The 70,266-nt window shown below is 33.7% G+C and overlaps 10 protein-coding genes and 1 pseudogene across 18 annotated transcripts in view; 6 read left to right on the top strand and 5 right to left on the bottom strand.

Annotated features, from left to right (window-relative positions):
* LOC149498800 (endochitinase PR4-like) overlaps positions 1–1,991 on the top strand; it is a 3,832-nt gene extending 1,841 nt beyond the window's left edge. Inside the window, exons 1-2 of one of the 2 annotated variants that reach the window (XM_089726533.1) lie at positions 136–482; positions 1,414–1,991. In XM_089726533.1, the coding sequence (XP_089582659.1) occupies positions 191–482; positions 1,414–1,820 (699 nt within the window). In that variant the 5' untranslated portion in view covers positions 136–190 and the 3' untranslated portion in view covers positions 1,821–1,991. Of the gene's footprint in view, positions 1–135; positions 483–1,413 lie in introns of those variants that run through there. The other variant, XM_089726521.1, reaches the window with a different exon arrangement.
* A 2,629-nt stretch (positions 1,992–4,620) lies between these two features.
* On the top strand, positions 4,621–5,879 carry LOC105628361 (endochitinase EP3). Its single transcript, XM_089725036.1, is given in 2 exon segments — positions 4,621–5,095; positions 5,418–5,879. Coding segments are annotated over 2 exon segments (891 nt in total). The 3' UTR covers positions 5,834–5,879.
* Positions 5,880–8,516: 2,637 nt separating this feature from the next.
* On the top strand, positions 8,517–10,230 carry LOC105628293 (endochitinase EP3). The gene is made up of 2 exons (XM_012209691.3): positions 8,517–8,979; positions 9,679–10,230. Exons 1-2 carry the CDS (start codon positions 8,577–8,579, stop codon positions 10,083–10,085), a joined length of 810 nt encoding a protein of 269 aa, XP_012065081.1. The 5' UTR covers positions 8,517–8,576; the 3' UTR covers positions 10,086–10,230.
* A 7,444-nt stretch (positions 10,231–17,674) lies between these two features.
* Positions 17,675–24,728, bottom strand: PTAC4 (plastid transcriptionally active 4). Its single transcript, XM_012209692.4, has 11 exons — positions 24,485–24,728; positions 23,687–23,808; positions 23,442–23,552; positions 23,081–23,145; positions 22,782–22,863; positions 22,057–22,131; positions 21,343–21,413; positions 21,163–21,245; positions 19,341–19,405; positions 18,518–18,592; positions 17,675–18,010 (listed from the first exon to the last, which is right to left on the bottom strand). The coding sequence occupies exons 1-11, from the start codon at positions 24,630–24,632 to the stop codon at positions 17,903–17,905; spliced, it is 1,005 nt and encodes a 334-aa protein (XP_012065082.1). The 5' UTR covers positions 24,633–24,728; the 3' UTR covers positions 17,675–17,902.
* Positions 24,729–26,856: 2,128 nt separating this feature from the next.
* LOC105628296 (uncharacterized) lies at positions 26,857–28,714 on the top strand. The gene is made up of 2 exons (XM_012209693.4): positions 26,857–27,755; positions 28,457–28,714. The coding sequence occupies exons 1-2, from the start codon at positions 27,097–27,099 to the stop codon at positions 28,659–28,661; spliced, it is 864 nt and encodes a 287-aa protein (XP_012065083.1). The 5' UTR covers positions 26,857–27,096; the 3' UTR covers positions 28,662–28,714.
* Positions 28,715–32,501: 3,787 nt separating this feature from the next.
* On the top strand, positions 32,502–38,100 carry LOC119369982 (E3 ubiquitin-protein ligase RSL1). Of its 7 annotated transcripts, none has more exons than XM_089720526.1 (4): positions 32,556–32,709; positions 33,903–34,073; positions 34,754–35,486; positions 36,379–36,843. In XM_089720526.1, the coding sequence occupies exons 3-4, from the start codon at positions 34,873–34,875 to the stop codon at positions 36,539–36,541; spliced, it is 777 nt and encodes a 258-aa protein (XP_089576652.1). In that variant the 5' UTR covers positions 32,556–32,709; positions 33,903–34,073; positions 34,754–34,872; the 3' UTR covers positions 36,542–36,843. The 7 variants fall into 7 exon arrangements, with proteins under 7 accessions (XP_089576656.1, XP_089576652.1, XP_089576648.1 ...); XM_089720522.1 differs by having other exon boundaries at positions 32,567–32,709; positions 33,900–34,073; XM_089720516.1 differs by lacking the exon at positions 32,556–32,709 and adding an exon at positions 37,813–38,100 and having other exon boundaries at positions 32,719–34,073; positions 36,379–36,575.
* On the bottom strand, positions 37,585–40,454 carry LOC105628362 (DNA-directed RNA polymerases II and V subunit 8A). Its single transcript, XM_089720533.1, has 4 exons — positions 40,347–40,454; positions 40,118–40,275; positions 39,653–39,747; positions 37,585–39,562 (listed from the first exon to the last, which is right to left on the bottom strand). Exons 1-4 carry the CDS (start codon positions 40,393–40,395, stop codon positions 39,448–39,450), a joined length of 417 nt encoding a protein of 138 aa, XP_089576659.1. The 5' UTR covers positions 40,396–40,454; the 3' UTR covers positions 37,585–39,447.
* A 1,464-nt stretch (positions 40,455–41,918) lies between these two features.
* On the top strand, positions 41,919–43,687 carry LOC149498799 (E3 ubiquitin-protein ligase RSL1-like; annotated as a pseudogene). Its single transcript, XR_016319658.1, has 3 exons — positions 41,919–41,925; positions 42,445–42,884; positions 43,525–43,687. The product of XR_016319658.1 is annotated as an E3 ubiquitin-protein ligase RSL1-like (transcript).
* LOC149498798 (uncharacterized) lies at positions 43,369–45,888 on the bottom strand. The gene is made up of 2 exons (XM_089720512.1): positions 44,478–45,888; positions 43,369–44,050 (listed from the first exon to the last, which is right to left on the bottom strand). The coding sequence occupies exons 1-2, from the start codon at positions 45,842–45,844 to the stop codon at positions 43,939–43,941; spliced, it is 1,479 nt and encodes a 492-aa protein (XP_089576638.1). The 5' UTR covers positions 45,845–45,888; the 3' UTR covers positions 43,369–43,938.
* Positions 45,889–46,056: 168 nt separating this feature from the next.
* Positions 46,057–63,876, bottom strand: LOC149498797 (DNA-directed RNA polymerases II and V subunit 8A-like). The gene is made up of 4 exons (XM_089726689.1): positions 63,828–63,876; positions 63,599–63,756; positions 46,350–46,444; positions 46,057–46,262 (listed from the first exon to the last, which is right to left on the bottom strand). Exons 1-4 carry the CDS (start codon positions 63,874–63,876, stop codon positions 46,148–46,150), a joined length of 417 nt encoding a protein of 138 aa, XP_089582815.1. The 3' UTR covers positions 46,057–46,147.
* Positions 63,877–68,406: 4,530 nt separating this feature from the next.
* LOC119369984 (uncharacterized) overlaps positions 68,407–70,266 on the bottom strand; it is a 2,317-nt gene continuing 457 nt past the window's right edge. Inside the window, exons 1-2 of the mRNA XM_089718832.1 lie at positions 69,336–70,266; positions 68,407–68,926 (exon numbers count right to left, since the gene is read on the bottom strand). The exon at positions 69,336–70,266 is cut by the window's right edge and continues 457 nt beyond it. Of these exons, the coding sequence (XP_089574958.1) occupies positions 68,899–68,926; positions 69,336–70,266 (959 nt within the window). The 3' untranslated portion in view covers positions 68,407–68,898. The remainder of the gene's footprint in view (positions 68,927–69,335) is intronic.

The following is a 70,266-nucleotide window of genomic DNA, read 5'->3' as shown; positions in this document are numbered from 1 at the left end:
CCAATAATAATATAATAATAAAATTATAAATTATACCTTTCATTTTCTGATTTTAATACTACCACTTAAAAGTCACCATAAATACCTAACTTTATCACTATAAATACCTCACTCTACCTCCACCTTCTATAACAACAACCACAAGAACAATAGACTTGACTCCCTTAATTTGTTACTCTTCAATCCAAAAATGGCTGTACTTGGAAAAACTGTGCTTGCCATCAGTCTATCCATTGTTATAATTGCAACAATGGAAAAAAACGTTTCAGTGTTTGCTCAAAATGTGGGAGATATTGTTACTGCTGATTTCTTTAATGCGATAATCAATCAAGCTGGAGCTGATTGTCCTGGCAAGAATTTCTATACTAGAGATGCATTTCTTAATGCTCTCAATTCATTTCCTGACTTTGGTAAGCTTGGAGGTGATGATTCCAAGCGTGAGATTGCTGCTTTTTTTGCTCATGTTACTCATGAGACTGGACGTAAGATCTCTTTCTTTCTTATTTTTATTTCTGTATTTAGATTTTCCTAGAAATATAGAATTCTATGCCAACCAAATACTAGAATCTTACTTTTTTAAATCATTTCTCCGTACGGAGACTTCATACCTTGAAAGAATGTGAGTGCCTCTTTTCCTGAATCTCAGGTGGGAAATTGATCTCGCATTTAGTCAGCAATTGTCTAAATTTGAAAAGTTAATGAACTTCACTTTATCCTGTCCATTAAAAGTGTGCTATATATTTATTAAATTTGATTATTATTTTAAAATTAATAAATAGTATACTCAAATAGAAATATCGAATATTACCTTTTTAAATCATGTCTTGTGTTGGAGCCCCCGATCTCGATGGTATGTGAGTGCTCCTTCTCCTCAGTTCCACATGAGAAATTAACCTCCCATTTAGTCAATAATTGATTAAGTGTAAAGATATGTAAAACCACCAATCGAAACGAAAGAAACGAAAATCAAACTTACCCATTTCATTTTGGTTTGATTCAGTCAACTGTTCAAAAAAAGATTTGATTTATCAGTCAGTCGATTTGAATAGAATTTGTTGTTTGGTTTGAGGCAATTTCATAGAAATTCATCGGTTGAGTTTAAAACCAAACCAATATGGCAAAAATCGACCAAAATCGATTGAGTTAGTTCTGTCAAATATTAATTTCAGTTCGATCTGTCATTAAAGAACTTCAGTTTGCATTTTTTTTATCTTAGTTCGATTCAGTTCAAATCGAACTGACCATTTGTTCACCTTTCCTAGGTGTGGAAGTTTAATGAAGTTCTCTTTATCCTTGTCTACCAAAAGTATGCTGCATATTTGTATCCAATTTGATTATTATTTTAAAATTAAAAACAATATATTCTAATTGATCGTGGATTAAACAGAACATTTTGGATGATAAATTTTTCAGATTTCTGCTACATAGAAAAGGTAAACGGTGCTTCCCAAAACTACTGCGACGAATCATACACACAATATCCATGTGCCCCAGGAAAGAAATATTTCAGCCGCGGACCGATTCAACTAACCTGGAACTACAACTATGGTGGAGCTGGTCAAAGCCTTAACATTGACTTGTTAAACTCTCCTGAAACTGTTGCAAATGATGCTGTTGTGTCGTTTGAGACAGCTCTCTGGTTTTGGATGACCAATGTACGCCCTGTCGTAACGCAAGGTTTCGGAGCCACCATTAGAGCCATGAATGGTGCAATTGAATGTAATAGTGGAAATCCTCAAGTAGTTCAGGCTCGGATTGGCTATTACACTGATTATTGCAACAAGATTGGAGTTGCACCTGGGGATAATCTGAGTTGCTAATTAAAATTTAGTTCTTGTTTAATTTAATAAATAGGGTTGCTAAATAAGTAATGTACTCCTGTAATTCATTATCTATCCTTGTTTGAGTTGCAGAAATAATTAGAAGCTAGTTCATCCTTGGAGATTATGTAAACTAGCTTCAATGAAATAAAATAATCTTTATCGTTATAACTAGTTTATTTTTTACATTTTGAAGACCTAATGAAACGGAATAACATTAATGATAACTTTTGTACTAAAGATGACTCAACTCGAGACTTTTCACTTCTCATATCTATTACAAGACGCAGGAAGACCAATCAAATAACAACTATAATTGACAATAATATTTCACGTTGGGTCTGTTCGACAAAATTAGCTGTTTTGATAGCTTTTCATAAACATTAAAAACTAAACGTTACATTAGTTAGCTTTTTATAAAACGTTACCTTAACATTTAAAAGTTAGTTTAAATGCTATGTTAATATTTAATATCAGCTTTTTAAATAGCTTTTAGTGTTTTGACCGGTCAAAACACTAAAGGCTATTAAAAAGCTAACCATGTTGAGATAATTTAGAGCTTCCATTAGCTTTTTCTCATTGCACAAAACATCAATTTGGATTATATTGACAAGCATGTGGGAAGTTTTTTTTTTTTTTTTTTTTTTATAAAAAAAAATTGCAAAATCAGAAAATCTAACGAAGAAAAGACCTTGGAATGTTGTGAGGTTTCTTATTCTTGAAATGTATAGGAAAAGGATCAAACAAGAATTAGTTTACCTTGACGATGTTCAATTGCCGTGGGGAAAAAAAAAAAGACAGAGAAAAAAAGAAAAATCTTTGCAATGGGTAATTTGCTAGACTTTTCCAATCTATCCGTAAAAACCAAACTTGTCTTTTTTCTTGGTTGACACGTGACATTACATATTTAATTTGACTTATTGTTATATCTTTAGAACATAAATTAAAAAAAAAAAAAAAAGATAGGATCACTTTTTATCAGAATGGTATTATCATATTTTATATATTAAGTATATGAAATTTATTATTAATTTAGAGTATATATATGTATCATCTAACCTAATAATAAGTAGTAATAATTTTTGAATACGTAAATAGATTTACTGATTAATGACAATTAATAGATCTTACGATTGAATTCTCTCAACTATAAGAGTTTTCTAATTTGACATTAAGAAAGAGTCACCGTTCTTATGTAGTTTATAGTACTATTTTGGTCTATTAAATCTCTCGATGAATAATGAAATATAGTTTGTTTAATAACAGCTATAATAGTATGATGGATTAATTTTTGCACATTATAATTAGTTATTTTAATTTATTAAATGTATGTAAATTGAATTAAATAATACATTTCATCCACACTGGAAAAAAAATATATATATTTCCATTTTACTTAGGCTACAAGATTCATATTTTAAATTTCTAGGCATGAAAATTTTAGTAATTGATTGAACTTTAGTGTAACTCATGAGCAAATAATATTATTCATGACAATTATATATATATATATATATATATTCTTATCTTTTGATATTTAATGATTTAGACATTAGACTTTGTAACTCTTTAATGATGACTTGCTTACGTTTGGACACATCAATCAAACCAAACTTTAACGGTCCCCAAAGACTATAAATTTTAAAATTTAATTTTTTAAGATCAAAAAATTGAAAATAACGATTTAAATTTATTATCAGATTGTATATATATTTATTATTAGATTATGTTTTGGTATATAATTATTTATTTTAAATTGATTCATAAAACTTAATTATTTATATATCACTTAATAAAAATCAGTCAAAAATTTTATTTGAATTTTTATTATCTTTGAAAATGGACCTTAATAATTGCTTAGACATGAAAGGTTTCTGAGTCCACACTTTTAAAATTTTTTTTAAAAAAAATCTTATTTTTTTATTGATTTAATTAATAAAACCACACGTATACCAGACGTAGGCAATGAACTTTTAAAAGCAATTAATCACTGAATTATTATAAATTAATCATTTAGTAATACCGTTAGTTTGTGCTTATAGGTGTTGACGTGGCATGAAACACGATGAAATATTACATAATTTTATACATTTTTTGCATTTTTTTTTAAAAAAATGGAAAATCAGACAATATAATGAGCATTCGTTAAAAGAATTTGGAATGTTGTGAGGTTTCCCCTTCTTAAAATATATAGGAAAAGCGAGAAAATAATTTAGCGACTGAATTAATAAAAAAGAATATAATAATTTTTAAAAAAGCGAGAAAATTAATTATATTATATATGATTGACAAGTGCATGATAATTTTAAATTTAATTGATAAAGCTTATTTATATAGCATCTAATAAAATCTCAATCAAAATAAAATTTACTGAAAATAATAAGTAAAAAATTTTACTTGAAATTTTTACCATCTTGAAATTAGTTTCTTAATTATTTGAAATTCGAGGCAATGATACAATCTTAAAATTTATGATAAATTTCAGTGATTAGGAGAGGAATTGAAATTATTATAACCTAAAAATATACAGAATTATAGAATGCATGAGTATTACGAGTGGTAAGATATAATTGAATTATGGATAATTAAGCTAAAACTTTGAAAATAAATTTTAACGAGGAATTGAATTAAACAATTTTATGATATAAAAATTTCAACTTCTATACTAATATTTAAAAATATAATAACTCCTAAATTTTCAATTACCAAATAACATGAGTACGCAACCACTGGTCTATGCTCATGGGTAGTCTTTCAACTTTCGTAACACTATAAAATAACCACTGCATATCTTATTGGAATGCATCTGTCACTCAATTTTCTCTTAGTCTCTAAACTAATCTCTCTCAAAATGTTACTCCACCAAAATATGAGAAACCCATTGTTCATGACCATCACCTTCACAATAATTCTTGGAATAGCCCTACTGCCCAGAAACGCATTAGGTCAAAATTGGGGGTGTAAACCAGATGAATGTTGTAGCGAATTTGGGTATTGTGGGAAGGATAAAGAGTACTGTGGCCCTGGATGCCAATCGGGCCCGTGTTCCCCAACCCCTAGCAGTGGTGTTTCTGTGCCTGATATTGTCACTCAAGATTTCTTTAATGCTATAATTAATCAAGCTCCTGCAGATTGTCCTGGCAAGAACTTCTATTCAAGAAATGCATTTCTTGAAGCTCTTACATCATATTCTAATTTTGGACAAGTTGGTTCTAGTGATGATTCTAAACGTGAGATTGCAGCTTTTTTCGCGCATGCCACCCATGAGACTGGATGTAAGTTTCTTCATTTTTCTATTTCTGCTTTGAATTTTGCCTACGATGCATGGAAACTCCTAGGCATGAGCGTCTCCGTGTTTCGGAAACGTTTCTCCGCATCAGTTTTCGTGTATAAAATACCGTTTTTTCATGTAAAATTGTATTATAAACGTGGTTTCCCCATATCGTTCCTCGTTACCCGTTTCCTCTTTTCTGTTTCGGTGCAACGTAGAATTCTGCATATGCAGATATTTCAAACAAATCAAATGTAATGGTAATAGTTCAGTGTATATATGAAATTGCCTAAAAAGGGTTTTGCTTTTGACTTTCTTTTTTTCAGATTTTTGCAATACAGAAGAGCAAAATGTTCCTGCTGATAAGAACTAATGTGACACTTCCCCACAATACAGAGACTATCCATGTGCTCCAGGCAAGAGATACTTCGGGCGAGGTCCTCTGCAACTAACATGGAACTACAATTATGGACCTGCTGGCAATAAAAACAACTTTGATGGGTTAAAATCACCTGAAATTGTGGCCAGAGATCCTATTATTGCATTTAAAACTGCCTTCTGGTATTGGATGACCAGTGTCAGGCCTGTTGTGACTCAAGGATTTGGAGCTACAATTAAAGCCATTATTGGTGATGTTGAATGTGGTGGAAAAGAAGCTGCCAAAGTTCGAGCTAGAATTGATTTGTACACCAAATATTGTAGCCAAATTGGTGCTTCTCCTGGAGGTAATCTCGAATGCTAATTCGATTTCCAGAGATATTTCCCTTGTGAAATTAAATAATTGATGTACCCTCTAATGTAGAGAGGTGAAAATAGTTGAGTGAGATTAGATTCTCCCCTTTTAAAAATAAATAAACTTTCATATTTATGATTTTCTTTTGTGTGGTATTCTTTTTAATGGGATTGTGGAGAGCGAAAGAGAGAGAGAGAGACAGAGAGAGATGAATCATACAAATCATTTGATTAATGACTTAATGTTATATATACAGACAAGGATAAAAATATCAAAGACGAGAAAATTGAGATATGCAAAAAAAAGTGTCTCGGTGAAAAAAAATGACCGTTATTGTTTTCAATTTTTATAAAAAGGCGGCGGTAATTTTTAAATTCGAGTTTTATTTTACCTGAATCTTAATAATTTAATTACTATTATTAAAAGAGATTAATGTCTAACATTTAATGTTGAGATGGATAGTTCAGTACTATTCTCCCTTACGTGAGGTTGAGTGTTCTATTATTATAAATGAAGTAAATACTCGCTGAAAATATTCTACTCTTTATTAGGCCAATCTGACATATGTATAAGCTAATCCTAAGTTTGTGACTTGGGATAGTAAAAAAAAAAAAGGAAAAAAAAGAAACACAGATCGCAACTCATGTATTGATCAATAGAAAAAACTTGCATAGACTGGGTTGATCATCCTATTCATAGACAAAAATGAAACTAAGAATTCTTTAAAACATGTTCCATTTTTTTAAAGCGTATGATAAAAAATACATCCGTTTCAATAAAAATTTTTAATTTTATTGGTTTAGTATATAAGTGAGGACATGGACGCGATCAACGGTGAACTAAAAATTGCAAAGTAACATGGGCCATTGGTATCCACAGTACTGCAGTCATACCATGGGTTTCCCAATACTGGACATAGTTTTTTTTGTTCGAAACTATACTTGGCCTAGTTTCTAATTTTAATATGAATCGGTCTATTTAATATGGATTGATTGTTGTTGGACATATTAATATGAATTAGTCAATTTAATTATTAAACTACATACAATGGGACCAGATTGATTATATTATGATTATTTATTAATGATGTTTTGTGACTATATTAGCATATATTGATAATGTTATGCTGAAATGTATTTAAATTATTATAGATAAAATATTATTTCAATCCAGTTAACCTAAAATAAAAAATAAAAAAAGTGATTTATATAAAAAAATGAGAATTTAATTACTATTTTAATAATGAGTCTCTCTCTTTTTTTTTTTTTCCAAATCAACGGCATAGTAAAAAGATAATTTTTTTTTCTTGATTGGCATTATTTTTTTTTCTTTTTTAATCCTAAATTTTAATTTTTATTAATAAATGAGGAAAAACTTAATAAAATGATCAAGGGAAATCATCAAACAGGTGAAGTCCTACAAGGCAATATATGAAGCAGAGGGTGAAATAGACTATAAATCTTAAATAGGTAATTTTACCATTATTCTTCAAAAGAAATTACTAGAGTTCTAATAATGGCTACTTAAACAGGTAACTACAAATATAGAGTCCATGAAATGGGACATAAGCCTTACGTATAGGACTATAATATAAATTATAATAATTTCCACGAATGAAAAAATAAAAAATCAACACAAGGAAATAAAATATAAGATAATAGAAAATAAAAATGAGGTGGATGGGAAAATCTTAATTACACACATTATATTATCATACCAAAAGAATTTTAAATTTTAATTTCTAAAAAATTTTCTCTTTTTATTGTTTTTCTCCTTTTAATGGTCAGAGATGTTCTCCATTCAACAAAAGATTATTTTTCAGTGGTTTATTCCATGAATAGATTTATAAATTGAGTCTAAATAAGTCGATTTCAAAAAATTGACGGTGACAAAAATTTACTATTATTTTTAATTTGAAAAATGCTTGTGGTTTCATAATTTTAGAGATAATTTTAAGAAGTAAAGACATAATTAAATATTGAATATTTTTAAGTTGGTATTATAAAAAACTCTTGTAATAGGTTAAAAGAAAAGAACACATGCAAAACATTGAAAAAAAAAATTTAAATGAATCATAAATTATTTTTGAGTTGGGAATATTATATAGAGTGATGATCTTAATTCATTCCAACATAATTTATTACTAGTTCTAAATGTTGTTATAGTTTAATTATTAAAACAAAATAATTAAAGAATTATCCAAAATTATTATTTAACCTAATAAATGTCTTAACATAGTTTGATCTCTTCCAAAGTGTACATTTTTGTAAGACTAGGACAAAGTCATATAATTTGACTTAACAAAACCTGCAGGTTTAATGCTTGTCCATATCATCTTTCCGGCGCTTATAATTAATGGATTCCACCAAGAGCAACTAACATTTAAACCTTTTGCTTTTCATCGATGCCCAAAATACAAGATCCATGCATCAATATGTGTATATAATGACATTTGCTAAATAGCATTATGGAGACACACACACACACTATTGACCAATGAAGTAAGACTTTTCAAAGGTATGACTAAAAGGGTATACCAGAACAAGTCAAAGTCAAACCACCACCAATATCCAAAGCAAAACAAAACAAAAAGTCAGACCACAGTAATACACAGTACATACACGCTTTCTACGTAGATAGCCGCATGTCGGAACTGAATTTTTCACACTCTATAAATGCAAAGCTTCACCTTTCGTTTATTCACAATCCATAAACACTTTCCTCTCTTTCTTTCTCTCTTTAACCCTAAAACATGGCATCCTCTACCAGAAACAATCTTACAATAATTCTTTTAGCCGGAATTCTCGCCGGAGTTGCAGTGGCTCAAAACTGCGGCTGCCCTTCTGATCAGTGTTGTAGCCGATGGGGTTTTTGTGGGACAACTGAAGAATATTGTGGGACTGGTTGCCAAGAAGGCCCTTGTTTTTCTCCTCCTCCTACAAATGATGTTGCAGTGCCCGAAATTGTAACGCCTGAATTTTTCAATGGAATAATTGATCAAGCTGAAGATAGTTGTGTTGGGAAAAGATTTTATTCACGAGAGGTTTTTCTTGAGGCTTTGGATTCGTATCCTCGGTTTGGTAGAGTTGGTTCTGCTGAGGATTCTAGGCGTGAGATTGCAGCTTTCTTTGCCCATGTTACACATGAGACTGGACGTAAGTTTTTCCTCTCTATCAGTTCAACATGTATATAATAATATTAGACGAAAGCAGCGAATTTTACTTGCAAGTCACGAATTTAAAAGCTAGAAACTATTTCAACGGGATTTTACCTAATTATTATTATTTTTTTCCGGGCATAAAAACACTGCTTACATTAAATATACATGAAAGGGGATCTCGTAGTTCTTGCATGTGAATATACTTTATTAGGTGATCCATTTTATTTCTTAACGCGGCCGAGCCTAACCTATGCGCAAGAGATAGTTATTTATACATTGATAAGGTATGTATGAATTCTCGAGAAAAGAGGAGCAGATTGAGTAAATAGAAAGTTGAATCTATATTAATTAGATCTCACCTAAATCGTTCCATCTATTCTCCCGAGGAGAAATTTGGTTTCACATCCTGCTTTGAACAGAAGAAGTATGTTATGCTAATGTATCTCTTAGGGTCAGTGATTTAGTCCCATCTATTCTCCTGAAGAGAAGTTTGATTTCAAATCCTGCTTTGATCAGGAAAAAGTATATTATGCTAATGTGCCTCTCAGGGTCAAACACTAATGACCACATTGAACTATGCATGTGGCTGAGAAACCTTACAAGCCACGTACAAAGACACAATTATATATATATATATAAATATTGGGACATTACTTTTTTTATATTACTAAAATGTTTTTCTTGCATGTTGCAGACTTTTGCCACATAGAAGAGATAAATGGTGCAACAAGGGACTACTGTGACGAAGACAACACACAGTATCCATGCAATCCTGAAAAAGGTTACTATGGCCGCGGACCCATTCAACTATCTTGGAACTTCAACTATGGACCGGCCGGAGAAAGCATCGGGTTCGACGGATTAAACTCACCTGAAACCGTGGCCAACGATCCAGTTATTTCATTTAAAACAGCACTTTGGTATTGGATGAACAATGTCCAACCTGTGATAGGACAAGGTTTTGGAGCTACTATTCGAGCCATTAATGGTGCTCTTGAATGTGATGGTGGAAACTCTGCTACTGTTCAAGCTCGGGTTGGGTATTATACTGATTATTGTGACCAACTTGGTGTTGCTCCTGGAGATAATTTGACCTGTTAGGACATAAAATATAGCACAGACATACATATATATTCTGCTTTTTTCTTTTTCCTATTTGGATTTTCTTTTAAATTTTTGTACTTTCTAATAAGAATAAAAGTTTATGTAATCAGCACAAAAAAAAAATTTTTCCTTTTTTGTCAAATTTGAAAGCCAAAACAAATGTAGTAGTAATTATAGTAATTTTTTAATCTTAATTTAGATATATTTTCAACCATTTGATCTGAGTTTTTTTGCTGGGCTGTGCTGCGATGAATATTGTTGCCCTATTCTTCTACAGAAAGAAGAATTCGAGAGTTTAAGTTGCAAATTTCATTTCATTTTCAATTTGCCTCAATGAAGAAGAGGAGGTGATTCTGCCAAAAGCGGTTCAAGTGGTTCCTAAACTGTTTCTTGCATCTTGTAAATGAAAAAGAAAAATATAAAATAAATTTTCTTATATTTTTAGAAAAAATATACTAAAAAAGAAAAGAAATTGTTAAAACTTAGGTTAAGTTGAACATAATTGAATTACAAGTTTTATCCTAATTTGGCAAAAAACTTAATATTGATCATTCTCTAAAAATCAAAAGGTTAAATTTAGCCTTTGTCCAAAAGAAAATAAGAAGAGGAACACATCTACCATGAATAGCCAATATTTGAATTGAAGGTTCTGAAATTTAGGGTATTAAAAAGTAAATTTGGGTTTTAGTTGGCCTCAAGGCTGGGCCGTTGAGGGGCCAGGCCCGGAGCTCCCCCCATAAACTTTATTTATTTTATCTTTATTTACTTGGTGGATATATATATATATATATATATATGGGAGGCTTAATGAACTTGAATAACTTTGTGAGCTACACAGTAGGGTTGACCATCCCCTTTGAATGATATTCACCAAATTAATAATAATTTTTATGGTAGAGAAAACTCGAACTCGAGATCTCTCACTCTCTACATCTTTTGGTGGATTTTTTTTTTATTTTGCCTTCCTTGGTGGGACATGAATACATTCCTATAATTTGCTTTCGTTCTTTTAATAAGTTTTTATGTTTACAATTTATATTTTTATCGTTAAATGCCTAGTACAAAGATAAAAATACCCTCTTATATATCAAAATTGAACATCTTCGTATTGATGCAAATTTTTTATTTGTTGTTTGTGAGTTTTGGAAATATGAATTTTTTGTAAGAATTTAATGGAGATTAACTTTCTTTTTTTTTATTTTTTTATAACAGAGAATGTTTGTCGGGGAAGGAAGTAAACATTAAAAAGGAAAAATAATTATTTCGTCTCTCAAGATTATCATAATTATCTAAATAGTCTCTCATATTTTATATAATATATAATTTATGTTTAAGATTTAACTCCGTCTAATTAAAAGGTTATTCCGTCCAAACATAAGGTATTTTGCCGTTAATTTAAAACGAAAGTACGAAAAACACGCCTCTCTCGCTGACGTGGACCACCATGACATTGCAAGGGAGGGAAAGAGAAGTCACAGCCCACAACTCTCATGCCTCTCTGTTGCTAAGGGTGGCCATATTACGGTTCTCAGAACCGGAACCAAAAGTATACGGTTCGGTTTCGATTTCAGTATTCTGGGAACCGCAAATCGGCGGTTCCAAAAATCGGTCGGAACCGGATGGAACCGCCGGTTCAAACCGGCGGTTCTAGTCGTTACAAATTGTCAGCAGCTTTTTTTTTTAATTTTGTTGTGAAATCTCTTAATTACCCCTCCCAATAACTATAAACGGCTACATAACAGCTAGTTTCAAGAGTATTTGTGGAAAAATGATTTTTTGGATTTATTATAAATACCTCATTTCATTCCGTTTACAATTTCTTCACACAAAAATCTTTACTCTTTCTACACTCTACTACACTCTACTCTATATCATTCTTCTTTACTCTACAATCTCTCTAATTTTTATTCACAATTTATTGTGAATTAATTTATTCAAATTCCAATCTCTAATTATTCTCTCTAATTTTTTTTATTCAATTTTCTAAATTATATATTAAGTTCAAGTCTTTTCAAAAAAAAAAAAAATTTAAATGAAGCATTTTTTAATTTTTTAAGTGTATTTTTTTTAGAAATAATTTTCACAAATTTTTAAATTTTGAAAACCAGTCTTCAAAATTTAAAATTTAAAAGTATGCGATTCGCCGGAAAATCGATCGGAACCGTCGGTTTTGAAACCGTTAAGGAACCAAAACCGAAAACTTTCAGTTCGCTTCCGGTTCCAAAAAATTTGGAACCGGAACCGGCGGTTCCGGAACCGTGGCCATCTGTTGCATGTCTGGTTCCCCTTTCCATTTAATATTCGACCCGATCCGACCCATCACTGTCCATTCTCTTCGTTCATCCAATCATATCAGCTGATCCTCTCACCGTAACCAGCTTGACGAGAACGCTGCTACTGACGATCTTAGAAACCTTGGGCTTGCCATTGACTTGCTCCGCCTTGATGATATTCCTCCTCCGTGTCGCCACTGGGGAATCTCTCTGATAATGGAACGAATACTAATCCTCTTCGTCTGAAAAATGGCAATTTCATGCCTCTGTAATATCTAAACGAGAACACTGTAAGAGCTGATAATGATCCAAACCGTGATGGACGTTTACTCCAAAAGCTACCTCACCGGTAATGCCAACGAGATGCTGTTCCAAAAGCTACCTCTCCGGTAAACGAGAATAAGAAATCACGGCTGTTGAATCTATCCTTTGATTGGTTGTAATTATTGAAATTATTGTTGTTTCTTGTCCTATGAAAGTTCCTCTTCAATGCATGGAGTAATCTCCGTCACCATCGTTGTCAAAGTCGATTAATGGTCCATATCTGAGTTGAAAGATTGTGAAGGGCTTAATGAAGTATTGGAGCAAGGAGATGGAGGTGTCCAATGATTGGCAGGGCTGGTGTGCTTGGAGGAAAATGGCGTGTGCTTTTTTAATTTTAGTTTTAATTTTAAATTTTTTAAGCTAAGTGCTAAAAAGTGGCTAAAAAGTGGTCCAGGTCAACAAGGGAGATGGGTGTTTTAATACTTTCATTTTAAATTAACAGCAACATATTCTATATTTGGACGGAATGTTCTTTTAATTAGACGGAGTTAAATCTTAAGAATGAGTTATATATTATATAAAATGTAGGGGAGTATTTAGATAATTATAGTAAACCTGAGGGACAAAATAATTATTTTCCCCATTAAAAATAAGGGTTGGCAAAAAATTTAAAGTACACTGTAGATATCCCAAGTTTTTAAAATGTCTTATTTTTTATAGGAATCTAATTTTTCCATCCTTTGAGACAGAAAAGTAGAGATGAGACTTACGTACTTAGACTTAGAAAGTATCAACCAACCAAATATCGGAATTCAATTTATTTTGCCTAATTTTCTTGCAAGATTTCCGCAACCAGAACCCTCTCAAGGGGTACGAGGGAATACAAGTTAAAGAAAATTGAAGGCTTTTAGGAGACAAGAGAAAAAGGAAAATTAGAAGCAGTTAAAATTATTCTATTTTATTTATAATTTTTAACAAATATATATATTATTTTTTTTAATTGGACATCGAGTGTGGGAATCCGCATAACACTAAACTAGTAAAACAATAAAAAAAATATATATATACATATATATATAAAAGATACTGTTAAATAAGATTTTTTTTTTTTTTATCCATTATTGCATGGAGTAGTATTACATTCTTCTACGCTTGGTTGAGTATAAACAAACTGAGCAGTAGGCTTTAACTCCACAATATTGATATTACAAGCTCAAACCTCAGCTTAATTAATAATTAAAAAAGAAAAAAGAAAACTGCATAATATAAAATCAAACACAAAATTAATAGATAAACCTTAATTAATCATTCATAAATAAAAGAATAGACTTTGTTTTACTTACAAATTACAAATTTTTCCTCAGTATAATCCCTATTACCAAGTTATTACAGTAAGTTTTGACTATAAATTAAAGAAACAAAGAACATAAAAGGAAAAAAAAAAAAAAAAAAAAAACAATCTTTCTTTTCTCTTGTAACTGTAAATTTCTCTCTTTCACTCTTCAGTACATATAATAACAAAACAGCTAGTGACCAGGGCCTCTAGGACTAGGTCCTGATGCAAGCTTTCCAAGCCAACAAGCCATAGTGCTTCTTGCCTTCTCATAAACCGAAGAGTATGTCTCCAGATGATTTGCACTTGCAAAATCTTCTGGTAAAACCCGGGTTGCCTCTACCTGAACCTGGCTTATAAAAGCCATGTAAATCAAGAAAATAACCAAAAGAAGAGTTGCTTTCTTGAAACTCATAGCGATTTTCGTGACTGCAAGAAAAATGAAATTTAAAGAACTCACGAGGAGTGATATCGAGAGAGAGAGAGAGAGAGAGCTTTTGCTGGTTATGGTTGTGATTTTTGAATGAGAAAATGTGAAGTTGGTGGTCGTATTTATAGAAGTACAAGTGTAAGGGTTTTGCTTGGACTTTTGTTTTTTATGGTTTGAATGTGTATAGCAGAGGTTTTTTAGTTGGGTTTTGGAGGTTACGTGTTGACCAAATAGTTTTTGAAAGAGTCATGTTTGTATTGCAGGCTGAAAATTATTAGTTTAGCTTCTGCTGGGTAAGGTGAAACATGGGCTTTTTAATATTTATTTTTACTATTTTTGTAGTTTGAATGCTTCTTGTAGATTTAGGGTTTTAATTTAAAATTGAATATTATAATTTAGTCAAATATTACTCCTAAATGGCTTGAATTTTTATGTGGAGAAGCCAAGAACAAGAGGAAGATGCTCATTCTTGGTCATTTTGGGTGGAGTTGGTAATATCATGATATTAGGAAAATAATTTTTAGGACTCCTACTAAAGTGTACATACCATTATTGGAATCACGAATTCACACTTCAAAATCAGGAGAATGAAGAAAATTTTAATGTTCGGACTGGTCTTGTTTTTGCCTGGGATCGGGAATAGGAAAAGTACTGTAGAATATGATTGTTTGGAAGCTGTGAGGTTAGTTTGTTCTGCTTTAAGACCTTCTCATCCGTTAGCTATCCTTGTTTTGGATATTCAGAATTTGTTGGCTTGTGATTGAGATTGTTCTGTTCAGTATAATTATCGTGAAACTAATTCTACGGCTAATCATTTGGCTAGGTTGAATCATTCCATGTCTGCCTCTTTGTTATTTGAAACTGTTTCCCTTCATGTTTTTCTTTGGGCTGATGCCTATGGCATTAGTTCATTGAGATAGGTTCTCTTTGTTTTTCCCCTTTGTTTATCCAAAAAAAAAAAAAAAGAAAATTTAAAAAATTAAGAGCTAAGTTAAAAAAAAAATAAAAATCCACTACTTTATACAATAAATTTTAGAAAATATGGATATAACATTTGCCAAAAATAGAAATAAAATCAATATATTCTACATTTTTTAAAATATAAATAAGATTTGTAAATAGAAAATTATATTTATAATTTTAAATCTATTGATATTATTATTTTAATTAAAAATAAAAAAAATACTGACATTATGTATTTAATAGTATAACCCTCAATACATTGTACTCGTGTCATATTTAATAATGTAAGACTCAACAATTACTAAATTCGTTCTCAAAGATAAAGATACATGGCGTTGTACATTTTAATAATTTAAAAAAAAAAATTAGGGGGTATGTTTAATTATTTAAGTCCAAGATTGTAAGTTTTGAATATTGACCAAAAACATATATTTCTAATATTTTGAATGAACAATGTAAGACCAATACTTAAAAATCGTGGAGATGAAGCAATTGGGATGGTATTATAAGTGTGTACATAGAAAATTATAATCATATATTTTAGTTTATATAATATAATATATATTAATATTTATATCGTATGAAAAAGAAGAAAATCATATTTGAAAATAAAAAATAGTGAAATATTTATTTTTTTAAAAAAACGTAAAGAAAAATATGTAAAATCCAATTTGATACACTGTGAGGCCTAAGATGAGGCGAATTAGATAATAAATCAAATAAAAAGAAATTAATGAGATTAATTTCGGGTTTTATAAAATCCAATCCAAATCCGATTCGCGCGTTTGAAATGCCTCCACAGTTGACAATCATATGTTTTTGACTCTTAAAAAATTTTGAGTAGTCTCTGTAAGAATTTTGATATTGAGCACTTGCAGGGTGGTAGGTCCGTAGGCGCTGAAAGACTTGAAAGTCTAAGCTCATGGCTATATGGTCATGACTTGGATTCAACTCTTAGATATTAATTCTTTTTAAGCAAAACTTTCAATTTTGAAATAGATTTTCTTTTTTATTTTTCAATAACTAAATTTTTAATCCTATGATTTCTTGCTCTATTTTTATTTAAAGGGGTTGATCTAAATAGAAAGGACTCAAATCCCTTAAATAAGAGATTGAGTGTCCGATTATTGTGAATAGAGAAAATTCTTGCTGAGAGTGCTTTCTCCTTATATGTCCGATACAATGCGAACATGATTAGACTTACCGAATAGGCTAGGGATACCTATAATGTAAATAAAAAAAACAATTTTTAGATGAAAATCATCCATAATTACATTTGAGTACAAAGAATTTGAAAAAGAAAAGGGAATAGTGTTCATTTATGACTAAATTTTAAATGAAATTACAAGAAAATGATATTTCATAATTCATTAAATTCCAAATAGAATACATAAAATTTGACTAAAATAATAAATCAAATCTCTGAATAGTCTAATTGGGTGAGTAATAGTGTAATACAAGTAAAGATGCAATTTTATTTTTCTTTCTTTCATTGGTATTATTTTTCTGATGGGTCATACATATTATTAGTCATACACATGTTTGAACTTTGAAGAGAGATATTGTAATAAGCGTTAAATATATATAAAGAAATTGCCATAAGTTGTCACTTATTAGTAGCTCTAGCACGCAATTGTTATCTCTGCAAGAAGCGGAACGTCCCCAGCCGCCACTGCTTGACCAGCGGCCTACTGCGGTATACAAACGGCAACCCATCCATCCATCACTGCTGACTCGCTGCGCTTCACGCATAATCAAATTATAAAGAATTCGTTTGACATGCAATTTTTTTGAATCTTTTTTTATTATTATTTAAATTTGTCTTTATAAAATCATTACTTAGACAACAATTAAAAAATTGAAGGCTAATTTGTTACCCTTTTTTCATTTTTATTAAACAATTTTTCGAATTGGTCAAATAATATAATTTGTATGGTAATAAATTTTGATGAAAATTATACAATTAATAAGATATTATCATTTATAAAGACAATAGAAGAGAAATAGATAAAATAAAATAAAATCACATCACGGATGTATTTTAGTTTCCACGATTTTTATTTTATAAAATATATATTTTTTTTATTTCGGTTTTAGAAAAAATTTTTAAAAAAAAGTTAAACACTTCTAAATAAACAATTTCATTTATCTTTTAAATAAACGTTTCATTTTTTTTAATTCTACATGTTATTATCACATCAGTAATTGCATACACTGAAGTGACCAACCACAGTGCCAAAATGATAACCACAAGTTAAAAAATTATAATTATAAAAAAAATAATAAAAGATGTTGCAACTATAAGTCTATAATCCAAAGCATATGGTTCTGCAGAAAAACAATTGCATATAAATTTACAATTACAGAGGCAACATTTGGAGGGTAGCATCATAGCAGTTCCAAAATAAGAGCAAAAAATATATATCTGGTCAAGTTTGGCATAACTATACAATGGCTTGTTTATTTTGGCCTTCATCTCTACAGAGTTAATATTTTGGCAGAAGAAGAACTATTCCAACTTTTACCTGAGAGTACGGATTCTGCAAATTATTTAGAATTCCTTTCTCTTTTGTCTTAATTCATTGAGCTGCATCTCAATCTCAGGATCTCTCAATGCAGAGCTGCTGACAACTGTTCTACCGGGCGGCAGTTCTCCTCTCTGTTATACAAGACAGAGGAAAAAACTGGTGAGGGGACATAAAAAAAGAATTGAAGGAACCTTACAACAATACAAATTTTTCACGATTTCCTTTTCCTCTGGTTTACAGACAAAGTGGAAAAACAAAGTCATTCCTGAAACCAACGGAAAGGAAAAGCCTTGCTCAAATGAAATCCAGAATATTTGATTAGTTTTGTAGAAAAAATAAAACAAAAACCAGTAGCAGCTTCAACACTAAAAATCTCCTCTAGTGACGATTTCATTAGAATCCCAATTCCTAAATGATATTATCACACTTAGTTTCCTCTTCAGTTTCTGCTGTTTGTTAATTGTTGGTACTGAATTAACTGACTAAAATTAAAATTTTAGAAGCAGGCAACAATGAAAAAACAATGGGTTTTCATATTTACTGTTTGAAGGCATGCTCAGATGAAGCTATATGTATCCCAGGAAAAAACATATATATTACTCTCATTGTATCATGTAATGAAGATGTCTAAGGCATACCTTTTTGCTACCAGAAATTTCCTTCTTCAGGTTCTCAAGATCATCATCAACAGATGAGCTCTCAAGTAAAGCAAACTGTAAAACAGGTGACAAGCATACAAATGGTAAAGACCAGAAAGTAACTTTTTTCCATATGAAATCATTGACAACTTCAACATTGGACATCTATTACATTGGCCCTTGATTTGAGATTGCAGTTATGGTTGTAAGTATAATTGCGCATGGCTAGGCAAGAGGGTTCCACAGGAGCACTCAAATATTAAACAAAGTTGCTATCATATCTAATACATAACAAAGATTCATATTTCTGTGCACAGGAAGAAAACCTGAGCAATCAAGCCTACAGCAATTTTTCAAAGTCATTATTTCTCAATCATGTCCTGTTCTGAACGAAAATAAATAAATAGAAACTTTTTAAATTGAAACAGAAATCCTCAAAAGTTATCAATTCTTTCCCTAGAAGAAATCACTGGTATGCTAGCATGAATGTACCACGCCAAGACCATTTGTTTTGGATTCAAAGTTAAAGGAGAAAGAAGCAAGGGTTTCAACCCCTAACTGCCTACACTAAAGGCATCTAACATTTCAGTAACGTGAATATATTTGTGATACACAAATGTGTGCACCATCTCCATTTCGAACACTGATCATGGTACGCATTCATGTGCAAATGTTTGTATCTCAATATTAATTAACAATTCACAATAAAAGAAAAAGACACATTGCTTCATATAAGCATCTAAAAGATCAGTAAAAGCAAAAAACAGATGACTCCAAACTTTTCAAGCACAACATGAATGAAAGAAATAAAAATAATAGATACCTTTCCATCCAATTCACTTGTAGCTAACTGGCCAAGTGCTTCAGCTTCTGATTCCATTTGCAATACTATCAAGATAAAAATAAGAAGAAAGTGGAAGTTTAGACTTTAGATCCGAGTACCAATTCTATTCTCCACCATGCAATAACATAGGGTAACAAAAGGGTCCATTTCACACTGCTACTGAGAAGAGCAAGCTCTTAAATATTTTTATCAAAAGCAAATAGGCAATTGAAAATTGATTTTAAGGTGTTTATCATGTTTTGAACGCAAACTTGAAAACAGCCCAAACCAGTTTCTAACTGCTTTTTGGAAAAGCACCTAAATAACATCATCAAAACTGGTGCTAACAATGATAAAAAAAATATTCTGCATTAAGTCAATCAAGAGTAACCAGAAAGGAAAAACAATAGACCATATTGCACATTGCATAACATATATTGAACTGACGACATTAAATATTAGTCAATAAGGAAAATTTATCACATAATGAAGTGTTGTTTTGAGAATTCAAAATATATCTGATGAGAAAGATGTTACTTCCAAAATACGAGAAATGGTGAATTTGAGGCCAGAAAAGCACTTCAGAAAGAAGAGTGCAATATGTGGGATAACGGATGACAATTACAATTAAAACTGTTTTCCAATGTTCATTTTCTCTACTTAAATGCAATAGCATCAGGCATCTAGTACTTACAGTGCATGCAGCATGTAATAGATATTAACAATAATGATATGTGATGATAATGAGAAAAAGAGAGGCAGATATAACCTTAGATACACTAAAATGGTAACATAGTAACAATATAAGCCATTAAATACATGTATCTAATTGATTGTGTCACTAAGTCTTAGAAGATAGCCAGCCTCAACTAGTTTGAGATTATAAGTCACTGTCTCACTAGTTCTCGAAAGATACCTAGTCCCAACTAGATTGAGATTAAGGTGGGTTGAATTGCGTTGGCTTCCAAGTGAAGGAAGAGAAAATAAAATTAGTACACCAAGAAACTTATCTGCTTTAAGCATATGAATAGCACACCATACTTCTACATAACGGATAAAATTTAACTGTGTGAAGAATCCTCTAGGATATTAAAGCCAGAAAAAAAAAAAAAAAGAATTAGAAAATGATGGGAAAACTTATGAAACAAATTATTATGTACAAATACGATGGTTAAGCATAGGTGTGCCATATTTATACCCCACAGTTTTTCCACGAAAAACTGGACACCAGAACCAAAATCAGATACACATTGCACATCACTTTGTTTTTCTTTTGTTTGCAGGGGCTATGAGCCGAATATCTCAGTCTTCAGACTTCTCCATATTATGGCAAGAAACTGGGTGGGGGTAGGGGGGCCATGGCTCCCTCAAGTCCCATGAAAATTTTTTATTTGGCTCTCAGTTTCCTATTTCTTTCATATTTGTCCCCCTCTCCGCAATTATATATATGTGGCGTCTCCTGGCTCCATGAATTCCACTCTTACTAATTGTTTTAATGGGAAAGTGGCCCAATGTTAAATGGACAAAGTGAAGAGTATTATTGATAAAACAAACTTTTTGACTTGTTGACTCTTAACTTAAAAGGGAAAGCAGACATTCATTTTGGGACACTTCAAAATATTATTGTTAGTAATGTGGATATTCATTATGGGATGGAGTATTAGAATATTTTATGAATCACCAAACCTTTTTCCTATTTATACATAGATATAACAAATCAATGAGTACACGCACGTGCACGCAATGGTGGTTGATAAATGAAGTGCATAAAAAAGAGACTTCAGACACGGAGAAGTGCAAAGATTGATTTCAGATGTCTTACCTTTCTCTTCCATTTTCTCGAAAGCTGAAAGAGCGTTGCTTGTATTTACATTCCCCAGCATCTCATTCACTTTGGTTTGAGTTCTAAAGCAACCAAAAAAAAAGGGGGTCATTAAAAGAAAAAATAACGCAATGCAAAGGAAAAAGGACATCACAACAGCAAATGGTGGCAAAGACAAACTTTGCAGATTGGGCACGCGCTTTCAGAGTATCTTTTTTAGACTTTGCCTCCTGTATCTTGCTCTCCAAAAGCTACACAAAATGGAATTTATTTAATGCAACTATAACAAGTTCATGGATATGTAGGTACACATATCAAGAAAGATTAATGTCAGGTAAAAAAATTAGTTAAACATAAGTCAACAATATGATTTTGACAAGTCAAATTTTCTCGTAAGCAAGCTAAAAGGGGAAAAGTTAATAAAAGTTTCTGAAACCCAACAAAAATCACAAAAATAGTCAGGGAGAGCCTCATAGATTTTTCAAATTTTGCATTTCAGATTGCTTCTTCATAAAAGGATTATTATTCCTGACTTATTCCTTTTCAATCATATTTGATAAATAATTCTGTAATAGGGAATATAACCCGTGATTCTACCCCCACCTCTTCCTGGATCATGTCAATCTCATGATCCACAACATTAATTCAGGCATTCAACATCTAACTATGCATCTAAACAAACAAGGATCCCAGCAATATGACTTCCCACTCTGTTCCTGCCCGAAATTTTATGCAAACCATAACTTCATATCCAATTTTAGCACCTCAAATTACTACATGATTATTGGACAAACCATTCATAAAATATTCAGCTTGAACACAGGCCAAAATAAAGGCAATGCACTAGCTATTGATACTAGGAATATGATCCAGAACATATAAGAATTAGCATACCCGAGTATTAGAGACAAGATTCTCAACAACACTTTTCTGTTGATCAAGTTGAGCTCTCAAGGAATTTGCATTGTCCTGGCAAGATGTAAAAAAGAACAAATTAATTTTCATGATGATACCTTGCAAGAACTTTACTTTTGCAGTCAAATCAATTGTATCACAATTACAAAACAAACACTAAATAACAAATTTCAAAATTTATTATTTTAAGGTAGTAAGAATTTACTAAATAACCCTAGTGCACATGATGCCTATTTAATATGTTTCTCCTTGCATATACCATCAATACAACTAGATTAATTTTTTTATCACAAAGTTACCATATGCATACAACTCCTCACAACATTCATCATACTTATCATATTTTAGTCTAGTTAAGATCAATAAGTAATCATTAACAATGAAGGCTTGAAGATTATGTCTAGACACCCAAGCTGGCAATACATGACTAGAATAAAACAATTTAGCCCCTCATGATCTTTCAGTGCATGGACCGGATAAGCTTGCTCTTAGTTAACACAATGAGTAGATCCCATCTTCATTACTTGTCAAAGATTAAAATACACGGAAATTAATGAACAAGAAGGACTGAAATGCAACAAGGACTAAATAAGAGAAGTCACTTGCTATTCTACCATAAGTTCCTACTAGATTGTTGATTGATTAATAAGACTATCAAACTTTGAAAAGGATTAAACATATCCTTAAAGAAGATACCAACTTACAGCATAAGATTTACGCCTCTTAAGAGCTTCCCGAGCGAGATCTTCCTCTCCTTTCTGAAGAGCAAGTTGTGCTTTACGGTACCTACACAAAAAACACAAATAATATTTTATTGAAACCACACTAGACCAACTGTAACTTTCACTCATGGATAATAATAAAATGCAATGTCCCGGCTGGGTTTGGCAAAATTAGGACACCTTGGGGTAATTACAAGTAGAAGCCACAGCTTCAACACCCAGGTTTTTTTTCTCAATAACCAAATTAATTCATTACATAACTAAGTTCAATTTTATTTTACCAATCCTCAGAAGCTTGTTCCGCAGCTTTGTATTTATTTTCCAAACGTTTTTGAGATGCCAATACCTAAATAGAACAAAAAAAGGATAACCATTAAAAGGAAACCATAGTCAAATACCAGAGTAGCAAAGTATATGGTGGCCATAAAGTTTTTTGTTAACAGAATCTTCATGCCACTGCCTTTTCAGTGTTAGATGTACAACACTTATTTTGCAATACATCAAAGCAAAAGAATAACAAAATAAAACTAAAGCAAGAGAAAAGAGATGAAAAGAATATGCAAGATGAATAGGAAGAAACAGAAAATTCTGGAAATAAAAGAAAAGAAATTAGGGAAAAGAATAAAAGATTGTGATACTTACTTGTGCTGTGGCCTGACGCATCTTTGTCAAGTCATCATTCATTTCAAGAACCGTCTGATCTAGAATTTTTTCCGGGTCCTCAAAACCACTCAAGATTGCATTTGCATATGACTGTAATTAGAAGAGAGCTAAACGATATTATTTGTAGAAAAATTCAAAAAGCTGGAATTAGTAGCCACAATGACCATATGAAGGATGCCAAAGCATCATACGTAAATGCAGGCAAACAACTCCCAAATTCTCACCTTGACAACTCTAGCAAACCGATCAAAAAGATTCATACGAGTGCCAAGAGCACCTCCACCTTGTCTGTAGCAATGGGACCTAGTAGAACAAGTCCTTATCCTAGAAAATTTTAGAGCTTCAACTGCAAAAAAACAAGATTTTATTTGAGATATCAGTTGAAACATTCAAGTTGGCGTAATCACAAATATACATGCACGTTACCTGTGACATAGAGATCTCTGGAAAATCAATATATGAAGACTGAAATTTTGCATGATCTTGCTTATGTATTTGAGTATTTAACCCAAATTGAGTTTATTAAAGATTTCCATTGAAATGATTAAACTTCAAAATAATATCCAATATGAAGTTTCCACTCCTGCTCATTAACTCTTTTACATATAAATTGACGGGCATAATCTCATCTTCAATAGCAAGAAATTCAACTTAAGGACATGCTATTGGACTGTATGCAATTACAAGATTAGAGCTAAATTCCTACCTCGCATTTTACAAGGCATTTAATAAGATATTTTTTGTCCTTTATTTTTTCACGTGATGAATGATCATTACTTATCTTTTCAAAAAAGAAACAAACAATTTCAAATACTTCGAAATTAGTTTCTATTAATGTTCTCATCTACATTTTAACTCTATCATCAATCTTCCAGCTCCATGGCATTAAAGTTTAGCTCTAAACAAACCCAGAAATTCAATATAAAAATTCCCCACCAATTGTAAGAGAAAAACTCAAAAAACTAAGCGACGCCCATGAAAATAGTAGCATAAATAAAGCGCATAGCAAAGAAAAACAGTACCTCCGCCATTGAAAAACGAAGTCGTAAGTTGCGGCCGCTTGACCATACAGAGAGTGTTGCTGCTGTTATTGGAGGTTGAGGAAGTGGAAGAATGCGGCGGTGGCAATGGCAAGGTCAATCCTGTAATTAACTGTGATTTTGCGGCCATTTCTGTGAGAAGAGAATCGGTATCGATTGCTCTCGCTAATCAGAATAAGCTGAGAAAATCTATTTTCTGGATAGAAGGGAGAGACTATAACAATCACTTGATTCGCTTCCAAATTTTTTTTAATTTAATTTTTTTTTTTATGACTGAACCGGGCGGGGCCTTTCGGGGAACCAGAGTTGGGCTTCGGCCCTTTTCTCTCATTTTCTTATTTCTTTTTTATTTCAACAATTGTTTTTGAATTCAGTCAATTGGGTTTTATATTATTTTTATTTTTAATTAATTGATGGATATTTCTATATTCACATGCTTCTTACAATTTTTTTTTTCTTTTTCCAAAGGATAAACGCATCAAAATATTACCTTATTACTTCTTGTCCAATGGTGAATGCAATTAAGAAAAAAAAAATATTAAAGTCAGCTTATTATAATATTAGATTTCATGATTATATCATAAATAAATAACATACTGTATAAGATTAATACTTTGTTCATTAATTTTTTTTTTATAAATTTCAGTTTGAATAATTTAACAAGTATTTGTTCAAATTCAAATTTCTACTATAAAAAAAATTCTCTCAAATCTCATATAAATTTCTATAGGAATTGAGGAGGCCAAAGAAGAGAGAATAAAGAGAATTATAGAGGAGAGAAAGGGAATTTAAAACAAAAATCCCATAAAAAAAAAAAAGAAATAATGCCAATCTATATAAGTTTTTTTAAAAAATATTATTATTTTCTATTCTTTTTATTTTTCTCAGTGAAGGTCAGAAATACTCTCGTTATTAAAAAAAAGCTCATTTTTCTTTTTGTTTGGTGTATGCAGTGAGTCCATATACCGGGTGTAAGTAAGTGTTTCCATTACTGAATATATAATTAAATTTAATATGTTAAATGATTGGATGATGCTTAAAAAGTGGGAGTCTTCATAAGACCACACTTGTTGTGAAACCTAATTTTGTGTTGATTGATTTGAATGATGCTACTAAGTGTTTCAAAATTCTTAGGCAAGTTTTCTCACATGCTTACTTTGTGATCTTAGTGATATATAGAATATTCTTTATTCTCAACCTTGTAGGTTAGCATGGGAACATCATTCCCATTTTTTTTTTTTTTTTTTTTTTTGGAGAAAAAAAAAATCTCTCAACAATAGAAAATAACTAATGCACCCAAAAAAGAATAAATTATATATATATATATTAACTAATGGTAAGGAGGGGTAAGCAATTTATGTATCCCTATTTGGAAAAAAGTGAGTCAAAGAAGGGTAAGGATAAATAATGGTAAGCCTTACGCTTTTTTCCCTCTCAAATCTCAATTTTTCTTACACCTCAAATTAGAGTGTAAAGAGGAAGATGTAAGATTTAAATTAATTTACAACTAAAAATAAATCTATTTTCCTTCCGAATATAAGAATGTACATTATCTCTCTTTGCCTTTACATTTAATTTACCTCTTACCAAACAAGACAGTTTTATTATTGTGACCCTTCTTACCATTTCCCTCCTTTAACTTCCCTTACCCTTCTATTGGTCACCGTTTCCTCACCCGACCCATCCATACAAAGTGTTATGGCGTACATGATTAGAATCTAGATTACTTGGTCCAATGAATTTCAGATACTTAATAATTTTCTCAAAAGAAAAAAAAAAAAAAAAGAAATTTGGAGAAGATATTGTATATGATTGTAGTAGCATCTATCCTTTATAATTCGAAACAAATAGCTCTAGAAAAACATATGTTATTATAAAGATTCCTAGAATCCTTATTTCTGATTTGGGAAAATCTTTTAATATATATATAAAATAATATTATGCATGATTTGATTTTAGACAATGCTTAAAATATATATATATATATATATATATATATATATATATAAAATCATGTTTATCGTGAAGCTAATTTTTGTGTTGATTAAATTTATGATGCTACCAAGTGTTTCAAAATCGTCAGGCAAAGTTTCCTTACATGCCTACCTCATGATCTTAGTGCCATATGCTTGTTTCTCGTCCTCGTGCAGTTTTGCTTGGAGGCATCTCACTCCATTAATTTCTTTTAAATAAAAAAATCCAAATAATAAAAGTTAATGCACCAAAAAATATTAATTATGTATATAAAAATACTTAAATAATAAATAATAAAATATAAACCATCTATTATTATAAAATTCAATAACTCAATCTGCAAAACAAAACCAACCATATCCATAAATAGATAACTGAAATAATATTGATCCCTCACATTTAATCAATTTTACCAAATGCTTGATCATTTCATCAAAAGATAGCCTGGCATCTATATAGGTTTTTTATAACTTCATACCATTTACATTTACTTAAACTATAAAAACTAATTAGTTCCTATGCCTAAACTGCCCCAAGGGCTCATAATTTCAATACAAAAAGAACATTAAATTTTGAACCACCATTGTCTTTATTACCAACCAAAGGTTAATCAAATTACCATGGGAAACTCTCTTCAAAAACCAGACCAAAACCCACAACAACAAGAAGAAGAAGAAGAAGAAGAAGAAGAAGAAGAAGAAGAAAGAGATGAACAAAACAATAATAATTCTATCTTCACATGTGAGATCTGCATAGAACCCATGTTAGAAACCCAGAAGTTCACCAACAGAAACCATTGTAGACACCCATTTTGCCTGGATTGCATGGCTAAATACATAGAAATAAAGCTACAAGACAAAACACCAAACATAGCCTGTCCTGGTCTGAACTGTGGGAACCAACTAGACCCTAGTTCTTGCAAGGAAATTATCTCACCAACCCTATTTGTGACATGGTGTGATCTTCTCTGTGATGGGTTAGTTTCTTGGTCTGATTCACGTTTTTGCCCTAATAAAGATTGCAGAGAATTGGTGGTGAATGAATGTGGAGGAGAGGTGAAGGAAGCAAGATGTCCAAATTGTAAAGAACTGTTTTGTTTTCAGTGCAAGATTAGGTGGGTTGATGGTCATGGATGCCATGAGACAAGTGATGAGCAAAATTTAAGAGATAGAAATGATTTGCTTTTTAAAGAGCTTATTGAGAAGAAGAGATGGGTTCAGTGTCCTGGTTGTGGTCACTGTGTCGAACGTCTTCGTGGATGTTTTCAGATTAAATGCAGGTTAAATCTCTCTCTCTCTGTGTTTAGTGTTTTACATTTTGGCTTATTTAATAAGAGTAATTTTTTTTTTTTAATTTGATTATTTTTCCCATTTGGATTAAGAAATTAACCAATTATGCAACAATATTTTTTTTTGAGGAAATTTTCCAAATATTTTATTAATTAATATTAATATTAACTTAAACATTTCAACCATAATTGAAACTAGTTTAAGAACTTGAGTTTATATTTTAAATCTCCTTATAATAATATTATAAAGTCATAAGCTGCAATTCATAATTGCTTGCATATTAGAGAGTAATTACAAACAAAAAATTAAATCACTTATTACAGGAAAATACTTCTAATTTTGGTACTAATAGGTAGATTTTTTTTTTTTTTTCTAGGTTGGTGATATTATATCCTCTCAAGCAAGAATCCCAATTTTGTAGTTTTAAAAATTTTCTCTAATAGTTAATTGATATTATCAAAGTCATTAGTTAGTCTTTTATAATCAATATACCGATTTTATACCAAGATTTTAAAATCTGCTGATGCTATAAAAAAAATAGCGTTGGGTTGAAAAAAGCACTCTTCAATAATATGGGGACTAAGGATTAATTTTCCTTAATTACAATAACATGTCATTATGTATAATGAACTATTAATTAGTTTTGAATACTATCAACTCTCGATTCTTATAACCATTATTGTTTTTTCAGATGCTTGACACGTTTTTGCTATAATTGTGGGAAAAAATTATCAAACGGCACGTGTGACTGCAATTTTGAAGGTGGAAATGTTGATGATGATGATGATGATGATATAGGTAGATATGTATACTTAGGTTTAATGCTTCTTGCTACACTTATATATGTTCCATTAGTACTATATATGTATCGTCATAATCTTGAATCCCAACTCTGAAAATATATAATAGGAACTTATGTACATTTGGGTTGATTTGGACTTTACCTAAATATTTATATTTTCATTCTTTGTATATATATATATATATATAGATGAATTAATGTGTTTTCAAATTATAAAAAATAAAAAATCTAATATATTGTATTGTAAATTCTTAAATTATGGATTCTTTGATTGATGGATAGAAATATTTTGCTTAGTCACGATCACAAATCAATGCTCATCGATGTAATTTCTTCCTATACGTCAAATTCTTTTGAAAGAATACTTAATTAAACTACTATTAATTAAAAGTTAATAGAATGATCTCATTTGAATCCTATCCCAAGTAAAGCTTTTTTGAGTTAATTCTATACTAAACTCATGTGACCATTCTTACTCGGGTGTAAACCAGCGAGCTTAGCTCGAACTTATCAGACTCAAAACTCGACTCAGTAGAATTTAACTCGACTCGAGAGAATTTAGCTCGGCTCGAAACTTGATGAGTTTGAAACTTTTAAGCTCGCGCTCGACTTGAGATTCGAGTTCAATTCAAAAAATTTTAAGTTTGAGCTCGGCTCACGGCTCAATACTCGAAAAAGCTCGATAAAGCTTTATGAATTTTCAAATTGAACATCATTGGATTCAAATTCGGCTAGTTTGCTAACAAGTTGGCTTGAGCTTGATTCGAACTGAATTTTTTCAAATTTTTTTCGAGCCGAGTTTGAATAGCTCACGAGCCGACTCGCTGATTTACTCTAATCATTTCTTCTACTTTATAAGCTAAATATAAATACTTCACGAATCTCACTGATCAAGCAACTCAAAGCTAAAGATTGGTTGGGCTCTTACTCTTAGCCTCTTAAGATACCTATTCCTTCTTCATTCCAAGCAAAGAAGGTTATTGTGTGCAAGCAAACCTCCTAATTAGGGTAATTATACTAGTACTCTGATTTCCCATTTTCACGTGTGTAAAGAGACAAACATTTTCATGTTTTTGGTAACAGAATAATTGAGCTTTTAATTATGGTTGGGGCCCTAAGCCACGTGAAACCCTACCAATAGCCTTCTTTCTACAAAGGCACTCAAACTTACAAGAAGATGTTTGGTTGTTGGCTTGCCTTTCTCATTAATCAACTCTAATTATACAGTAATCTTAAATGACCTAATACATAGATTTACTTGATTGATTCTCTGAAGTTTGCTAAACTCTTCGGAGGCATGATTTTGCATTTTCACATTTCAATAATAATATCAATGACGGAATTAAAAATTAAAGTTAAGAGGGCTAAAAAAAATTTCAAGAGTTAAAAGGCAAAATTGAAAGAACTTATAATTTTAAAGGATAAAATAAAAGTTTCAATATTTCATGGAGTAATTCATTAAAAAAAAATTTTGATTAGGGGGTGAGGCCACCCGTGGCTCCCTTCTCTCCATCAATCATAACTATACCGCTCTCTAAAATAAAATAACTTTATAAGAGTTTAATAATGACTTGTATTTTCATATTTCATTACGGTGAGAAGCATAATTATTATTACAATATAAAACTGCAGGACCATCACGGGTCTCTCACAAAATTCAAAAAGCTACAAAAAAAAAATCGCCAAAAGTATACAGTTACGGAAATTGCAAATGGAAATTGTTTGAGATATTGCTATGCTTTTTCCTTTTGTTAAAGTCTTTGTAATTAATTGATTGTAGTAGCTTCTTCTATGTAGGGGTGGCCACGGTTCCGGAACTGGCGGTTCTGGTTCCAGAATCGGCGGTTCCGGTTCCAAAAAAACTGGAACCGGAACCGAACCGAAAAAGTCCGGTTCCGGTTCCGGTTTGGAACCAGACGGTTCCGGTTCCGGTTCCGGTCCGGTGATAAAACCGACGGTTCCAATCGATTTTCCGGCGAATCACATAATTTTAAATTTTAAATTTTGAAGATCGATTTTCAAAATTTAATAAATTTGTGAAAGTTATTTGTAAAAAAAATACACCTAAAAAATTAAAAAATTCTACAATTAAATTTATTTTTTTAAAGACTTGAATATAATTATTTTTTACAAAAAAATTCTTCAACTGAAATTATTTTTTGTTTAAAAAAGTTTGAATATAATTTAAAAAAATATTGTAGAGAGAGTAAGTAGAGAGAGTAGAGATTTTTTTATAATGAATTTGTAAATGAAATGAGGTATTTATAATAAATTCAAAAAATTAATTTTTCAAAAATACCCTTGAAACTAGCCGTTATATAGCCGTTTATAGCTATTGGGAGGAATAATTAATAGATTTCACAATAAAATTTAAAAAAAAAAACACAACGTTCAGACCAATAATTATAAGAAGAATATGTATTTATTTTTTTATTTCATTTTTCTGTTGTCCCTTTGTAGGGTGTAGGCGTAGGGTTTATAATTTTATTGTGTCTAAGGTTGGGTGGACAGAGTGGTGGGGTACTGGGGTTTCTTTGCTCTAAAAGGAGCTTTTTTTTTTTTTTTTTTTGGTGTGACAGTTTATAAGAACCTCCGGTTCGAACCGGTTCGAACCGGCGGTTCTAACCGGCCGGAGAACCGGCTGTTCCAACCGGTTCCGACCGGTTTTCTGGAACCGCCGGTTCTGGTTCCAGAAAATCTGGAACCGGAACCGAACCGGAATATTCCGGTTCCGGTTCCGGTTCGTCCCGGTTCCGGTTCTCACCGGTTCTGGTTCCGGTTCCGGACCGGTTCGAACCGGCGGTTCCGGTTCCAGGAACCGTGATTTGGCCAAGCCTACTTCTATGACTTTTCCTTTTCTTTTTCTTTTCTCTCTTTTTTTTGCTTGGGTTGAACTTTAATTGACTAGAGAAGCTTCCTTGTCTCTTCCTATCCTCTCTCTTTTCCTATGAATTGCTCTCTCTTTTCCTTGAACTTGTACCTAATATTCAATTTATTCTTTTTTTTTCACCATTTTTGCCAAAAAAAAAAACTCGTTAAATTGTAAAAAATGATATCAAATTACCCATTTTTTAGCTTGGCTCAGGCAGCGAACTTCACGCAGTCAAAGAAAAAGAATATTATTCTCTCAATCAATAAAAAAACTCACGTTGACCTCAACTTTTAAATCTTCTTCTTTCAAACCTGCTTTCTCCATTACCCATGTCAACTCCATAACTATTCATATAATTTTCATCAGATCTTCTTCTTCTAAAGAGTTGGGCAATAGCACCAATGGTCCTTCCAAGAAAAGCAAAATGGGAAGGGTAGTAAGTAGAACGAAGGTTTACTTCCACCGTCTCCATAGCCAAATGCATCATCTTTTAATATCATGTCCTGGCAGCCAATAGTTCAAACATGATGATTGTACAAAATGCCAGTAAAGAAAAGGAAAAAGAAAAAATAAAAAATAAAGCAAAGATAATTTGAAAGACAATATATCATCGTTGTCAAGATATTATGGTTTTGAAAATGAGTGCTGTGTTGCTTATTCATATGTACATATTATGTATTTTTATCTATCTAACTATTAAATGAAATATCTAATTATTTATAAATTCAGATTCGAATGCTTCTATTTAATATTAAAAAAAGATATCTTACTACTTTAAATTCAAATTAAATTTTGAATTTTGAGAAAAAATGTATTTATTTCCATATTGATTAAAGTAAGTTCTAAGTATTTCCTTCAAATTCGATAGAATAAATAAATAAATGATATTTCCATATTTATTTGTTATTAAAGTTCTAAGTAATTTCCTTCAAATAAATAAATAAATAAAATTTATTTTATGTGTGAAAAACTTGGGTGAGTTAAAACCAACCTATAAAAAGCCCGTTAAAGCCCAAACCAAACCAACCAATAAAAGAGAAAAAGCGAAAAATAAAATATTATTATTATACCCAAAAAAAAAAAAAAAGTAAAAGAAGAAGAAGAAGCAGAGAAGGTGAAGGGTGATTCTCTTTCTCACTTGTTGCTTGCTTCCACTTCTATATTTCACCTTCACATCACTTTCTTGCTTTCAACAAATACTATAAATATCATTATTTCTTATTTCTGTTTGCTTCCCGAGTAAACAAACGAAAATTTACAATTTCTCTTTGTAAGTTTTACCAGCTCCCTTTCTGTCTCTGTTTAGTTTTGTCTTCAGCTTTATTTCTATGAGTTTTGTTGTTAAATAGCAAGAACAGTATTGCTGTTTGGTTTTATTTGCTTCAAATTTCATTTTGAATTAATGGGTCTTGCAGGATTCCGTTACTGATTTTCCTTTTCTTATTAGTCTTTTTTTTTTTTTTTTTTTTTTTTTTTTTTTTTTTTTAAATTTTTATAAATGGGATACTACGTGGGGATTGAGTTCAATTTAGGGGCTCTTCTTTTGACTGTTTACAATTAGGATTTTTTCCCTTTTCAATTTTGAGAAATTGGGAAAAAATGTCATCTTATCTGACTTTAATTTTTGGTCTAAGACGTTTCTTTTTGTTTCTGTTTGATTACCGAGAAAATGCTGGAAATTTAACTTTATCTCTTATAAAATCGATTTATAGATTTCAAGCTGAAAAATAGAAGAAATTTTGTTAATTATCTCCTTAATGTTTCTTTCTGTTTGGCTGCGGAGAGGTTGTAGAAAAGTGAAAAATATTAGTAAAATAGGTTGTTAGTTTACAAATGCTGGAAACTCAACTGCTGAGATTTCCACTTCCTTTTTTTGCTTCTTCTAATTGCTATTGCTGGAAATTAAAGAGATTTTTGTGGGTTGAAGATACTAGAAATTACTGTATAGTGTATACTTTTTAGTATACTAAATACTTTGTTATATATTTCTTTTTGGTTGTTGAGAAATGCTGTTTGATTGTTGGGAAAATGCGTTGAAGTGAAAGAAATTTCAGTCGCATATAATCTTGGACGGAAGTTGAATTTTATAACTAGGAAATACTGGAAATTGAATTGTAAATTTTCTCTTTTAACCTCTGCATCCATTTGATAGAAAAATGTAGAAGAGTAAAGAAATTGAAAATACAAAATCAGGAATTAGGATTTTAGAAGTTCAACTGCTATTTGTATTTATTTTTTACTGGGACTAGAATGGCGTAAATGTTGGTTTGAAATTTCTGTTCAGTTTTTGATTGAATTGGCCAATGGAGTCTTACAAACTTTTCCTGAAGAAAATGTAAGCTCAAAAGTTTGATGATTAATACCCACGTTTACAAATTTACTGCACTTGATTAACGTAATCTCACTTTTGCTATGCAAACATTTGTTTGCTCAAATCTAATTTGCATGAAAACTGCATAGAAGCTATACTATGGCAAGACAAATGAGTTCATGCCTTGTAAGTGCAAAGAACACAGATGCACAACAAGAGATTTGCTAAGATGGAACTCCCAGGAATTTTTGTGTGAAGGAAACTGTTGGGTTTAGCGAATGTTTGATTACAATCAGATGGTTGGATTCAAGAAAACAATTGAGGTAGTGCACTCATCTTATCACCACTAAGCTAACTGTTTTTTCTAGTATGATTTTGTGTTTGGTAGTTAGACTGAATGGAGGAAATATGATTCGTGTAGTGGACCCCAATTGTTGGATTGAGGTTTAGTTGAGTTTGGGTGTGACTTTGTCATTGGTAGCTATTACTGCTACCTTTTTCCTATTTTGTTCACTAGATTTGTTTGTGAGTGTTGAGTTGAACTTAGTGTATGTCTAACAGAGTTGTTTCCTTCAAGAGATGATGCAATGAGGCATATTTAAAATAAAACTGCTCCACAATAAAAGTACCTTAAACAATGAAAGAATATTCTCTCTTATCTCTGGTGTTTGACACGACTTTATGATTTTTTTTACCTCTGCTGCGACATTATATACAAAGCAAAGATAACACACTTTTTTTTTTTTTTTTTTTTTTAGTTTCTTCTTTCATGTCCTTCCTTCTGACCTTCTTTTTTAATAGTTACTTAGTTAGCATTGAACTTGAATTTTTTTGAGCCTTTCTTTTTTTTTTTTTTTTTTTTTTTTTTAAAGATTTCTACAAGCCTGGATTTGAAGATTTGCAAATAAGTTCACTTAGGGAAATGCATCTATGTCAATTTTTTATGGGTGCAATTGGTGCAATGTGATTGTTCTAAACAACTGCAATGAATGACCTGGTGCAGCTCTGAAGTTGAGAGATTATCATATCAGCCCAAATTAGGACTTCCAATTGCAATCTCAGAAGTAGGAAGGCTAACGCAGTACGCTGATCTGAGTTTCATAAGCAGAAGGCAGATCATAAATGGGAAACAAGCTGCAAAAGCCCCTAGGATCAGACAGGGTAGAAGAACAAGAACAGCAACAAGAAGAAGATTCAAACTTTACATGTGATTTATGCATTGAACCCAACCTATCAGACAGGAAATTTAAGAATGGTGGCTTGTGTAATCATCCTTTCTGCTTGGACTGCATATCCAAGTACATTGAAGTGAAAGTTGAAGGTTTCACTGGAAACATTGAATGCCCTGGACTGAACTGTGGGCAACCAATAGACCCTCTCTCGTGCAGGCCTATCATCTCAAAGCCACTATTTGAAAAATGGTCTGACCTTCTATGTGATTCCATGGTTTTAAGGTTCGAAAGGTGCTATTGTCCATATCAAGATTGCTCAGCTTTGGTTTTGAATGAATGCAAGTATAAACTTAAAAAAATAAAGTGTCCTAACTGTAAGAAACAATTCTGTTTTCGGTGCAAGATTCCATGGCATGCAGGATATGAGTGCAATGAGAGCGGACAATTGAGAGATAGTAATGATATTCTGGTTGGGGAACTTATAGAAGAGAAAAAGTGGACAAGATGTTACAATTGTGGTCACTCTGTTGAGCGAGTCAGTGGTTGCAGAGATATAAAATGCAAGTATGCTCTCTTCCTCTCTTCTCTGTGCGTGTATGTGGTTTTTCCTGTATAATAAAATTTGTGATTTACTTTATTCCTCCATTTTTCCTTACACAGCAAAATATGAATAGGAAAACGCACAGCACACGTACATGCACATTAAAGTATATTTACACAAATAATTATATATATTGCATAAAATTCATTATCTGATGTGTACTTAAATTATGATACCTACGAAGGTACAAGAAAAACTAATGATTTGGTGGTTTGATTTGGTCATAATCTATTGATAAGTGTATTACTTGTGTTGGCTCATAATTTTTAATAGATATTCAACAGATATTGAAGGATATGGTAAAAAGGATTAAGAAGATGACAGGTTTCCTTTAAGCAGTACTGTTTAGGGCCCATTTGGCACTACTATTATTAATATCAGATCTTGGGAAAAATTATGAGTACTCTTATTACTCCAGTAGATATTGATTTTGGCAATATAAGTTCTTTTTATGGGTTCAACACTAATTTTGGAAAAGCTCATACTTGAAGTTTTTCTCAAATCAACTTTAAGCTTTATAAAAACAATATTTGCAAGAAGTTGTTATTCATTGGCCCATGAGAATTTTTCCTAATTTTTTATCTCAAATTCTGCTATTGGCAATATCAATGCCATGCTAGGCCTTATTATGTTGTGCAACTATCTAGCTAAGGCTAAGTTCTTTCATCCTTAGCATTGTAAATAAAATGATTGATGAAGTGATAGTCATTTGACACTAATATTAACAGTCAAAAAGAATGTGGAATTGGAAAAATATCTGCATTTAGGCAGTTGTGACGGGTTGAAAAAACTAGGAATCATTATATATATTACCCCTAATCTATGTCTTTGATGTAAATTTGGTTTTCAATGCAGATGCGGGGTTCGATTTTGCCATCAATGTGGAGGAAGGCTCCATTTAGGTCCCTGTAACCACAAGTGTTGTGGAGACGCTTGCTGCATGCTATTTTTTCTGGTGGTGTTGATTACTTTCTGCTTTCTACTATATCATCAAGTAAAACTGCTGTCGCTGAAATAGCCAATGGGTACAGAAGTTTCTCCATTGAGCTTTGGTACGTACATGGTGGCATTTAGCTAATAGTTTTGTACATGATGCTTTTCTATTACTTCAAGAAAGTAGAATTACTACTAATTACCCCTTCAATTATTATTAGCATTGCAGTTGTGATATGCATACACATCCACTTATATAATGATTGACCATGCTATAAGGTAGCCTCTCCTTGTGCTTGTAGAGCAAAATCAGTGGCAATCTAAGGTTGCCTTTGTTATATTTCTGCATAGGAAGTTCTACATGGGAGATAATCTCTTTTCTTGATTTTTTTTATATTTATTTATTTATTTTGATAAGAGAAAATTATGATGGATTCATTGTGATGGCGAGGCATCTTTGTTATGCATTTGCATATATTTCTAATGCTTCGTTTGTTTCCGTAAAATAATTTACAAGAAAACATTTTTCGTAATTTTCAGGTGTTTGGAATGTTCAAGGAAATAAGTGTAACGGAAAATACTTTTCTAGTCAAAAGAACATTAAGTCATTTTTAAAGAAAATGACTTCCCCTTTTTAAGAGAAGAAAATATTTTTTGGATATTGATAAATTTATTATAACTTTGTAAATGTATATTTTTTAATTTATTAATTATCGGTAATCATTACCACGAATTATCATTTGCTACCACTAGTCACGGGCGATTTTCATGATTTACCATTATTTTATTTTTTTTCTCATATTTAATAATAAAATTTTTAGAATAGGAAATCTTTATTATAAGAAATATTTTCACGGTTAAAGATTTTAAAAATTTTTCGGAAATAAATGGAACATAAGCCAACATTTTAGGACTCTGCCCTCTAATATTCTTCCCACTAAATGGGATCAAAGCTATTCCACTAATCACCAATCAATTTAGAGAACCCAGGGCTTAAGAGCCCTCTGTTGAAATTTAAAGTGTCTTCTCTACTAATTGAGATTGAATATGTCCAAAAATAGATTTTCACATGAACACTGTGGTCTATCAATTTCATTTTCCATGCTTCATGACTCCCGCAATGGCATATTTTTAGGTTATCACTTTGAGGATTTTTATACGAAATTCACTTTCTTACACAAGTTATATGCACAGATTTGTTACTAATTTTTGAAGAGAATTGGAAATTAAGCTATTGAATTTGGCTTTCAATTGCAAATACCCCAATTATTGTTTCACAAATCAAGCCTTGTGGCTATTTTTACAAGCTCAATTCAATTCCCCAAATCACATTACTGATCATTGCTTTTTTTACAGATTCTTCTTCCTTGCTTCTTTTCTTAGTCTTTCCTGATAATCTTCAATTCCCTTAACACTTCCCTTACCACCTGAGGAACGCCCCGAGGAGTATTTTTATCCAAATCAGAGTTGAAGAAACGCGCAAAGGGAAGAAACCGTTCAATGGCTGGGATATCAACATTAAGCATGCACATGGAATGAATGTCTATATTAAAATCATATTCATGACACTCATAGTACAATTGACCTCTTTCTATATCTTGTTCGCAAATATAACAATGACAATAAGCCGCAGCTACATCGGAATTCTGTGATCTAAGGCCAAAAATGCGTTCACCACTTATCGTCTCAATTGCTTTTGGTAAAATGCAATCGACATGAACATCATAATGGCATTCATAACACTTATAGCTAACTGAGCTACCCACTTTCTCACAGAAGTTACAGAGATATTGGTAATTGTATCTGAAGGGAATGACAGTGAGATTAAGTCGATGAGAATGGTGTCTACTATGAAGAATTGTCGGCAAGAATTCATTGAGGAGATGGGTTCCGAATAGGCAATCGTAACAATCATATGAGACTTTTTGGCAGTTCTTGCATTTATATGTTTTTGGGAAGTCATAATGATTAGGTTTAACACTTCTCAGAAAAGGAGGACAGTCACTTACTTTTGAAGCAGACTCTGCACAAACTTTGTGAAGGGTAAATTCATCGCAATCTTCGCATTTATAGAAAGTGCCACGACAGGGCCTTGAGCATCTTCTACATTCAAATTCAATGTTTTTCTGCTGCTCATAAAAGTTCAACGCATGCAAGTGATCATTTGTCGGTTGTCTGATGTTGCTTTTTTCCAGGCTCTCAGTCTCCCTTGCATCATCTTCATCCTTTTTCTGCAGTAAAATGAACATTTCGGACACAATTTTCTGCACATCAAGTGAATTTTTGTCAACTCTAATCTTTGGCACTCGCTCAATATCATAACCGCGATTATTATTATTCTGGGTTCCGCATTCCATGATGATCAAATGAGCTTTTCTTGAACTTGCCAATTCTACCAATTTTTCGAGATGAGTACTGTGGGAGAGCGCAAGATTGAGGACAAGATTGATATTCAAACCGAGTTGGGTTGAAGTGATTTGACAAACAGTTTCGAAAGGTAAGTTGCTTGTTAATTCATCAGGAAGTTGGGTTGGTGTGATTAAGTTTAGAAGGGCTCTGGTGATATCATTTTGATCAATGAGAGGGTATTTCAGAAATGAAGCTAATTTGGCAGCAACTGTATCATTGGATTTTGAATCATCTATTACTGCTATGATCAATGGGGATTTTAATTTTAATTCTTCCATAATAATTTCCTCTTTTCTGGAAGAATATCCTATGAAACAGAAAGAACTCAAACATTCTAGCTATTTATCATTCTTTTTCTCCAAAAATGGAACCTAAATATTACTAATCCTCATCACTACTTAAAGCATATTGAGGCAATAAGAAATTCCAAACTTGTGAAAAGTTTAATTGAGTAATAATCTAAGAGCAAAGCAATTCCAAGCTTGTACGAAGTTTAACTGAGAAACAAGTAAAGAAATTCCCTTTAAGATAAACCAATAACACAAATGTTTTCACAAGTCCAAAGGTAAACTAATTAAGGGACTAATCCAACTTCCTCATACAAAGGTAATACTTGTGATCAAGCTGAAACTCTGTAACATAATCTGGATTTCCCTTCATATCCAAGAGAAGACCTCCAAATGAAATGAATAATTCCCTATGTCCAACAATAAAAAAAATAATAACAAAAAATAAAAAATCAAATCAATAAATTAAAAAAAAAAAAATCTAGACTTTGAGCACTTACGCTTTAACATCAGCTCCTGAACCTTCTTCTGTTATTTTGTATAATTTTCCATACATAATGTACTCGTACTTGTCTGCAATTGATCCTTCCTTACCCTAATTAAACACAACAAGTGAAATTTTATTATTTATATCATGTTAGTTGGAAATGGAAGATTTGAAAAAGAGAATGAGAAATTACATTTTTGTCCCTATGTTTTAGCATAATTAACACTTTGTCCTTGCATTTTAAAATTACCTTACTTTATCCTTCTAGTTCATTATTTGAGATTTAAGTACCCCAGTAAAATTAGAAGGACTAATCTTCTATGCATAAGAAATTAAAAAAAAAATTTCATTTTTGTTCCTATGTTTTGACATAATTAACTACCTTCAAAATAGTATAATTTTTTAAAATGAAAAAGAAAAGTTGTTAATCACGTCAAAATGTAGGGATAAAATCGTAATTTTTCTAAAAGAAAATTACCTGAATGTAATAACCGGTATCACCTGTTCCATCAGCATGAAGAGTGGGAGTAATGAGCAAAGCAAACTTATCTTTTATTTTAATTGGATAAATCTCTGTATTTACATCAAGTGTAATCTGCATTTCGAGCCTCTCGCTGTGTGCTTCTATGCGAGAAACTACACAGCCATGTCAAATTAGCTTTCTAAAATTTACACTGAAAGAAAAGAAATAAGTAGAATATGTTTACCTTTATCAAACTTTTTATCCATAGAATCAACTACAATTATGTCCTCCATTTCCTGAAATTTTCTTGGTAACCAAACAAAAATTGGAGAAAAAACAGAGAGAGAGAGAAACGAACCACAAAAAAGAAGGAAACCTGAATATATATATATATATATATATATATACATATAGATGCAGGGAGGGATGAGACGCATAGGGTTTAACCGTTAAGGAGTTTTCTTTCTTACGTATATTAGATATTTAATTACTGTTAGAACTCTTAAAAATAATAATTAATAAAATCCCACGTAATTAGGCACTTTTTTCCGAGAAGAAATTTGATAAAGTCTGTGCATTATGACTTATTTCTTTTTATTTTTTCAAATTTTAAAATCATCAGAAATTGTAGTAAAATGTAGGAATCTAAACATTATCTAATCTTGGATAGGGAGAGACTATTGGCATATTTAGATATCATCAGGTGGAGTTGATTCATAATTGTTGGTGTATCATAATTGACCTGTACATGTTTAGGCCTGGGATTGGAAAATATCAGAAATTTTTAAAGGTTCACCAACATGGTTTTGGTTGGGTTGATAAGAACTCCTGGAAGCATATTTTGCTGGAAGGACCAAAAAACACCCGAACATGGCAATTACAATTATTATTTTCCCTTTTCAATTTTGAGAAATTGGGAAAAAATGTCATCTTATCTGACTTTAATTTTTGTTCTAAGACGATTTCTTTTTGTTTCTGTTTGATTACCAAGAAAATGCTGGAAATTTAACTTATCTCTTATAAAATCAATTTATAGATTTCAAGTTGAAAAATAGTAGAAATTTTGTTAATTATCTCCTTAATGTTTCTTTCTGTTTGGCTGCGGAGAGGTTGTAGAAAAGTGAAAAATATTAGTAAAATAGGTTGTTAGTTTACAAATGCTGGAAACTCAACTGCTGAGATTTCCACTTCCTTTTTTTGCTTCTTCTAATTGCTATTGCTGGAAATTAAAGAGATTTTTGTGGGTTGAAGATACTAGAAATTACTGTATAGTGTATACTTTTTAGTATACTAAATACTTTGTTATATATTTCTGTTTGGTTGTTGAGAAATGCTGTTTGAATGTTGGGAAAATGCGTTGAAGTGAAAGAAATTTCAGTCGCATATAATCTTGGACGGAAGTTGAATTTTATTAGTAGGCAATACTGGAAATTGAATTGTAAATTTTCTCTTTTAACCTCTGCATCCATTTGATAGAAGAAATGTAGAAGAGTAAAGAAATTGAAAATACAAATATCAGGATTTAGGATTTTAGAAGTTCAACTGCTATTTGTATTTATTTTTTACTGAGATTACAATGGCGTAAATGTTGGGTTGAAATTTGTGTTCAGTTTTTGATTGAATTGGCCAATGGAGTCTTAAAAACTTTTCCTGAAGAAAATGTAAGCTCAAAAGTTTGATGATTAATACCCACGTTTACAAATTTACTGCACTTGATTAACCCAATCTCACTTTTGCTATGCAAACATTTGTTTGCTCAAATCTAATTTGCATGAAAACTGCATAGAAGCTATACTATGGCAAGACAAATGAGTTCATGCCTTGTAAGTGCAAAGAACACAGATGCACAACAAGAGATTTGCTAAGATGGAACTCCCAGGAATTTTTGTGTGAAGGAAACTGTTGGGTTTAGCGAATGTTTGATTACAATCAGATGGTTGGATTCAAGAAAACAATTGAGGTAGTGCACTCATCTTATCGCCACTAAGCTAACTGTTTTTTCTAGTATGATTTTGTGTTTGGTAGTTAGACCGAATGAGGCATATTTAAAATACAACTGCTCCACTATAAAAGTACCTTAAACGATGAAAGAATATTCTCTCTTATCTCTGGTGTTTGACACGACTTTATGATTTTTTTTACTTCTGCTGCCACATTATATACAAAGCAAAGATAACACACTTTTTTTATTTTTTTATTTTTTTATTTTTATTTCTTCTTTCATGTCCTTCCTTCCGACCTTCTTTTTTAATAGTTACTTAGTTAGCATTGAACTTGAATTTTTTTAACCCTTTCTTTTCTTTAGATTTCTACAAGCGTGGATTTGAAGATTTGCAAATAAGTTCACATCGAAGTAAAAGTTGAAGGTTTCACTGGAAACATTGATTGCCCTGGACTGAACTTTGGGCACCCAATAGACCCCTCTATCGTGCAGGTCTATCATCTCAAAGCCACTATTTGAAAAATGGTCTGAACTCCTCTGTGATTACATGGTTTTAAGGTTCGAAAGGTGCTATTGTCCGTATCAAGATTGCTCAGCTTTGGTTTTGAATGAATTCAAGTATAAACTTAAAAAAATAAGGTGTCCTATCTGTAAGAAACAATTCTGTTTTCGGTGCAAGATTCCATGGCATGCAGGATATGAGTGCAATGAGAGCGGACAATTGAGAGATAGTAATGATATTCTGGTTGGGGAACTTATAGAAGAGAAAAAGTGGACAAGATGTTACAATTGTGGTCACTCTGTTGAGCGAGTCAGTGGCTGCAGAGATATAAAATGCAAGTATGCTCTCTTCCTCTCTTCTCTGTGTGTGTATGTGGGTTTTCCTGTATAATAAAATTTGTGATTTACTTTATTCCTCCATTTTTCCTTACACAACAAAATATAAATAGGAAAACACACAGCACATTAAAGTATATTTACACAAATAATTCATCATCTGATGTGTACTTAAATTATGATACGTACGAAGCTACAAGAAAAACTAATGATTTGGTGGTTTGATTTGGTCATAATCTATTGATAAGTGTATTACTGGTGGTGGCTCATAATTTTTTAACAGATATTCAACAGATATTAAAGGACATGGTAAAACGGGTTAAGAAGGCGACAGGTTTCCTTTAAGCAGTACCGTTTAGGGCCCACTTTTTCCTTATTTTTTAATCTCAAATTCTGCTATTGGCAATATCAATGCCATGCTAGTCCTTATTATCTTGTGTAACTATCTAGCTAAGCCTAAGTTCTTTCATCATTTTGGAGCAGTAAGTATTGTAAATTTGACACTAATATTAACAGTCAAAAAGAATGAGGAATTGGAAAAATATCTGCATTTAGGCAGTTGTGACGGGTTGAACAAACTAGGAATCGTTATATATATTACCCATAATCTATGTCTTTGATGTAAATTTGGTTTTTAATGCAGATGCGGGGTTCGATTTTGCCATCAATGTGGAGGACGGCTTCATTTAGGTCCGTGTAACCACAAGTGTTGTGGAGACGCTTGCTGCATGCTACTTTTTCTGGTGGTGTTGATTACTTTCTGCTTTCTACTATATCATCAAGTAAAACTGCTGTCGCTGAAATAGCCAATGGATACAGAAGTTTCTCCATTGAGCTTTGGTACGTACATGGTGGCATTTAGCTAATAGTTTTGTACATGATGCTTTTCTATTACTTCAGGAAAGTAGAATTACTACTAATTACCCCTTTAATTATTATTAGCATTGCAGCTGTGATATGCATACACAACCACTTATATAATGATTGACCATGCTATAAGGTAGCCTCTCCTTGTGCTTGTAGAGCTAAATCATATGGCAATCTAAGGTTGACTTTGTTATATTTCCGCATAGGAAGTTCTCATGGCATATAATCTCTTTTCTTTTTCATGAGATAAGAAACTCTTTGCGAGGGCGGGGCTTCTTTTGTTAAATGGATTATCAACGGTCCTGGAGAAAAAAAAAAAAAAAAGGAAAGAAAATAAGTTTTAGCTGATTCTCTTAAATGAAAAAAAAATCAATGGCGTAATCCATAAATTTGACCATGTACTTTCGACGATTATCCTTGTAGCCCATGAACTTTACAGGGAACACATTATGATTATGTATTTTCACATTTCAATAGTAATTATGTCCCTCTCCAAAATGAAATTTGAAAGTATAGCATTATTATTAAACCTCTATAAGGATATTTTATTTTGGCAAATGACATAGCTATTACTGAAATGTGAAATGTAAGGTCAGAATTGATTAGAATTTTAGTAAAATTCAGGGGCTACAATGATAATCGATGAAAATTCAAAGTCAAATTTATGCATTTTGCCAAAAATCAATTTTATCTTTCAACATGGCTGAAGCAATTGTCCAAGTAGCTTACCAGTGATGCAGGTATTCAATGTAATGACCAGTTTTCCTTAACTCAGCCTGGCTGACAATCTTATCCTTATCCTCATCAAATTTCCTTAAAATATTCCTTAATATCTCATCATTCACATTATAAAGCCTTCGTCTCCTCAATTCTTCTTTGATTAACATTTTCCTGCTAATAATAGTATCAATGGCTTGGCTTTCAATAGGCATGCACATGGAATGAATGTCTACAAATTCAAAACCATATTCATGACACTCATAGTACAATTGACCTCTTTCTATATCTTGGTGGCAAATATCACAATGATAATAAGCCGCAGCTACATCGGAATTCCGTGATGTAAGGACAAAAATGTGTTCACCATTTTTTGTCTTAATGGCTTTTGGTAAAATGCAATCCACATGAACATCATAATTGCATTCATAACACTTATAGCTAACTGAGCTACCCACTTTCTCGCAGAAGTTACAGAGATATTGGTAATTGTATCTGAAGGGAATGACAGTGAGATTAAGTCGATGATAATGGTGTCTACTATGAAGATTTGTTGGCAAGAATTCATGGCTGAGATGGGTTCCGAATAGGCAATCGTAACAATCATATGAGAATTTTTGGCAGTTCTTGCATTTATATGTTTTTGGGAAGTCATAGTGATTAGGTTTAACACTTCTCAGAAAAGGAGGACAGTCACTTACTTTTGAAGCAGACTCTGCACAAACTTTGTGAAGGGTAAATTCATTGCAATCTTCGCATTTATAGAAAGTGCCATCACAGGGTCTTGAGCATCTTCTACATTCAAATTCAATGTTTTTCTGCTGCTCATAAAAGTTTAACGCATGCAAGTGATCATTTGTCGGTTGTCTGATGTTGCTTTTTTCCAGGCTCTCAGTCTCCCTTGCATCATCTTCATCCTTTTTCTCCAGTAAAATGAACATTTCGGACACAATTTTCTTCACATCAAGTGAATTTTTATCAACTCTAATCTTTGGCACTCGCTCAATATCATAACCGCGATTATTCTTATTCTGGGTTCCGCATTCCATGATGATCAAATGAGCTTTTCTTGAACTTGCCAATTCTACCAATTTTTCGAGATGAGTACTGTGGGAGAGCGTAAGATTGAGGACAAGATTGATATTCAAACCGAGTTGGGTTGAAGTGATTTGACGAACAGTTTCGAAAGGTAAGTTGCTTGTTAATTCATCAGGGAGTTGGGTTGGTGGGATTAAGTTTAGAAGGGCTCTGGTGATATCATCTTGATCAATGAGAGGGTATTTCAGAAATGAAGCTAATTTGGCAGCAACTGTATCATTGGATTTTGAATCATCTATTACTGCTATGATCAATGGGGATTTTAATTTTAATTCTTCCATAATAATTTCCTCTTTTCTGGGAAAATATCCTATTAAACATTCTAGCTATTTATCATTCTTTTTCTCCAAAAATGGAACCTAAATATTACTAATCCTCATCACTAATTAAAGCATATTGAGGCAATAAGAAATTCCAAACTTGTGAAAAGTTTAATTGAGTAATAAACTAAGAGCAAAGCAATTCCAAGCTTGTATGAAGTTGAACTGAGAAACAAGCAAAGAAATTCCCTTTAAGATAAACCAATAACATGAATGGTTTCACAAATCTAGACTAATTAAAGGACTATATACGCAATTAAAGTTCTAATCCAACTTCCTCATACAAAGGTAATACTTGTGATCAAGCTGAAACTCTGTAACATAATCTGGATTTCCCTTCATATCCAAAAGGAGACCTCCAAATGAAATGAATAATTCCCTATGTCCAACAATAAAAAAAAATAATAACAAAAAATAAAAAATCAAATCAATAAATTGAAAAAAAAATCTAGCTTTGAGCACTTACGCTTTAACATCAGCTCCTGAACCTTCTTCTGTTATTTTGTATAATTTCCCATATATAATGTACTCATACTTGTCTGCAATTGATCCTTCCTTACCCTAATTAAACAGAACAAGTGAAATTTTATTATTTATATCATGTCAGTTGGAAATGGAAGATTTCAAAAAGAAAAGGAGAAATTACATTTTTGTCCCTGTGTTTTAGCATAATTAACACTTTGTCCTTGCATTTTAAAATTACCTTACTTTATCCTCCTAGTTCATTATTTGAGATTTAACTACTCTATTAAAATTAGCAGGACTAACCTTATATACATAAGAAATTAAAAGAAAAAAATTACATGTTTGTTCCTATGTTTTGACATAATTAACTATGATGGGAAGTAACACAAAATAACTTCACAACAAAACTTCCCCACTTGAATGAATCTATTAGGAGTAACAATGAGCAACAAATTCAAGTAACACAATCTGTCCCAAATCATGCACAATCAAAAATAACATTCACCACACGAACACAAATCTTTTTACGTGGAAAACTCCTCCGGTGTGAAGGATAAAAACCACGGGACCTTTCCTCCGGTCCAAGGAAATGAAGTTCACTATCACAAATATTGTCTTACAAATTATAGCAAGCTACAACCACCAAAAATGCAGCTATACCACAAACAATCACAAACAAATGTGTAGCAACACAATGGAGTGATCACAAAACACAACTGCTGTTCTCAATACATTTAAAAATGTTCTACTCATCCAAAAAATTAAACTGATCAGCCAGAATCAAGAGTTGGATGTTAAGAACAAGCTCACCAAAAATTAGCTCAATCCGACAAAGGATGACTGTCGAAACGCTGAAGAAGATGAAGCTATGCAGAGCTGGAAGCAGAACAGGACAGCTTCGGATTCAGAGCCAGAACTCAATCTCTGAACCTCCAAATCAAAATCCCTTCGGTGAGAATCAAGAACAGGGAGCAAAGAACAACATACCCAAAAATCGCAAAGATCCAACAGTTGGAACTCCGGGAATCTCCAGAACACGATGGCTGGTGCTGGATGGGGCTGTGCAGAAAAATCCCTCTCCTCTCCTCTTCTTTTCTGTTTTTTTCTCACACGGTTTTGGATGAATGTGTCGATCACATAGCAGCCAAACATATCAAAATATGGCTGTTAGTTGAGGGGTAAAAATGTAAAACAATAATTAGTTTAATGGACTTCAAAATATGGGCTTTTACCACATAGGAAGGGAACCCAAACCCAACAATTCTCCCCCTTCCCGACTATGTGGAAGAGGTGCCCAAACCGGCAGTCAAACGGCATATTTCAAACTTCATTCTTGGTAGAGACTTTGTGCACATATCAGCACCATTATCATCCGTATGAATCTTCTCAAGCTCAACTGACTTAGAATCCAAAACATCACAGATCTAATGATATCTCACATCAATATGTTTAGATCTACCATGAAAAGTTGGATTCTTACCAAGATGAATAGCACTCTGGCTATCGCAAAATAAAACATACCTTTCCTGAGTAAAGCCAAGCTCATTCACAAACTTTTTCATCCATAGCAACTCCTTGCATGCTTCAGTAGCTGCAATGAACTCAGCCTCTGTAGTAGATAAAGCAATACATTTCTGCAACCTGGATTGCCATGCCACAGCTCCCCCTGCAAATGTAATCAAGTACCTAGAAGTAGACTTTCTAGAATCAATATCCCCAGCCATATCAGAATCAGTGTAACCACAAAGCATAAACTTTTCAGACCCAAAACACAACTTCAAACCTGAAGTACCACGGAGATATCTCAATATCCATTTAACTGCATTCCAATGCTCCTTAACTGGATTAGAAAGAAATCTACTAATTGTACCAACTGCATGAGCTATATCTGGTCTAATACAAACCATAGCATACATCAAACTTCCTACTACAGATGCATAAGGAACTTTTTGCATGAATTCTTTCTCTTGCTCATTGGAAGGAGACTACTTCACACTCAATCTAATAGATGTAGGGAGAGGTGTACTTACAGCCTTAGCCTTTGCCATATTGAACCGTTGTAGTACCTTCTCAATATACTTCTCTTGTGAAAGCCATAATTTCTTGCATCTTCTGTCACGAATGACCTTTATGCCAAGAATCTACTTTGCCAGGCCTAAATCCTTCATAGAAAAAAACTTGCTCAAGTCTTTCTTCAAATTCATAATTCTGGAGGAGTTAGGACCTACAATAAGCATATCATCAACATACAACAGCAAAATGATAAAGTCATTGTCAGAAAAACTTTGCACAAAAACACAATGATCAGAAGTAGTCTTTTTGTAGCTTTGCGAACCATAACAGACTCAAACTGCCTTGGTGCTTGTTTTAAACCATACAAGCTCTTTTTCAACTTGCAAACATAATTTTCTTTGCCCTTCACCACAAAACCTTCAGGCTGCTCCATATAAATTTCCTATTCTAAGTCACCATGAAGAAATGCAGTTTTCACATCCATCTGCTCAATCTCTAAATCAAGTGTAGCAGCTAAACCCAAGATAACCCTAATGGAAGACATCTTAACCACTGGTGAGAAAATTTCTTCAAAATCAATCCCCTTTCTCTGACTAAAGCCCTTGACAACTAATCTCGCTTTATACCGTGGGGATGATGAATTCGCTTCATGCTTCACCTTATAGATCCACCTATTCTTCAAGGCTTTTCTATCTTTAGGAAGCTTTACCAGTTCAAAAGTATCATTGTCATATAAGGATTGCATTTCATCTTTCATAGCAATAATCCATTTTGTCTTTTCCTCACCCTCAACAGCTTCTTGGTAGCATTCTGGCTCATCTGCATCTGTCAACCATACATACTCACTAGGAGAATACCTTGTAGATGGAATATGATTTCTGGTAGACCTTCTGACTGGAGCCTCTTGTTGTCCCTCAAGTGTCTCATACTGATCATCAGTTGCATCATCTACAGGAATATCAACCTCATCTGCCTCTTTAGTATTATCCTGAAGATCAACCTGACTTCTAACATCAACTGCAACAGGTGTTGAAGCTGACGGAACTGGATCTACATCAACCAAGCTGTTATTCTGAGGTTTTGGTTTCTCCACTTTGCCAATATCTTCAATAGTCTGATTTTCAATAAAGACCACACCACGGCTTCTATAAACTTTCTTCTCAATAGGATCATAACACCTATAGCCAAACTCATCTTGACCGTAGCCAATGAAGATACATTGTCTTGTCTTGGCATCTAGCTTGGACCTTTCATCTTTAGGAACATGAACAAAACATTTGCACCCAAATACCTGTAGATGATCATAAGAAGGCTTCTTACCATACCAAAAACTATCAGGAACATCATTATGCAAAGGAACGGTAGGAGTAAGATTGATGACATGTGACATCCTACCGAGTCGAGTCTTAGCATAGAGTCGAGTCGAGTCGAGTTGAACCAAACCCGGTTGGGGTAGAATGGGATTATAAGTGGACTTACTTGAGTGAGAGAAAAAGATCAAAGCATATGGGTGAGGATTTATTTGCATTAAAAGATCAAGCTTGGGTATTAAGTTGTAGCCTGTTTACAATTGAGGTACCATTTAGTAAGTTTTACATAAAATTCATTGATATTTTGGGAACCTACCCGTGAGCTCCATGTCACTTTCCCATTTTCATCTTTATCTTCATTTTCTTCCTTTTCTTCCTTTCCTCTTCCACCTTCCTTTCAATTTTAATGGTAGTTAAGCCTTAACTTCAACTTCTCTTCTATCCAAGTAAGTAAACCTTCTTGAAGTTCATAATTGAATCAATTGGTGCTATTTTTAGAATAGTCATAAGAATTCTTATTTATAGGTGAAGGGAGTTCAAAGAGTGTAGAAAAAAGAAGCTAAAGAAGAGCTCAAGCTTTTTGGAGTAAAGGTTTGATATCTCTTTTCATTTACCATTTTCTTTGCATGAGAATTTGTGTGGTGTGTTGCTAATGAGACAATATTGCTTCATGTTGAGTGGGAGGACTGGTAATGGTGAGAAAACAGGGGAGGTATTGAATAAATGAAGTAAATATTGAGTTATGTTGAAACAGGTTTTGCTGGAAATTTTACCAGTAACTTCATCTTGATTTTGACCCCATTTAATGATGGCATTAGGAAGTGTCATAGAAGAGGTATTTGTTCCTCTATGTGTTAGCTTTACATGGGTTTTTGAATCATCCAAATCGGAGTTGTATATTGAGAGATATGACCAAAAGAGTACAGACAGTGCAAGCTAGAAAACGCGACGCGCGCGCGCGAATTACATGACGAGTTCGCGTTGCACTTCTCGTGCTCGCGAATTTGAACTACGCGCTCGCGACTTTCACCTGAAACTCTCTGACTCTCATTTGGCACTTCTCGTGCTCGCGACTTTCAAGTGCGCGCTCGCGACTTGGCCCTTGGCCTGTAAGCGCTCGCGACCTTCATCGCGCGCTCGCGAATTTGGCCTGGGAACTCACTGTCTCTCATTTTGCACTCTACGCGCTCGCAACTTTCAAGTACGCGCTCGCGACTTGTGCCCGATAACTCACTGTCTCTCATCTGGTGCTTTACGCGCTCGCGACCTTGCAAGGCGCGCTCGCGACTTGTGTTTTCATGCACTTTTGGACTTCTTTTTCTATGCAATTGTATTCCTTTGCTTCACTTATATGCCTGCAATCATTTTACAACAAAAATACAACATTAAATCATGTATCAAAACATCATGCAAGCATACAAATGATGTGAAATCAAATAAACATTATGATTTATGAAGTTATGAACTATGAATATGATGTTGTGTTATATTATTGACATACCAACATTATGCTCCATTGAGGTTAGGTAGAAATCATGTAGATAAGGCTATGTCGCGACATAGGATAGCAGATCTGCACCCCATACAGTTTGATACTCCGGCTACAGGCCGTTGAGTGGATATGATTATATATGGGCCATAGCAGCCAAGCATACAGTATTCATCCAGTTTCATACAGTTTTTCTTATCACTTCGGTTTCACTATAACCTTATGGAGCCATACAGATATCTTGACATAACATTTCATGAATCATACAGTATTATAAACAGTACAAGAGATAATCAAGGTATAATGAAAGGATCATGCTATATGTGCTTATATGTTTAATTATTCATATGCATTTACATGCTTATTTCTATCTATGTATGTGCTTAATGGTTTCTTTATATGTTGAGATATCCACTGAGCTTTATTTGCTCAGCGAGTTACCTGTTTAACTCGCAGGTTTTGAGTTTGGACCGTAGAGAGTCGGCTTACAACTGCTGCAGTTCATCTGTAGAAGACTCAGTCTTCAGGGTAGCTACTCATTTGGATGTGTATTTTTGTCTACCCTTTTCATGGCATGTACAGGGCACACAGTTGGGCCCATTTCATTTTGTAAACTAGTAACATGTAATATAAATTACATTCTTATTGTAAACAACATCAGTATGATATTATATTCAATATACATTATGATTTCAGCATGTCAGGCCATACAGTCAACCAGTTTGTAGCGTCCCGGTTCGGTTCATTCGGGTTTACGGGTGGACCGGGAAGGGGTGTTACAAATTTTGGTATCAGAGCCCTAGGTTTAGTTTCCCCGGGCTTGCATGCATAAGTCAGTATAGTGTACATGCCATGTCTACCCTGATGAAATAAGCAGTTGTTGTTCTTTTAGGAGGATGTCACAGGAAGGTGAGAGCGAGTCACACGCCTCCAAAGCAGTGGAGGGTGAGGCTCCAGTAGCACCAGGTCAAGCCAGAGCAGTGGAGGTTGAGGCTCCAATAGCACCAGGTCAAGAGGTGTTGTTAAAGCAACTTGCAGATACTTTTAGACAGATTGCAGGGGTGATACCTCAAGCACCAATAGTAGTAGAAAGAGAAAGAAAGCCCCCACTAGAGAAGCTTCGGAAATATGGGGCGAAAGAATTCAGTGCCAACAAGGATGATAGCCCAGAAATAGCTGAGTATTGGTTAGATGGGACATCGAGAGTTCTGGAACAATTACAATATACACCGGAGGACAAGTTGGTTTGTGCCACATCATTGCTCATAGATGAGGCATATACATGGTGGACTACTGTTCAGCAGCAAGTATCAGCAGAGCAGCGTACATGGCAATTCTTCTTGGATGAATTCAAGAAAAAGTTCATCACAGAGGCTTACCTAGATGCGAGAAGGAAAGAATTCTTATACCTGAGGCAGAACAGAATGTCAGTTGCAGAATACGAACGAGAATTCACAAGACTCAGCAGGTATGGTAAGGGGATAGTGGCTACAGAAGCCGAAAGGTGTAAAAAGTTTCAGGAAGGCCTGAATGATGAGATTCAGATGGGAGTGGTAGCTTCCAGATTCAGAGAGTTCTCAGCTTTGGGAGAGGCAGCTTAGGAGATAGAGCGAATTCAGGCCAGTCAGTGTACCAGACGCCAGCGGTCTCAGCAGAGGAGAGACCAGACTCAGAGTGCACCCAGTACCTATCAGTCAGAAAGCAAGAGATTCAGAGGTGCTAGTAGTTCAGCTAGTTCTAGACCTCCCTTTAGCCAAGGCACAGCTAGGGGTGCTAACGCGCCAGCGGTATCAGTTGTGGCTAGTTCTGCCGGTGGTAGTCGAGGTTCAGGCAGAGGAATTGGTAGAGGCACCGGTAGAGGTGCAGAGTCAGCCGGTTATACTTTTCCACCTTGTGAGCATTGTGGTAGACGGCATGGTGGAGATTGTTGGTTGGTGACTGGTAAATGTTGGATATGCGGAGCATCAGACCATCAGAAGAAAGACTGTCCGAAGAGGGCAAAAGGTCCTACACAATTCATAACAGGCAGAGGTAGAGGTGAGAGCTCCGAAGGGCAGAGACAGCAGTCAGAGACTGTGGACAGACCCGATACTAGAGGTCCAGCCAGGGTTTATGCTATGCGAGCCAGAGAAGATGAGGAAGCTCCAGATGTAATAGTTGGTGAGTTTTCCTTATGTGATCATACAGTTTATGCTTTAATTGATCCTGGCTCATCTCATTCATACATTAGTGTACCTAAACCTTGGGTTAAAGGGTTAGAAGTTGCATATGTGAGTCAGGGTATGGTAGTTACTAATCCATTAGGCGATGTAGTAAAAACTCATACAGTGGTCGAAGGATGTCCAATTGTTATTCATGGAAAAGAGTTTCCAGGAGATCTGATGGAGTTGCCATTTAGAGAATTTGATGTTATTCTGGGTATGGATTGGCTATCCAGACATCAGGCTATAGTTGATTGTGCAAAGAAAAGGGTGACATTATATACAACAGCAGGGGAAGAGATTACAGTAGTCGGGAAGCGGCGAGATTTTCTGGGTAATGTGATATCAGCCATGGCAGTAAAGAGATTAATTCAGAAAGGTTGTGAAGCATACTTGATATGTGCATTACAAGCAGAGAAAGAACAGTCAGAAGTGCAAGACATACCAACAGTGTGTGATTATCCAGATGTATTTCCAGAAGAGTTACCATGGTTACCACCAAGGAGGGAAGTGGAGTTTACCATAGATGTCTATCCTGGAGCAGCACCAGTATCAATTGCACCTTACAGAATGGCACCAGCCGAGTTAAAAGAGTTAAAGATTCAGCTACAGGAGTTATTGGATAAAGGCTTTATCAGACCCAGTGTATCACCTTGGGGAGCACCGATATTATTTGTAAAGAAGAAAGATGGATCATTCAGATTGTGCATTGACTATAGACAACTGAACAAACTGACAATCAAGAATAAGTATCCATTGCCTCGAATCGATGATTTGTTTGATCAGTTAAAAAGGTGCAGGTATGTTTTCTAAGATCGACCTTAGGTCGGGATACCATCAGTTGCGGATACAGGAAGAAGATAGCGCTAAGACTGCATTCAGGACCCGATATGGTCACTATGAATTTTTAGTCATGCCATTCGGTCTCACAAATGCACCAGCGGTTTTCATGGATCTCATGAACCGCGTGTTTCATTCATATCTGGATCAGTTTGTGGAGGTGTTTATAGATGACATTTTGGTTTACTCCAAAGATAAGGTCGAACATGATAAACATTTGCGGATTGTACTCCAGACACTGAGGGATAAACAGTTGTATGCCAAGCTCAGTAAGTGTGAGTTTTGGCTGGAAGAAGTTTCTTTCTTAGGACATGTGGTGTCATCGGAGGGTATCAGAGTGGATCCTAAGAAGATTGAAGCTATTGTTGATTGGAGACCACCCAGAAATGTCATAGAAGTTCGAAGTTTTCTGGGTTTAGCCGGCTATTACAGAAGGTTCGTAAAGGGATTCTCCATCATTGCATCACCTTTAACAAGATTATTGAAGAAAGCAGTTGTATTCCAATGGGATGATAGATGTCAGCAGAGTTTTAACACTTTGAAGAAAAAGTTGACTGAAGCACCAGTGTTGACTCAGCCAGTGTCAGGTAAAGACTTTGAGATTTACAGTGATGCCTCTCATATTGGGTTAGGATGTGTACTCATGCAAGACAGAAAAGTGGTAGCTTATGTCTCCAGACAATTGAAGCCACATGAATTGAATTATCCAACCCATGATTTAGAACTGGCAGCCATTGTTCTAGCATTCAAAGTATGGCGGCATTATTTGTACAGTGAAAAGTGTCACATTTACACAGATCATCAGAGTTTAAAGTATTTACCGACACAGAAAGATTTGAATTCAAGACAACGGAAGTGGATGCAGATTCTGGCTAATTATGATTATGTCATTAATTACCATCCGGGCAAAGCTAATGTGGTAGCTGATGCCCTTAGCCGGAAATCATTGTTTGCTTTGAGAGCAATGAGAATTACCATGGAGTTGCAACAGCAGGGAATTATTCTAGCATAGATGCAAGTACAGCCATCTTGGGTTCAGGAAGTTGCAGAGGCACAGAAGAAAGATGCACAAACAGCACTATGGGTGAAACAAGTACAGGAAGATCATGGTGGGAAATTCAGATTGGATAACAGTGGAGTCTTATTCTATGAAGACAGAGTTGTTGTACCACAGATAGGGGAGCTTAGACAAAAGATTCTGCATGAAGCTCATAACAGTCCATATACAATGCATCCAGGTAGTACCAAGATGTATCAAGATTTGAAAAAATGCTATTGGTGGCCGGGCATGAAGAAAGATATCGGAAATGTTGTAACAAGATGTTTAACATGTCAACAAGTAAAAGCAGAACATCAACTACCATCTGGGTTGCTTCATCCAATAACAGTGCCAACATGGAAGTGGGATCAGATCACGATGGATTTTGTTACTGGATTACCTCAGACGCAGCAGAAGCATGATGCAGTATGGGTGATCGTGGACAGATTAACTAAGTCCGCACACTTTCTACCAGTTCGGATGGACTATTCTCTGGACAAGTTAGCAGACATTTATGTTAGCGAAATAGTTCGACTACATGGAGTTCCATCATCCATTATATCTGATCGTGATCCAAGGTTTACATCGAAGTTTTGGGGTAAACTGCAGGAAGCATTAGGGACGAGATTGCATTTCAGCACTGCATTTCATCCTCAAACAGATGGCCAATCAGAGAGAGTAATTCAAATTCTGGAAGACATGATGAGATCATGTGTCATAGAGTTTAAAGTCAGTTGGGATAGATATGTACCTCTCATGGAGTTTGCCTACAACAACAGCTACCAATCAAGCATTAAGATGGCACCATATGAAGCATTGTATGGTAGACCATGTAGGACACCTGTGTGTTGGACGGAACTGAGTGAGAAGAAGATTTTGGGTCCAGATTTGGTTAGAGAAACAGAAGAGAAAGTGGAAATCATCAGAAAACGGCTGAAAGAAGCAAGTGATCGACAAAAGTCTTATGCTGATTTAAAGAGAAAGGATATTGAGTACTCGGTCGGTGATAAGGTATTTCTGAAAGTTTCACCATGGAAAAAGATCCTAAGGTTTGGACGAAAGGGTAAGCTTAGCCCTAGGTTCATTGGTCCATACGAGATTGTTGAACGCGTAGGACCATTAGCCTATCGCCTAGCGTTACCTTCAACCTTAGATCGAATTCATAATGTCTTTCACGTATCAATGTTAAGGAGGTATCGATCAGACCCATCGCACGTGTTATCAGCAGAAGAGATTGAAATTCAGCCGGATCTCACTTATGAAGAAGAACCAGTTCAGATCTTAGCCAGAGAAATTAAAGAATTACGGAACAAGAAAATAGCATTGGTAAAAGTTCTTTGGAGGAATCATAAGACAGAAGAAGCAACTTGGGAATCTGAAGACACCATGCGACAACAGTATCCGCAATTGTTCACAACAGGTAAACTTCGGGACGAAGTTTTTATTTAGGAGGGGAGAATTGTGACATCCTACCGAGTCGAGTCTTAGCATAGAGTCGAGTCGAGTCGAGTTGAACCAAACCCGGTTGGGGTAGAATGGGATTATAAGTGGACTTACTTGAGTGAGAGAAAAAGATCAAAGCATATGGGTGAGGATTTATTTGCATTAAAAGATCAAGCTTGGGTATTAAGTTGTAGCCTGTTTACAATTGAGGTACCATTTAGTAAGTTTTACATAAAATTCATTGATATTTTGGGAACCTACCCGTGAGCTCCATGTCACTTTCCCATTTTCATCTTTATCTTCATTTTCTTCCTTTTCTTCCTTTCCTCTTCCACCTTCCTTTCAATTTTAATGGTAGTTAAGCCTTAACTTCAACTTCTCTTCTATCCAAGTAAGTAAACCTTCTTGAAGTTCATAATTGAATCATTTGGTGCTATTTTTAGAATAGTCATAAGAATTCTTATTTATAGGTGAAGGGAGTTCAAAGAGTGTAGAAAAAAGAAGCTAAAGAAGAGCTCAAGCTTTTTGGAGTAAAGGTTTGATATCTCTTTTCATTTACCATTTTCTTTGCATGAGAATTTGTGTGGTGTGTTGCTAATGAGACAATATTGCTTCATGTTGAGTGGGAGGACTGGTAATGGTGAGAAAACAGGGGAGGTATTGAATAAATGAAGTAAATATTGAGTTATGTTGAAACAGGTTTTGCTGGAAATTTTACCAGTAACTTCATCTTGATTTTGACCCCATTTAATGATGGAATTAGGAAGTGTCATATAAGCGTTATTTGTTCCTCTATGTGTTAGCTTTACATGGGTTTTTGAATCATCCAAATCGGAGTTGTATATTGAGAGATATGACCAAAAGAGTACAGACAGTGCAGGCTGGAAAACGCGACGCGCGCGCGCGAATTGCATGACGAGTTCGCGTTGCACTTCTCGCGGTCGCGAATTTGAACTACGCGCTCGCGACTTTCACCTGAAACTCTCTGACTCTCATTTGCACTTCTCGTGCTCGCAACTTTCAAGTGCGCACTCGCGACTTGGCCCTTGGCCTGTAAGCGCTCGCGACCTTCATCGCGCGCTCGCGAATTTGGCCTGGGAACTCACTGTCTCTCATTTTGCACTCTACGCGCTCGCGACTTTCAAGTACGAGCTCGCGACTTGTGCCCGATAACTCACTGTCTCTCATCTGGTGCTTTACGCGCTCGCGACTTGTGTTTTCATGCACTTTTGGACTTCTTTTTCTATGCAATTGTATTCCTTTGCTTCACTTATATGCCTGCAATCATTTTACAACAAAAATACAACATTAAATCATGTATCAAAACATCATGCAAGCATACAAATGATGTGAAATCAAATAAACATTATGATTTATGAAGTTATGAACTATGAATAGGATGTTGTGTTATATTATTGACATACCAACATTATGCTCCATTGAGGTTAGGTAGAAACCATGTAGATAAGGCTATGTCGCGACATAGGATAGCAGATCTGCACCCCATACAGTTTGATACTCCGACTACAGGCCGTTGAGTGGATATGATTATATATGGGCCATAGCAGCCAAGCATACAGTATTCATCCAGTTTCATACAGTTTTTCTTATCACTTCGGTTTCACTATAACCTTATGGAGCCATACAGATATCTTGACATAACATTTCATGAATCATACAGTATTATAAACAGTACAAGAGATAATCAAGGTATAATGAAAGGATCATGCTATATGTGCTTATATGTTTAATTATTCATATGCATTTACATGCTTATTTCTATCTATGTATGTGCTTAATGGTTTCTTTATATGTTGAGATATCCACTGAGCTTTATTTGCTCAGCGAGTTACCTGTTTAACTCGCAGGTTTTGAGTTTGGACCGTAGAGAGTCGGCTTACAACTGCTGCAGTTCATCTGTAGAAGACTCAGTCTTCAGGGTAGCTACTCATTTGGATGTGTATTTTTGTCTACCCTTTTCATGGCATGTACAGGGCACACAGTTGGGCCCATTTCATTTTGTAAACTAGTAACATGTAATATAAATTACATTCTTATTGTAAACAACATCAGTATGATATTATATTCAATATACATTATGATTTCAGCATGTCAGGCCATACAGTCAACCAGTTTGTAGCGTCTCGGTTCGGTTCATTCGGGTTTACGGGTGGACCGGGAAGGGGTGTTACATGACATGTGCAACTGCATACAATGCCTCACCCCAAAAGTAATTAGGTAGTTTTGCATCTGAAAGCATACATCTAACTCTCTCCATCAAAGTTCTATTCATCCTTTCTGCCAAGCCATTCAACTGTGGAGTCTTGGGAGGTGTCTTCTGATGTCTGATACCATGCTCTTGACAATAAGAATCAAATGGCCCACAATATTCACCTCCATTATCAGTACGAACACATTTCAACTTTTTACCTGTTTCTCTCTTAGCATAAGTGTGAAATTCTCTAAATGCACCGAGTACCTGATCCTTCGACTTTAACACATGAACCCAAAGCTTTCTTGAGTGATCATCAATAAAAGTCACAAAGTACTATGCGCCACCAAGTGACTTATCCTTTAAAGGATCACATACAACTGAGTGTACGAGCTCTCACAACTCTTCTTTTCTAGAAGGAGGATGATGTTTAAAGGAGACCCGTTTCTGTTTTCCGGCCAAACAATGCTCACAAGTGTCTAACTCCCCACCTTGTAAACCAGAAAGCAAATTCTTCTTAGTTAGAATATTCAGACCCTTTTCACTGATGTGACTCAATCTCTTGTGCCATAATTCTGTTGAACTATCATTTTCAACTGCATTCACAAGATCTGTAGGGATAGTGTTTTCGCCCAAATCTCCCCGGAGGACCCAAAAACATCCTTTTGCCGATAAATCGGTCTTATAAAGTATTTGAGTCGCCACCCATTTTTTCGGCAATGGGACCGTTTCCAATTTTATTTTATAAAAGTGACTTCGTTTAACCCAATTTTATTTAAGGCCAATTATTTTTTTTAAAAGACTGGTCAGGCTTACCGAGTACGATTCTAGGTAAGGGAATTGGGTACGTCGGCCCGTTGGAAGCCGACGCCCGGGAAAACCGGCCTCTTTTTAACCTACGATTTCTAATTGATTTTATTTTTAGAAAAGCCAAATTATTTAATTAAACCCAACCCGATTAAATCGAACCGAGCTCCTATGTGGAAAATTAATTAATCATCCCAAATAAATTCATTCATTGCATTCATAATCATTCGTAATCATTTCCATCATCCACCCATAGCAAAAGTAATTAAAAGACCCGCTCTTGCCTTATGGTTAAAGGCGGGCCACAAACCGGATTTAATAATACAATTTAAACCATATAAATCCTAAAATCTCAAAATCATATATAAAAGTAAGTTAGCTTGTTTGGTTTGATTAAAACATAATCTGCCCATTGTTGGTTATTCCTTGAATTAAAAATTAAATACTCATTTAATTACTTGAAATTAAAATTAAAAAATGAAGTTATTCTGGAACCCTAGAACAGTTGCGTCACGCAGCTGTTCTATGAAGAACAGTTGCGTGACGGAACTCCTAGCTGCGTGACGCGTCTGTTCATGATTTTATCAAAATTCCCAGATTAATTAACCATTTCTTTAAAACATAATATTAAATAAAAACATAAAAATGAAATAAAAATCACGCACACGAACAGTTCCGTCACGCAGGTGGTCCAGGCAAAGTCAACTACTTTTGGACATGAACAGTTGCGTCACGCAGGTAGTAGCTGCGTGACGCAGCTGCTTTGGTCCGTAACTACCTTTCAAAGTACCCTTTTTTACGTGTTCTTTTTATCAACAGTTGTTTAATACTACTCAGAAACACTCAAAAATGGGCAGAATATTACTTAATCAATACCAAACTAACCAAATACTAATAAAACAAGATATTTAACAAATAAATAACTAAAAATAAAGAGGAGGGTTTAAATGGTTACCTAACCCTCAGATTCGAGGATTGCATACGGTTTAAATGATTTAAGAATAGAGCTCCACGATCCCAGAAGTGTTTGTTACCAAGTTTTAACAATAAAAACTTTCTTTTCTTTTCTTTTCTCTCTTTTTCTCTTTTTATGACTTTTGGTTTTTATGTTTCAATCTATTATCTCTAATGGCTTGATCTTCTTTAAGGTAAATCACTGGAGTTCTTGGAGAAAACCCTAGCCGCACTCAAAATCTTTCTCAGTCCCAAAATACCAAAGTCTGGAGAAAAGTCCCATTTAAAGAGTGAAAATGTTGTATTTATATGAGTAGGGCAACAGAATAGAGCTGCGTCACGCAACTAACAGCTGCGTGACGGACCCGCGAGCTGCGTGACGCAGCTTACTTTTCGTACAGTTGCCGCGTATCCATACAAACAGTGCAGACCGTTACACGGGCCTGTCCAAGTAATGTCACCCTGGTTAGAGTTGCGTGACGTGACTATGAGTGCCGTCACGCAACTTATAGCTGCGTGACGCAACCCTAGCGCAAGTCAGACTCCTTGAACCAGTTTGATTCAATTTTTGGTTAAAAACGCTTTTGGTTGACCCGGATTCTTTATTCCACATCCTCATATCCTCATTGGGTTAGGTGGGGGCATAAAATCATGCATCAATAGATAGTAGTCAGTAGCCAATACAAACCTGAACATCTAAACCCTTTAGCTACAACCAAAGAGCCTTTGTAAACAATGCCATGATTAAACAAATTGGTGCCATATCCATCATTATATAAAGTGTCACAGGATATCAAATTCAACCTCACATCTGGCGCATGTTTGACATTCTTAAGTATCAACTTCATACCAAGGTTGGTCACCACAGTTACATTGCCAATGCCCACTACTTTGGATACAGATCCATTTCCCATCCGTAAAGTTCCAAAATCACCAGGAGTGTAAGATGTGAAGAATTCTCTCTTTGAAGCAACATGGTGTGCAGCTCCACTGTCAAGTACCCAAAGAACCTCATTGCTGGCAACATTAATCATACTTCCATCATGAACAACAACCAAATCAACTGAAGCAGCAACACTGACACGATCACCATTTTCATCATTGCCATTCTTTTCTTGCTTGCCTTTATTGGGTTTGTTATCCTTTTTCCACTTGTAACAGTACCGTTTGATATGCCCAGATTTACCACAATAATGACATTCAAGGCTCTTATACCTTGACTTTGATTTACTCCTACTCTTACTTCTACTGTTGTGATCATGACTTCTACTTTTGCTTCTCCCCCTGTTTTCAGTAACCAAAATATCTGACTGTGATGTGGAAGCACCCTGAGTTCTCCTTCTTACTTTTTCATTCAGAACACCACTCTTCACATACTGCATAGTTACAACACCATTAAGAGCATATTTGTCAAAGATACCCTAAAGTTTTCCCAAGAGTCAGGAAGTGTATTCAACAACCAAAGTCCCATAATGTCCTCATCAAACTTGACACCCATACTGGATAACTGATCAAAGATACCCTGAAATTCATTTACATGGTCAAGTACTGAGCTCCCTTCTTTGTACTGCAGGCGTATGGCTTGCTTAAGTAAGAACAACTTGTTGTTACCAGTTTTAGAAGCATACAAAGATTCTAGCTTTTCCCACAAAGTTTTGGCATTTGTATCATTAACAATATGATTATATACATTATCCTCAACCAATTGCCTAAGAAAACCACATACTTGCTGATGCTCAAACTCTCATTCTTCATCAGACTTAGACTCAGGCTTACTAGTAGCAAATACAGGCAAATGTAGTTTCTTTAAAAACAAAAGATCTTTCATCTTTCATTTCCAAGTGTGATAGTTTGTGCCATCCAAACAAATCATTTTACTCATATTTACCTCCATAATTCAAACAAGCAAAAAACTGCTCAATCAACAAAATAACTGCAGCTCTGATACCACTGTGATGGGAAGTAACACAAAATAACTTCACAACAAAACTTCCCCACTTGAATGAATCTATTAGGAGTAACAATGAGCAACAAATTCAAGTAACACAATCTGTCCCAAATCATGCACAATCAAAAATAACATTCACCACACGAACACAAATTTTTTTACGTGGAAAACTCCTCTGGTGTGAAGGATAAAAACCACGGGACCCCTCCTCCGGTCCAAGGAAATGAAGTTCACTATCACAAATATTGTCTTACAAATTACAGCAAGCTACAACCACAAAAAATGCAGCTATACCACAAACAATCACAAACAAATGTGTAGCAACACAATGGAGTGATCACAAAACACAGCTGCTGTTCTCAATACATTTAAAAATGTTTTACTCATCCAAAAAATTAAACTGATCAGCCAGAATCAAGAGTTGGATGTTAGGAACAAGCTCACCAAAAATTAGCTCAATCCGACAAAGGATGACTGCTGAAACGCTGAAGAAGATGAAGTTATGCAGAGTTGGAAGCAGAACATGACAGCTTCGGATTCAGAGCCAGAACTCAATCTCTGAACCTCCAAATCAAAATCCCTTCAGTGAGAATTAAGAACAGAGAGCAAAGAACAACATACCCAAAAGTCACAAAGATCCAACGGTTGGAACTCCGGGAATCTCCAGAACACGATGGCTGGTGCTGGATGGGGCTGTGCAGAAAAATCCCTCTCCTCTCCTCTTCTTTTCTGTTTTTTCTCACACGGTTTTGGATGAATGTGTCGATCACATAGTAGCCAAACATATCAAAATATGGCTGTTAGTTGAGGGGCAAAAATGTAAAACAATAATTAGTTTAATGGATTTCAAAATATGGGCTTTTACCACATAGGAAGGGAACCCAAACCCAACAAACTACTTTCAAAATAATGTTATTTTTTAAAATGCAAAGAAAAGTGGTTAATCATGTCAAAATGGAGGGATAAAATCGTAATTTTTCTAAAAGAAAATTACCTGAATGTAATAGCCAGTATCACCTGTTCCATCAGCATGAAGAGTGGGAGTAATGAGCAAAGCAAACTTATCTTTTATTTTAATTGGATAAATCTCTGTATTTACATCAAGTGTAATCTGCATTTCGAGCCTCTCCCTATGTGCTTCTATGCGAGAAACTACACAGCCGTGTCAAATTAGCTTTCTAAAATTTACACTGAAAGAAAAGAAATAAGTAGAATATGTTTACCTTTATCAAACTTTTTATCCATAGAATCAACCACAATTATGTCCTCCATTTCCTGAAATTTTCTTGGTAACCAAACAAAAATTGGAGAAAAAAACAGAGAGAGAGAGAGAGAAACGAACCACAAAAAAAGAAGGAAACCTGAATATATAAAAATATATATACATATAGATACAGGGAGGGATGAGACGCATAGGGTTTAACCGTTTAGTAGTTTTCTTTCTTACGTATATTAGACATTTGATTGCTGTTAGAACTCTTAAAAATAATAATTAATAAAATCCCACTTAATTAGGCACTTTTTTTATAGAAGAAATTTGGTAAAGTCGGTGCATTATGACTTTTTTAATTTTTTCAAAATATAAAATTAAAATGTTGGTAATATGATAAATTTAGATAAATTTATAAATATTGTAGTAAAATGTAGGAATTTAAACATTATCTAATCTTGGATAAGGAGAAACTATTGGCATATTTAGATATCATCAGGTGGAGTTGATTCATAATTGTTGGTGTATCATAACTGACCTGTAAATGTTTAGGCCTGGGATTGGAAAATATCAGAAATTTTTAAAGGTTCACCAACATGGTGTTGGTTGGATTGGTAAGAACTCCTGGAAGCATATTTTGCTGGAAGGACCAAAAACCACCCGAACATGGCAATTACAATTATTATTTTCCCTTTTCAATTTTGAGAAATTGGGAAAAAATGTCATCTTATCTGACTTTAATTTTTGTTCTAAGACGTTTCTTTTTGTTTCTGTTTGATTCCCGAGAAAATGCTGGAAATTTAACTTATCTCTTATAAAATCAATTTATAGATTTCAAGTTGAAAAATAGTAGAAATTTTGTTAATTATCTCCTTTATGTTTCTTTCTGTTTGGCTGCGGAGAAGTTGTAGAAAAGTGAAAAATATTAGTAAAATAGGTTGTTAGTTTACAAATGCTGGAAACTCAACTGCTGAGATTTCCACTTCCTTTTTTTGCTTCTTGTAATTGCTATTGCTGGAAATTAAAGAGATTTTTGTGGGTTGAAGATACTAGAAATTACTGTATAGTGTATACTTTTTAGTATACTAAATACTTTGTTATATATTTCTGTTTGGTTGTTGAGAAATGCTGTTTGAATGTTGGGAAAATGCGTTGAAGTGAAAGAAATTTCAGTCGCATATAATCTTGGACGGAAGTTGAATTTTATTAGTAGGAAATACTGGAAATTGAATTGTAAATTTTCTCTTTTAACCTCTTCATCCATTTGATAGAAGAAATGTAGAAGAGTAAAGAAATTGAAAATACAAATATCAGGATCTAGGATTTTAGAAGTTCAACTGCTATTTGTATTTATTTTTTACTGAGATTACAATGGCGTAAATGTTGGGTTGAAATTTCTGTTCAGTTTTTGATTGAATTGGCCAATGGAGTCTTACAAACTTTTCCTGAAGAAAATGTAAGCTCAAAAGTTTGATGATTAATACCCACGTTTACAAATTTACTGCACTTGATTAACCCAATCTCACTTTTGCTATGCAAACATTTGTTAATTTGCTCAAATCTAATTTGCATGAAAACTGAATAGAAGCTATACTATGGCAAGACAAATGAGTTCATGCCTTGTAAGTGCAAAGAACACAAATGCACAACAAGAGATTTGCTAAGATGGAACTCCCAGGAATTTTTGTGTGAAAGAAACTGTTGGGTTTAGCAAATGTTTGATTACAATCAGATGGTTGGATTCAAGAAAACAATTGAGGTAGTGCACTCATCTTATCACCACTAAGCTAACTGTTTTTTCTAGTATGATTTTTTGTTTGGTAGTTAGACTGAATGAAGGAAATATGATTTGTGTAGTGGACCCCAATTGTTGGATTGAGGTTTAGTTGAGTTTGGGTGTGACTTTGTCATTGGTAGATATTACTGCTACCTTTTTCCTATTTTGTTCACTAGATTTGTTTGTGAGTGTTGAGTTGAACTTAGTGTATGTCTAACAGAGTTGTTTCCTTCAAGAGATGATGCAATGAGGCATATTTAAAATACAACTGCTCCACTATAAAAGTACTTTAAACGATGAAAGAATATTCTCTCTTATCTCTGGTGTTTCACACGACTTTATGATTTTTTTTTTACTTCTGCTGCCACATTATATACAAAGCAAAGATAACACACTTTTTTATTTATTTCTTCTTTCATGTCCTTCCTTCCAACCTTCTTTTTTAATAGTTACTTAGTTAGCATTGAACTTGAATTTTTTTAACCCTTTCTTTTCTTTAGATTTCTACAAGCGTGGATTTGAAGATTTGCAAATAGGTTCACATAGGGAAATAAGTTCACAGGAAATTTAAGAATGGTGGCTTGTGTAATTATCCTTTCTGCTTGGACTGCATATCCAAGTACATCGAAGTAAAAGTTGAAGGTTTCGCTGGAAACATTGAATGCCCTGGACTGAACTATTTGAAAAATGGTCTGACCGTCTCTGTGATTCCATGGTTTTAATGTTCGAAAGGTTCTACTGTCCGTATCAAGATTGCTCAGCTTTGGTTTTGAATGAATGCAAGTAGAAACTTAAAAAAATAAAGTGTCCTAACTGTAAGAAACAATAGTGTTTTCGGAGCAAGGTTCCATGGCATGCAGGATATGAGTGCAATGAGAGCGGACAATTGAGAGACAGTAATGATATTCTGGTTGGGGAACTTATAGAAGAGAAAAAGTGGACAAGATGTTACAATTGTGGTCACTCTGTTGAGCGAGTCAGTGGGTGCAGAGATATAAAATGCAAGTATGCTCTCTTCCTCTCTTCTGTGTGTGTATGTGGGTTTTCCTGTATAATAAAATTTGTGATTTACTTTATTCCTCCATTTTTCCTTACACAGCAAAATATAAATAGGAAAACACACAGCAAATTATTTACACAAATAATTATATATATTGCATAAAATTCATCATCTGATGTGTACTTAAATTATGATACGTACGAAGCTACAAGAAAAACTAATGATTTGGTGGTTTGATTTGGTCATAATCCATTGATAAGTGTGTTACTTGTGGTGGCTCATAATTTTTTAACAGATATTCGACAGATATTAAAGGACATGGTAAAACGGGTTAAGAAGGTGACAGGTTTCCTTTAAGCAGTACCGTTTAGGGCCCACTTTTTCCTTATTTTTTATCTCAAATTCTGCTATTGGCAATATCAATGCCATGCTAGTCCTCATTATTTTGTGCAACGATCTAGCTAAGGCTAAGTTCTTTCATCATTTTGGGGCAGCTTAGCATTGTAAATAAAATGATTGATGAAGTGACACTGATATTAACAGTCAAAAAGAATGTGGAATTGGAAAAATATCTGCATTTAGGCAGTTGTGACGGGTTGAAAAAACTAGGAATCATTATAAATATTACCCCTAATCTATATCTTTGATGTAAATTTGGTTTTCAATGCAGATGCGGAGTTCGATTTTGCCATCAATATGGAGGACGGCTTCATTTAGGTCCCTGTAACCCCGATTTTGCCATCAATCTGCATGCTATTTTTTCTGGTGGTGTTGATTACTTTCTGCTTTCTACTATATCATCAAGTAAAACTGCTGTGGCTGAAATAGCCAATGGGTACAGAAGTTTCTCCATTGAGCTTTGGTACATACATGGTGGCATTTAGCTAATAGTTTTGTACATGATGCTTTTCTATTACTTCAAGAAAGTAGAATTACTACTAATTACCCCCTTTAATTATTATTAGCATTGCAGTTGTGATATGCATACACATCCACTTATATAATGATTGACCATGCTATAAGGTAGCCTCTCCTTGTGCTTGTAGAGCTAAATCAGATGGCAATCTAAGGTTGCCTTTGTTATATTTCTGCATAGGAAGTTCTACATGGGATATAATTTCTTTTCTTGAATTTTTTTTATATTTAATTTTTTTTTTTTTTTGATAAGAGAAAATTATGATGGATTCATTGTGATGGCGAGACATCTTTGTTATGCATTTGTATGTATTTTTAAGGCTTCGTTTGTTTTCGTAAAATAACTTACAAGAAAACATTTTTCATAATTTTCAGTTATTTGGGATGTTCAAGAAAATAAGTTAACGGAAAATATTTTCCTGGTTAAAAGAACATTAAGTCATTTTTAAAGAAAATGACTTCCCATTTTTAAGACAAAAAAAATATTTTTTGGACATTGATAAATTTATTATAACTTTATAAATGCATATTTTTTAATTTATTAATCATCGGTAATCACTACCATCAATCATCATTTGCTACCACCAGTCATCGGTGATTTTCATGATTTACCATTATTTTTGTTTTTTTTCTCATATTTAATAATAAAATTTTTAGAATACAAAATTTTTATTATTAGAAATATTTTCACGGTGTTATGAGTTAAAGGTTTTAAAATTTTTCGAAGGTAAAATTATTTTTCGGAAATAAATGGAATCTAAGCCAAGATTTCAGGACTCTCCTCTCTAATATCCTTCCCACTAAATGGGATCAAAGCTATTCCACTAATCACCAACCAATTTAGAGAACCCAGGGCTTAAGAGCCCGCTGTTGAAATTTAAACTGTCTATTCTACTAATGGAGATGGAATTCGTCCAAGCATAGATTTTCACATGAACACTTTGGTCTATCAATTTCATTTTCTATGCTTTATGACCCCCGCAATGGCATGTTTTTAGGTTATCACTTGAGGATTTTTATACGAAACTCACTTTCTTACACAAGTTATATGCACAGATTTGTTACTAATTTTTGAAGAGAATTGGAAATTAAGCTATTGAATTTGGCTTTCAATTGCAAATACCCCAATTATTGTTTGACAAATCAAGCCTTGTGGCTATTTTTACAAGCTGAAATCAATTCCCCAAATCACATTACTGATCCTCGCTTTCTTTCAGATTCTTCTTCCTTGCTTCTTTTCTTCTCCTTTCCTTTTTTTTTTTTTTTTTTTTTTTTTTTTTTTCCTTTTTGTCACTTCCTAGTGAAACAACATTTCTGACTCCATTAATACGGCTTATAGCCATACAAAATAAAATAAAATATTTATCATATTAATCCAAAATTACCATGAAATTATTCGTCATATGGATAGCGAAAGCCCCTAAAAAAAAAAGGAAAAAAAACAAGTCTGAGTTGATTCTTGTAAAAGAAAAAAATCAATAGCGTAATGCATAAATTTGATCATGTACTATCAAAGATTATCCTTATGCCCCATGAATTTTACAGGGAGCACATCATGATACTGTATTTTCATATTTCAATAGTAGCTATGTCTCTCTCCAAAATGAAATGTGAAAGTGTAGGATCATTATTGAACATCTATAAAAATATTTTATTTTGGCAAATGACATAGTTATTATTGAAAAGTGAAATGTAAGGTTCTAATTGATTTGAACAGTTCAGAGGGCTATAAGGATAATCGAGTCAAAATTCAAGATGAAATTTACGCATTTAGCCAAAAATTAATTTTTACGTTCAGCATGGCTGAAACAATTGTCTAAGTAGCTTACCATCTATAGTAATCAATGTAAGAACCAAATTTCCTTAACTCAGCCTGGCTGACAATCTTATCCTTATCCTCATCAAATTTCCTTAAAATATTCCTTAATATCTCATCATTCAACTTATTAAGCCTGTGCCTCCTCAATTCTTGTTTGATTAACATTTTCCTGCTAATAATAGCATCGATGGCTTGGCTTTCAATAGGCATGCACATGGAATGAATGTCAGCAAATTCAAAACTATTTTCATGACACTCATAGTACAATTGACCTCTCTCTATATCTTGGCGGCAAATATCACAATGATGATAAGCCGCTGCTACATCGGAATTCCGTGATCTAAGGCCAAAAATGTGTTCACCATTTTCCGTCTTAATGGCTTTTGGTAAAATGCAATCGACATGAACATCATAATTGCATTCATAACACTTATAGCTAACTGAGCTACCCACTTTCTCGCAGAAGTTACAGAGATATTGGTAATTGTATCTGAAGGGAATGACAGTGAGATTAAGTCGATGAGAATGGTGTCTACTATGAAGAATTGTTGGCAAGAATTCATTGCTGAGATGGGTTCCGAATAGGCAATCGTAACAATCATATGAGACTTTTTGGCAGTTCTTGCATTTATATGTTTTTGGGAAGTCATAATGATTAGGTTTAACACTTCTCAGAAAAGGAGGACAGTCACTTACTTTTGAAGCAGACTCTGCACAAACTTTGTGAAGGTTAAATTCATCGCAATCTTCGCATTTATAGGAAGTGCCATCACAGGGTCTTGAGCATCTTCTACATTCAAATTCAATGTTTTTCTGCTGGTCATAAAAGTTCAACGCATGCAAGTGATCATTTGTCGGTTGTCTGATGTTGCTTTTTTCCAGGTTCTCAGTCTCCATTGCATCATCTTCATCCTTTTTCTTCAGTAAAATGAACATTTCAG

Source organism: Jatropha curcas, chromosome 1, assembly GCF_041381405.1.
Source record: "Jatropha curcas cultivar XTBG-Jc1 chromosome 1, XTBG_Jcur_1.0, whole genome shotgun sequence".
Classification (NCBI taxonomy): Eukaryota; Viridiplantae; Streptophyta; class Magnoliopsida; order Malpighiales; family Euphorbiaceae; genus Jatropha; species Jatropha curcas.
This window is presented reverse-complemented; position numbering and strand designations above follow the sequence as displayed.

Excerpts from the sequence above, each read along its gene's own strand:
- LOC119369982 (XM_089720516.1), top strand. The coding sequence starts at position 34,873 with ATGGGAAACAAGCTGCAAAAGCCCCTAGGATCAGACAGGGTAGAAGAA. Across the intron at positions 35,487-36,378 it reads TGCAGAGATATAAAATGCAA|ATGCGGGGTTCGATTTTGCC; the intron begins GTATGCTCTCTT and ends TTTTCAATGCAG.
- PTAC4 (XM_012209692.4), bottom strand. The coding sequence starts at position 24,632 with ATGGCCGCAAAATCACAGTTAATTACAGGATTGACCTTGCCATTGCCA. Across the intron at positions 23,809-24,484 it reads TTCGTTTTTCAATGGCGGAG|TTGAAGCTCTAAAATTTTCT; the intron begins GTACTGTTTTTC and ends GTTTTTTTGCAG. Across the intron at positions 19,406-21,162 it reads CGAGAAAATGGAAGAGAAAG|TATTGCAAATGGAATCAGAA; the intron begins GTAAGACATCTG and ends TTATCTTGATAG.
- LOC105628293 (XM_012209691.3), top strand. The coding sequence starts at position 8,577 with ATGGCATCCTCTACCAGAAACAATCTTACAATAATTCTTTTAGCCGGA. Across the intron at positions 8,980-9,678 it reads TGTTACACATGAGACTGGAC|ACTTTTGCCACATAGAAGAG; the intron begins GTAAGTTTTTCC and ends TGCATGTTGCAG.
- LOC105628296 (XM_012209693.4), top strand. The coding sequence starts at position 27,097 with ATGGGAAACTCTCTTCAAAAACCAGACCAAAACCCACAACAACAAGAA. Across the intron at positions 27,756-28,456 it reads TGTTTTCAGATTAAATGCAG|ATGCTTGACACGTTTTTGCT; the intron begins GTTAAATCTCTC and ends TTGTTTTTTCAG.
- LOC105628362 (XM_089720533.1), bottom strand. The coding sequence starts at position 40,395 with ATGGAGGACATAATTGTAGTTGATTCTATGGATAAAAAGTTTGATAAA. Across the intron at positions 40,276-40,346 it reads GGATAAAAAGTTTGATAAAG|TTTCTCGCATAGAAGCACAC; the intron begins GTAAACATATTC and ends ATGGCTGTGTAG. Across the intron at positions 39,563-39,652 it reads TCAGGAGCTGATGTTAAAGC|GGAATTATTCATTTCATTTG; the intron begins GTAAGTGCTCAA and ends TGTTGGACATAG.
- LOC149498798 (XM_089720512.1), bottom strand. The coding sequence starts at position 45,844 with ATGGAAGAATTAAAATTAAAATCCCCATTGATCATAGCAGTAATAGAT. Across the intron at positions 44,051-44,477 it reads ATTGAATACCTGCATCACTG|GACCGTTGATAATCCATTTA; the intron begins GTAAGCTACTTG and ends TTTTTTCTCCAG.
- LOC149498797 (XM_089726689.1), bottom strand. The coding sequence starts at position 63,876 with ATGGAGGACATAATTGTGGTTGATTCTATGGATAAAAAGTTTGATAAA. Across the intron at positions 63,757-63,827 it reads GGATAAAAAGTTTGATAAAG|TTTCTCGCATAGAAGCACAT; the intron begins GTAAACATATTC and ends ACGGCTGTGTAG. Across the intron at positions 46,445-63,598 it reads ATACTGGCTATTACATTCAG|GGTAAGGAAGGATCAATTGC; the intron begins GTAATTTTCTTT and ends CTGTTTAATTAG.